Here is a 65,852-nt window from a genome sequence, read left to right as displayed (position 1 = left end):
TTGATATGAATATATACCATTCACCTTGGTTACTACATAACAGTACTGGATTGATATGAATATATACCATTCTCCTTGGTTACCACGTAACATTACTGGATTGATATAAATATGTACCTTTCTCCTTGGTTACCACGTAATATTACTGGATTGATACGAATATATACCATTCACCTTGGTTACCACTTAACATAACTGGATTGAATACCACTCTACTTTAAAATTCACCTGAAATAAAGTTAAATCCTAGGGCATAATCTGATGGGTATAGGATTAGGTAGAAGCTTACTCCAAATCCCTCACTCTCTTGTAGGTAAATTGTGTATATAACACAAACATTAAATCTTTTGTTAACAAAAGGCCCAGACGGCATGAATCGCTCACTTGGCTACAAAGAAATAATGGCAATATTACTATTTTGTGTTTTCATGTTGACCGTATGTTAGTGATCATGATGTTTCCAAAAATAGCATGTAATATTTCTGATTGAGGTGATATTATTCACTGATGCATGGATGAGTCAAAACAGGTTATGCAATGTTAGTTAAGGTACTGGTATTGCAATACCAAAAATTACCCCTGTTCATGTCCTGTATAACTCATATGGAACCATTACAGCACTGAGAAGGGTGCCATGAATCCTGTGTAGTATTACTACCAGTGCTACTTTAAGTTTAGTGTTATTTGTTTTACATATTTCAGCCCTGTGACCTTACATTTGATCATGCTCCATCTAAGAAACATACTTGTCAAATATCAATACCTTGGGTCTTCTGGAACTTCAAAACCAAATTCCCAAAGGAATTTTTAACTATTTGACCCATGTGACCTTGAAAATATTGGGCCTCTTGGTTTTATATGTATTTTGAAAAGAAGATTTTCAGATGAATTTTGCCTTTTTGACTCCTGTGACCTTGACAATTGGTCAAGGTAAGTTATATGAGGAAATTGTATGGTACTCTGTCCTGGAAACCCATTGGCAAAACATAAGGATTCGAGATCTTCTAGAATTTGAGATGAAGAATTAAGAGTCTTGAAGTATTTTACATGTATTACCCATGCATGTGACCTTGAAATTAGGTAAAAGTTCATTGATATGAGGAAACTTCACAGCACTCCATAGCAGATAGACCTACTAGTCAATCATGAGTACACAAGGTTTTCTCGAACTTAAGAAGATTCTCAAAAGTATTTTTTAACAATTTGACTCATATGACCTTGAATATAGGTCAAGGTTATCTATGAGAAAGTTCATAATACTCCATCTTAGGCACTGAGAATAGGTCAAGGTCATTCAGATGAGGAAACTGTACTTTACTCCAGGTACCTCCTGGCTTAATATGATTACCAAGTTTTCTAGAAGTTAAAAGTAGACAGATGGACAATGTACGACCACTTCTGCACCATACCATGAACTCACTGGCAATTCATGCCATGTGACCTAAAAATATATAGTACATATCTTTTATCTCCTCAAATATACCATCTTTATAGACATTCAGTCTTTAAATATTTCTGAATTGTGTTAAATTGGGCTGATTCCTCTCCATCTTCATTCAGGATCACATTTTCAGTCATGATGTCAAAGTCAAGGCCATGATCACCATTTCCATAAAAGGAACATTGGTTTCTATATACTACAGAGAGTTCTGTTTGGCCCTTTCTTTCAGATTTCCCCTAAGATAGTGATTGCTTTTGAATACTTTTCATGATTACACATTATTATTCACAAAGTCATTTATAAGATTATGTTGTATTACATGATCAGTGTTTCATACATAGGTATGAGATAATATGTCATCATTCTTCATGTTTCTACGCCAGCTGAGAAAAGCTCGGTGAAATCTTCTGATCCATCTTCATATATACATGTAGTTCAGGCCCATGGGTCTTGCTCACTGTGGGTTTCACATTTGTATATAATGAACATTTAACCTCTCCATTCTGCTTGTAGTACTGAAACTGTAGAAAACTTTTCTCATAATAAACCAAACCTCAGGTGACGGTCATTATAACCTCTCCATTCTCCTTGTAGTACTGAAACTGTAGAAAGGTTTTCTCATAATATACCAAACCTCAGGTGACGGTCATTATAACCTCTCCATTCTCCTTGTAAGGACTTTAAATCTAGCAAATGGTCATGAATCTGGTTTCTTGACAATATTTGTTTAGCATTTAACTTGTACTTTAAGGTAGGGTGTAAACAAGAGTTTGTGTCAACACTTTAATTCTGCCCCAGTGGACAGTCTGTAGTCCCAGTAGTCAACACAAATAATCTCCAATGACCCAGTGGACAGTCTGTAGTCCCAGTAGTCAACACAAATAATCTCCAATGACCCAGTGGACAGTGTGTAGTCAACACAAATAATCTCCAATGCCCCAGTGGACAGTCTGTAGTCCTAATAGTCAACACAAATAAACTCCAATGACCCAGTGGACAGTCTGTAGTCCCAGTAGTCATCAAATAATCTCCAATGACCCAGTGGACTGTCTGTAGTCCCAGTAGTCATCACAAATAATCTCCAATGACCCAGTGGACAGTCTGTAGTCCCAATAGTCATCACAAATAAACTCCAATGACCCAGTGGACAGTCTGTAGTCCCAGTAGTCATCACAAATAATCTCCAATGACCCAGTGGACAGTCTGTAGTCCCAGTAGTCATCACAAATAATCTCTAATGACCCAGTGGACAGTCTGTAGTTCCAATAGTCAACACAAATAATCTCCAATGACCCAGTGGACAGTCTGTAGTCCCAGTAGTCATCACAAATAATCTCCAATGACCCAGTGGACAGTCTGTAGTCCCAGTAGTCATCACAAATAATCTCCAATGACCCAGTGGACTGTCTGTAGTCCTAGCTAATAGTCAACACAAATAAACTCCAATGACCCAGTGGACAGTCTGTAGTCCCAATAGTCATCACAAATAATCTCCAATGACCCAGTGGAGAGTCTGTAGTCCCAGTAGTCAACACAAATAATCTCCAATGACCCAGTGGACAGTGTGTAGTCCCAATAGTCATCACAAATAATCTCCAATGACCCAGTGGACAGTCTGTAGTCCCAGTAGTCATCACAAATAATCTCCAATGCCCCAGTGGACAGTCTGTAGTCCAAGTAGTCATCACAAATAATCTCCAATGACCCAGTGGACAGTCTGTAGTCCCAGTAGTCAACACAAATAATCTCCAACTCCCCAGTGGACAGTCTGTAGTCCCAGTAGTCAACACAAATAATCTCCAACGCCCCAGTGGACAGTCTGTAGTCCCAGTAGTCAACAAAAATAATCTCCAATGACCCAGTAGACAGTCTGTAGTCCAAGTAGTCAACACAAATAATCTCCAATGACCCAGTGGACAGTCTGTAGTCCCAGTAGTCAACACAAATAAACTCCAATGCCCCAGTGGACAGTCTGTAATCCCAGTAGTCAACACAAATAATCTCCAATGACCCAGTGGACAGTCTGTAGTCCCAGTAGTCATCACAAATAATCTCCAATGCCCCAGTGGACAGTCTGTAGTCCCAGTAGTCAACACAAATAATCTCCAATGCCCCAGTGGACAGTCTGTAGTCCCAGTAGTCAACACAAATAATCTCTAATGCCCCAGTGGACAGTCTGTAGTCCCAGTAGTCAACACAAATAATCTCCAATGACCCAGTGGACAGTCTGTAGTCCCAGTAGTCATCACAAATAATCTCCAATGACCCAGTGGACAGTCTGTAGTCCCAGTAGTCATCACAAATAATCTCCAATGACCCAGTGGACAGTCTGTAGTCCCAGTAGTCATCACAAATAATCTCCAATGACCCAGTGGACAGTCTGTAGTCCCAGTAGTCATCACAAATAATCTCCAATGACCCAGTGGACAGTCTGTAGTCCCAGTAGTCAACACAAATAATCTCCAATGCCCCAGTGGACAGTCTGTAGTCCCAGTAGTCAACACAAATAAACTCCAATGCCCCAGTGGACAGTCTGTAATCCCAGTAGTCAACACAAATAATCTCCAATGACCCAGTGGACAGTCTGTAGTCCCAGTAGTCATCACAAATAATCTCCAATGACCCAGTGGACAGTCTGTAGTCCCAGTAGTCAACACAAATAATCTCCAATGCCCCAGTGGACAGTCTGTAGTCCCAGTAGTCAACACAAATAATCTCTAATGCCCCAGTGGACAGTCTGTAGTCCCAGTAGTCAACACAAATAATCTCCAATGACCCAGTGGACAGTCTGTAGTCCCAGTAGTCAACACAAATAATCTCCAATGACCCAGTGGACAGTCTGTAGTCCCAGTAGTCAACACAAATAATCTCCAATGACCCAGTGGACAGTCTGTAGTCCCAGTAGTCAACACAAATAATCTCTAATGCCCCAGTGGACAGTCTGTAGTCCCAGTAGTCAACACAAATAATCTCCAATGACCCAGTGGACAGTCTGTAGTCCCAGTAGTCAACACAAATAATCTCTAATGCCCCAGTGGACAGTCTGTAGTCAACACAAATAATCTCCAATGCCCCAGTGGACAGTCTGTAGTCCCAGTAGTCAACACAAATAATCTCCAATGACCCAGTGGACAGTCTGTAGTCCCAATAGTCATCACAAATAAACTCCAATGACCCAGTGGACAGTCTGTAGTCAACACAAATAATCTCCAATGACCCAGTGGACAGTCTGTAGTCCCAGTAGTCAACACATATAATCTCCAATGACCCAGTGGACAGTCTGTAGTCCCAGTAGTCAACACAAATAATCTCCAATGACCCAGTGGACAGTCTGTAGTCCCAGTAGTCAACACAAATAATCTCCAATGCCCCAGTGGACTGTCTGTAGTCCCAGTAGTCATCACAAATAATCTCCAATGACCCAGTGGACAGTCTGTAGTCCAAGAAGCCATCACAAATAATTTGAGCTGAAGGTCAATGTCACACTGCATTTTTTATTTGTGTGATAAAAATATACAGCAACTTTCATTAGAATATCATTAATGATTTAAATATTATTGCTAGGCAAGATATTATTAAAAAAAATATGACATTTGACCTTAAGATAAAGTTAGAGTTTTGTAGATATTTTCAATGGATACGAAGTTTTAGCCTGAACAAAACTCGCACTAACTCGACCTTTGACCTTGAGGACAAGTTTGCAATGATAATGATTGCATGCACACTGCACATCGTCAGTAGGTGATTAAGATATGCAGCAGTTTTCATTAAGATGTCCTTAAATGTTAAGAAGTTACTGTCTGGACACAAATTATTGGAAAAAATTAGCACTATTTGACATCTGACATCATCTTTAGAGGTGTAACTACGATACAAGTTTCATCAACATATCTTCAAAAGTGTAGAAAGTTTGGCCTGGAAAATTTGCCTTTGACATTGAGGCGATACAAGTATGCTCCAAGTTTCATCAAAATATCGGCAACGGTTTATTAGTTATGATCAAGACAAGAAATTATTGGAAAATTTGCACTTATTTACCTTTGAGGCAAGGTCACTGTGACCTAATGTCAATACACTGCACATTGTCTTTATGTAATTTCAACTATGCTGCAAGTATCATTATCATATCTTCAACAGTGTCAAAGTCACAGTGACCTACAGTACTTTAAAAAGGATGCTACAAACTTGATCAACAGATCTTCAAAAGTGTAGAATGTTTGATTTGGACAAGAAATTGAAAAATTTGCTTTTGGTTGAACTAGAGGTCAAAGTCACAGTGACGTAACGACAGTGCATGCATACTGTATGTCGGCTTTACATGCTGTATCAAGTTTCATCAACATATCTTCAACTGTTCAGAAGTTATGGCCCAGCCGAGAAATTATAACTAGAAGAACCAGGAGAAGAACGGTTGAACCAATGCTAATAAAATGTCTCCCTTCAAAGGGGAGAATTACACAAATTGATATCCTTAATTTTCAAAACTTCAAACTCCAAAATTCGTGATCTGCGACAAGGACTGTAGGATTCCTCAACACATTTACCATCCAGAAGAAAAACAACAGAAGACTTGCGACAGTTTAAATAATAAAGTTTATTGTATGTTAACACCTACAGATCGGACTGATCACTAACGCATGAAGATGACAGCACTTGTAACACAAATACCCGACGAGGAAACAGCACTCTCATAGTAAGTTGCGTCCAGTCGGCATTCAACAATAACCCAAGTAAAAAAACTATCAACAGTTTAATGTATATGTCTTTAAAATCACACTTGTGATTAAAATATGGACGGTTTCTGTTAAATGGTAAAATAAGTTGCTCAGCAACAAAAAACTGGACGGTTTTGTTAATTGTAATAAAATAATATAGGATGAAAAATATGATTGTTAAAAAAGTATACACTTGGTCTGTAACTAGCACAGACACACACAAATAAATATTTCATCTGCTTTTACAATTCTGTAAACCACTAAAATTAAAGGCTGCAGGTTCTCTTATTGTACTTCTTTAAATCAAGTAGGCATGTTTCCAAAATTTGTGTTTTGACATAAGCTTTTTTGTTCAAATGGACAATCACCTATAACTCAAAGTACTTTTCTCCCATAACAACCTTGGTTGGAGATATTATTCGATTTGTTAACTATCACCCAATATAAGTTTTCAAGCGACAACAAAAATTATCCAAGTTTGCAGGATTATTGATACTTATTGATACGTATGATTTAAACACATGATTTGTCATACGTTTACGGAACTGTCAAGTCTAAACCTTTGAAATGTGATTTTCATCACCATATATACCTATCAAACATAATCATCTGAATGTTTGAATCTTGAGTCATTTTAACACATTTTACTGACCTAGTATTTAATTTTAGTGCTATTAATAATTTTAAATACATGATCTGTCAAAACACATTCACAAAATGATTACTTTTTCTCAGATAAACCTGATGATCTAAATAACTACAAAATAAACTGAAACTGCTACCAAGTTTGAATGTGTGCATACATTATTAGAAACATTTTAATCAGAAATTTTCCAAACACTAAGGCTATGGTGATGCACAACACTTGATTGATCTGCTACTTGTGCTACAAGTTAAATGGGAGGGACCCAATATAAATATGTGGTAGAATGGACAGAACATTGTTACCATGGTTACTAGGAAACATAAACCTTTAGGTATCTAAAAGGATATTTAAAATGTCATAAGTTATGTACATCATTTGTATCGAGTCATTTCTTGTAATTGATCATAACTTATTCTTGATTCTAATATTTGGACAAAAAAAAACTTCAATCTGCAATTCAATTCTTCTCAATTTCATTATCAGTTTTGTGAAATATAAAATTCTACATTTTCTAAACAAAATATCTTAAACACATACATGTATATTGATTTGGTCACTTGACCCAATAATCTTTTCTTCTTAAAATCCAGTCCTTGGGTCATCAACCTTTTGTGGACCTTCGGGACACATCTTCACCTTGTGAACAACATTAATTACAGCAATATGTACACAAATTCAGTCTTAATGACTGTACACAAGGGGACAGAGTTCGCTGCATAATGTACATAATATACTGTACATCAGCTGTACACTTCCACAGTGTACTCGCCATGGCAACTGTCACGTTTACCATGACTGGGCAGAGATCGCCAATTGTCAATATGCCTGAATCATCCGATAGATCCTGTTACAAACATTACATTATACTTGTTATAAAAATATGAGTATGATGAAAACAATGGACAGTACTAAGTCATGGAAACCCTGATACTCATTATCAACTCCCACTTAATTACCCCAAGTGCTAATTAAGGATTCTGAGATGCAACCTATGGACCCCTGGGATGCAATGATAGTGGATTACTAAAGACATTGGGGAATCGCCTATACTCAACAGCTTAAAGTCAGATACCAATGGTACTCCAGTGTCATGAGAAATATTTTAATCAACTGGTGAAAAAGCGACAGATATTCAAATGGCAAATGCCCTGATAATATCTTAGATGCTTTACTATTGTAAAGACCTGGAACTACTACATATATAGGAACTGATCTATAACACAGACACTTGACTATTTAAACCCAAAGTACACCAATGCAAATTAATTATCCTGATTCAATTTTCACTTCAAGTTTCACCTGCATACTGTTTTTGAACCAAAACAATTTATTCACTTTTCATTTTTACTCTACTGATTAGTAAAATTTACTTATGACTAAAACATGGGGGGAAATCTGTGAAAGAGACATATGGAATTCAACAAATACATGTATAGAAAGTTTACATTAATATAACATTAACAAATTAGCACTAGTATCCAAACAGCTTTCTAAATTACTAAAATATATATATATAAAAAAAAAACAAACTGGAAAGGCAAAACTGATAAAAGAAGAGGGTGGTGGGGTAAAAATAACTAAATCTTAAAAACAGCACTTGTTTATCATGACCTCTAACTGACCTAAGACAGAAAACCATGACCTCTAACTGACCTAAGACAGAAAACCATCCCTGGTATCATTAAACTTAGTTTTTACAATTACTATTGATATTTTACCTGAACAAATACACCACGTCAAGAAAAAGACTTCATTTCATAGATTGTTTCAAAGAAATGTATCTTTTCTAAATATAGCAGTATAAAAAGTTTTATCTTTACAATAAACGTTTTATCTTTTCAATAAACAAACTTCTTTTTCAAAATAAGGACACTCTACATTTGTAATCGAGCTGATCTGTCTCCTCTAGATCTGTTGAGCTATAGTCAAACTCTCCAACTCGAAATGTAGGGAGTGCACCGAAGTGATGACACCATAGCAACACTGACTAGATTAACAAAGCTATAACACTCAGTAACCAACAAACATTTGGCACAAACATCGCCAAGGCAACCCTTTAACATGGTGGCACCTTTAACCTTTGGATGTTAAAGCTACACCAGGACTTTAGCACATCACAAGTTTTTCCCTATGACCTTCAGAATATGACATCAAATCACAAGATCTGTTGTCATTGATCATACATACGATATGCCTATAACATTTAAGCAAGTGATCATCTAACTTTGTGATCAAAAGAGCAGTTAACATAAAAAAAAAGAAATAATTGCCATAAAAATTACAAAAAATACCTGACAGATAAACATATACCTGAACAAAATGGCCATGGCCATACAATTAAAGCACTTTTGATAAAGTTACAGGAGGGAGAACAATTTGTATCACAGCTACAAATAATAACATCATTTGTAAAAAGACACTACAACATTCTGTAGCATAAAAGTCAAAATAAAATTAGAGAGTTTTTCTACATTGTTTTGATCTGTCCACACACAAGTTGCTGTATTTCCCCAGCATGTTATTGCTACTCCACAGGGTGTCCAATCTCTACAACAATGTTAGGGGAGGCTGCCGGTGTAATGGAACAGCTACAGCTATTTAGGGAAAGGGAGGTTATATACATGTAAGGAAACAATCAGCTAGTGTAAGGAAAGGTTGTTTACACATTTGATGGAACAGCTCTTTTACTTGGAAGGGGGTATAACAGGCATGATGGAGAAGTGTTGACATGAATGACAACAAATATATCACTGATAATAGTAATTGATAGATGAAGTCTGTGTTTTGGAGATATCCCCATAAAGGATTAGGTGTATCGATCTGGACGGGAGGGAAATATGTGTGGTGGGATGGATGGTGGTCTATATATCCTTCTATGAGAGAAGACACAGCCATATAGTTTGTGTGACTCCAGCAACATAACAAATGTGTACAGTTCCCCGAGATTAAGTCCATCAGGCGTGAAACACTCTGAACAAACTGTGGTTCCTGAAAAGGTCAATTCTCTTTTACTTGCATTGGCTCGCAAATCCTTTCCATCCTATGGATGAGGACGGGACGAAAAGTAAAAGATTGAGCGAGAACTCTCCTTGGTGGAGGTTATCGTTGTGACATGGCAGTAGGTTCGATGTTATGGAACAAACAAATGTAGAAACCAGTATATAGACCAGAAGGGCACCTCAACCCAGGGACGCCAGGTCTGCCTGTACATCTGGGTCACGATGAAGCTCATCAATTTCCTCCGGCTGAACACGCCTGTGCTCCGACCGTAACGAGCGGCCAGATCGATTGGACTTATTGCTTTTAGTTGATCGCGTTGATTTGGCACTTTTCGTACTGTTGGCACGGATGGATTGTCTGTGTATGAGGTTCTGACTTATTGTACGATGAAGGTTCTTGTTGCTGGAGCTGGCAGCATTGGTCACCAGCCACGTGTGATTTATAGACTGGTTGGCCCCGATCCGCACATTCGGGTCCACTATCAGTAATTTGTCAATGAAATCCTTCGCAGAAGTTGACACATCCTTCCAGTGCTGAAAATAAAAAAGACTAGAGTTAATTGTCACATCCAAATATACAATCTGTCACTTAGTACATAATCTAAGCATGTGAAATAATATCTGGTTTAAACATACCTCAAACATTCATCTGGATTTCCTAGTGGTCATATTGCATCCAAACAAATCAAATATCAAAGTATTGTACCTGAACAAAACCATCTTCAAACATTTTTCTTTCTTTTTTCAGATATTATTTTCAAAACATGATTACATGTTTCTTATTGAATAAATTTATTTCTTACAATGAAGAACTGTGACAGCAAACGAAGCCATCTGATAAAATAGACCTCAAACAATGTGCACCATCGCATAGATTTACAACTTCATCGATCCAATCGGCTCCATTTGCATCTCAAGACGTGAATTTAAAGTTGCATTGTAATTGATTTGAAATGGTGGAGATAGCAAACTGGACTTGAAGCTCAAACGGATTAATATTTTTTCAATTTTCTTTTAACAAGATATACAATAAAGAAAATGCCAGAGAAATCAGCCTTTAGATAACCAATGCATACACCTGATCCATATTAGCTGATCAAAACACCATGACCCACAACTATGACCTCTACCAATAAAATCATGTTTTAAATATTGGTCAAAAACTTGTATAAAAACACCATAACTATGACATCTACCAAAAAAATTTTTTTTTAACTAGAGATTGTTTTTGTGAACACATTCACTCATTTGAACTTTTACCTTTAGGCCTGAACAAGAAATTTATGTAAAATTTGCACTTGTTTGACCTTGATGTCAAGGTCAGTGAGCAAGGTCAGTGACTAATTACAGTGCATTGCAAATCAGCTTAAGGTGATTCAAGTATGCTTCAAGTCTCATCAAGACATCTTCAACAGCATAGAAGTTATAGCCTAGACAAACAAATTAATGTAAAATTTGCACTTATTTGACCTTTAACCTTGAGGTCAAGGTCATAGTGACCAAACAGCAGTGTACTGCACATCAGCTTTAGGTGATGCAAGTATCCTACAAGTTACATCAATATATCGTCAACGGTTCAGAAGTTATGGCAGAACAAGAAATCATTGTTATTATTTTAAGAACCAGTACCAATACAATGTCTTCCTTCATTCAAAGGGGAGACGTAATTATAGGTCAACAACTTGTGTCCAAAACATTATATCTATGAACTCTACCAATAAAATCCTGTTTTAATTATAAGTCATCAACTTTCCAAAACATCATATCTATGACCTGGCCCCTGCCAACAAAATTATGGCCATCATAATCATATATACTTTAATCATAAGTCTGGTTGTTCATCTACCTAGCTATAAAAGTGGGTACCTACATTATTAAATATATCATGCCAGGAATAGGGTCATGTACTTCAAATTGCCTATAGCAGCAGAGGAACAACAGTTATAACTGTAGGTCACAGTACCATCAAGAAATGAGTGTTCATACAGATGCTGTATCAGAATACCACAGATATTACATTATATTGGTAGAGTGCTTTGGACAATGACCTTGGCATCACTTCCATCAAGGTCAACCGTCTGTATGTAAATGGCTACTGTCTGTACAATGTAGCTCTATACCAGAATTAAATATTTCCCACTTAAAACATATTAGCACTATTACTGATAAACAATTATGTAGCTTCTGAATCCCAGTATAAGCTCACATAATGTGTATCGGCTGCAAATTCAGTCCAATTTCCAGTAATACCCTACCAAAGATACTTCACCCACAAACTGATAAAGTTTAATATCAGGAAGCGGCAACCGATATGCTTTTAAAATATATTTAAAACTACACTGCTTGCCACACAATGATCTTGCTCCTGAGTCGTGCTGAGAATACAGCCCCGTCCTAAATCTGCCATTTGTGTATGGAGCAGGCGTGCCTCATGATCATCTGCCAGCCTCTGAATTACCACTCTGTTTTCAACATTGTGAGACGGCAAGTAAAAAGATGGCAGTGTGTTTAGCAAAAGCAGGATGGGGGCAAGCCTGAAGGCAAAAACCTAATATACCTGCTTAATGAATAATAATAATGTTTAGTAAATTGATTTCCAAGATCGTATGACAGTGGCTGATCGGCAGTACTGGCTCATTGTGAGATATATAGGGTAGAAAACCCCACCGCCCTCCCCCTACCACTAAATCTGCTATAACACTGAAGCGTATAAAGGTGTCAGCTTCGCAGGTGCTTTTCCTACTATTGTGTTGTTATTTACGGGGGCTCCCCACAGGAGTGTCTTCCTGCATTATTATATATTTATCATAAAACCTACACATCACCACATGAATATTTCAATGATACTAATTTATAGCACTACAAATAAAAAATCTTTTATCTGTACATGTAAATGAGTACAATATTCTTATCATTGAAAAACAAATGGTTTCATCTACAAAAATGTCTTATTCTTAAGACATTGTGAACAGATATATCTCCTCTCATCTAGTGATAGTCCATGGCCCTCAGATGAGACCTCAGCATATATTTACCAACAGAACGGAAAAGAAATGGCAGTTGCATAGATTAGCCAGGAGATAAACCTAAATCCAAGATAAAGTTGGCAGTGTGAACGTGTAAATCAAGTAGCTATATAGTTAACTCTCCTCTATATAGGTCGCAAATAAACCATCATGATCATTGTACCAAACTCTATATAGGTCGAAACTAAGCCATCATGATCATTGTACCAAACTCTATATAGGTGGAAACTAATCCGTGAGAAATAAAGGGAACTAATCTGTGAGAAATAAAGGATCATTGTACTGAACTCTACAGGTGGAAATTAATTTGTGAGAAATAAAGGATCATTGATACTCTATACAGGTGGAAACTAATCTGTGAGAAATAAAGGATCATTGTACCAAACTCTATATAGGTGGAAATTAATCTGCGAGAAATAAAGGGAACTAATCTGTGAGAAATAAAAGATTATTGTACCAAACTTTACGACAGGTGGAAACTAACCTGTGAGAAATAAAGGATCATTGTACCAAATTCTATATAGGTGGAAATTAATCTGTGAGAAATAAAGGATCATTGCACTGAACTTTATATAGGTGGAAATTAATCTGTGAGAAATAAAGGATCATCGTACCGAACTTTATATAGGTTGAAACTAACTAATCCAAAAGAAATAAAGGAACATTGTACCAAATGACTTTAGATACAAGGAATAACAGATACCATTATAGGAATAGTTATCCAGGGTCCTTCTAACATTTACAGATATGAGCACAATGAGTGTTACATTCAGATTCCTACCTCACCAAAAAGTACCAACCATGAATTCATATCTAATTCTTCATTAAAACTTTTATAGGTGAACAAAAACACTTATTGCTTTTACTAAATTTCATGTAAATATCAAACACGGGAAAAATGAAAACTAAATTCGAAGCTAGTCAGACATTGAAATGTTCCCCTGCATTGTAGCCTTTCCTCTAGATCTCTATAAATAAAATTTAATGTGCAAAATAAAAATAACGTATATGTGTTATGATAATATCATCTATTAGCATAACATTAATTGACTTGTCCTATATACATATGTCATCTGGTTTTACTTCAGTAGTTTAAACGCAATACTGTATTTTCACTTTACTGGATTATGTCAATACGCAATACTGTATTTTCACTTTACTGGATTATGTCAATTCACACTATCTCCTCAGTAACAGCCACACTGTGGTAATATTCTTGAATGGGATTTGTATCAGTGAAATATTGCGGAACTGTAGTTAATGGTCAGAATTCTTCCTAAATATAGACCTGTAGTTCTATTAATAGCCATCTGAGGGGGATAAACAAGTGTTCTGGTACACAATGTACACGTACAAAAGTTACACAGCCTGGCTAACATGCGCTCAGAGAACGTTTACCACCGAAGATACCGAACCCCATACCTAACCCTGATCCATTTAAGATTTTGTAAATTTTGATTGTACATAGGATTGACATGAATGTGGCCTGGGATTTTTTTTACATCAGTGATCATATGAGTGAACTAGATATTTATAGTGCTGGCCTACTGATGGAATGGCAAATGCTGGAGTAAGGGTGGCCTGCTAAACAGAATAATTCAGTAAGGGTGACCTGCTAAACAGAATCATTCAGTAAAGGTGACCTGCTAAACAGAATCACTCAGTAAGGGTGACCTGCTAAACAGAATCATTCAGTGGGTAAGGGTGACCTGCTAAACAGAATCATTCAGTAAGGGTGACCTGCTAAACAGAATCATTCAGTAAGGGTGACCTGCTAAACAGAATCATTCAGTGGGTAAGGGTGACCTGCTAAACAGAATCATTCAGTACGGGTGACCTGCTAAACAGAATCACTCAGTAAGGGTGACCTGCTAAACAGAATCACTCAGTAAGGGTGACCTGCTGAACAGAATCATTCCGTAAGTAAGAGTGACCAGCTAAACAGAATCATTCAGTAAGGGTGACCTGCTAAACAGAATCACTCAGTAAGGGTGACCTGCTAAACAGAATCATTCAGTGAGTAAGGATGACCTGCTAAACAGAATCATTCAGTAAGTAAGGGTGACCTGCTAAACAGAATCACTCAGTAAGGGTGACCTGCTAAACAGAATCACTCAGTAAGGGTGACCTGCTAAACAGAATCATTCAGTAAGGGTGACCTGCTAAACAGAATCATTCAGTAAGTAAGGGTGACCTGCTAAACAGAATCATTCAGTAAGTAATATAAGGGTGACCTGCTAAACAGAATCACTCAGTGGCCTATCTCCATATCTCCCAGCTGACATTCTTGTGAATGGTGGTTCTCAGACACCGCCACCTCTACAGTACATCTACATCACTGATACAGATGCCTAAATGTTACACAAATAAAAGAAATCTTCATCACTACTTCAAAACATAATGATATTCTATAATACTGCTTTAAATTGTAATATACTAATATATTATACTGCTTGAGGCACAACACTATTCTATTTCATGACATTCTTTGAAATCTATCTAAAATGGTGATTTTTGGCTTTATGTTAGCAATGTGCAATGATGAGGTCAAAAGATTTTATACCAATGTTTGTGCTAAAGACATGGCATATACCAAACTAGATTTTATACCAATGTTTGTGCTAAAGACATGGCATATACCAAACTAGGTTTTATACCAATGTTTGTGCTAAAAACATGGCATACCAAACTAGCACAACAGACTTTCAACTAGCCCTGAACATTATTATCTCCCCTGGCAATTCCCGTCCCATACAAGAGCCCTTGTGTATATGGCTGTGTTAATCCCTACAAAGATAAGTGATTCCAGCAATGTGAAACATATAATTCAAACAGCACTGGTCCATGAGCAAGCTCCCTTGCCAAGCAGAGGAGTGTTTCATGGAGATTATCCCAATACACAGGAAGTGGAGGTCATTATCTGGGGCCTAATCTCCTAATCCTGGGGATGTTCAGACAATGCATCAGAAACAAAAGACTGCAGCTTGTTGCCAGTCAGTCAACCAAGCTGTCCAACATGTGTATAAACCAATTATTGAGTCTCTGTTGCCCAGCACACCACCACCTCACATTTAACCTGGGATTACCACACTGATAACATCCGCAGACAGAGAAATGTACCACACTTGGGAAAAACATTGAGGTGTACTTCCTCAATAAATATTTATAAAATAATGAAGTTTGTGTGGGATACAGGTTTAGGGCCAGGGCAGAGATATTGATAGGATATGTGGAAAAAACAGCACTATAAACTGAGTTTTTACTGTTGTTAAAACTTCAAAAAATGTGAATGAAAATGTTTTTCACTTACTCGCTATTAAAGAGCTATAATAGCAGCTTAATATCCTGTGTTAGGAAGCTGATAAAATATCAGTATCAGCCAAGATAACCAAGGTTTAAATACAAAGTTGATACACTATCACAAAAATTCAAACCCATGTTACATATACTGCCAGAACTATACTACATTCTACCACAGTACATACATCCTGTGTGTCCTCTGCCCATCTCTGTACCCCCCTTCCCTGATAAATACTTTCCTGGGGGAGTCATTATGAATCATAACTAATGTGCTGACAATTGGTCCGCCTTAAATAGTACATCCACAGACCCACTATCTACCACCAGCCAGAATCCCACCTACAAAGTTTATTGAAATATGTTTGACAAGTATAGAGTTGGATTTCATAAGGAAGTGTTTGCTTTACATGGAATTATATATAATATCCCTACAGACAAGATCTAGGGTTCACTTGTTCACCCTGTTGTAAATTAAGAATTTAAAAATATTTGTCCCTAATCCTCCCAAATCCAGCTTTGCGTCACTCCAGTATACATGTTTGGTGGCGACGTCAAGCATAGAATTGGCAGTAATACCCAACAAATCTCCACCTTGGTTAAGAGTGGTGGCCACCATTTGGACTCCTGTTTAATACCGAGGCTAAGATTCGCCTAGAACACCTGTCCCGAAAAGAAAACGGACCAAAGTTTCTTAGATTGTGTTGTTTTACCCCAATACAGTTTCTAACAATCACTTAATGCTGGCAAGTTTTTACACAAGTGACTATGATGTTAATCAATACACAATGGGATTACTGCTTTGTAAAACCTCAATCACTAGTTGATACAAAAGTACATTAAAACAGAACCTTCCAGTTCACAGAAGGTGCATGCAAAATATCCACTGAAATGACACAACGCTTGCATGACAAATTGTTCAATGTACTCTAACAGTGTCTTTATGTCGTGTCAGTCTGTTGGAGCTTACAAACTTCACAAGTACACACCTGCATTATTCCTGTTTATTACGTACAGGTATATTATTTTGACTATTTTAGAAACAGTGGTCCTACACGCACCATTGTCCACACTGTCAGTAGTTAGTATCAAACACTTATTGTGAAGGCCCTTATTATATATTCATGATCACCTACCATAATTATATACATGTAACAGCAAGCCTAATGTCAAATTAAAATCATCTTAAAATTTCCAAATTGATTATGAACTCAACAAAACTTATTTTTTTGTTTTGGAGTTCAAAACGAAAAAAAAAACCCCATTATTGACTGCCATTTTACTTCGAGCATAATAAAAACTTCACTACACACTATGAATCTGTGTAACTAGTGGACTGTCAAAGGAGCATTAACGTGTGCCATTATCCTAGAACACAAATAGATCAGGAACAAGTAACCATAACATGGTGTCTTTTACCCCACACAATTGAATGTCAGACCTTACCTCATACACAAGATTCCAGTGCCATAATAAGCTAACATAAAGGTATTTCCTGGTCCTAATACAGACATTTTATGATAAAAATTATTCTTGACAGAGGGGATCTTTGATAACTGGTTTAATCTCCTGTGATCATGGTTGGAATTTAATTTTTTTTATCAACAAGTCAATAACATTGATTATATGCCAAATCATCCTGTTACACTAGTCAAGATTCTATGAAAAAAACACAATTACATTAATTCTGAATTGATCATAACTTTTTGCTGCTGCCAAATTGCAGAAATTCGTGTGTACAAATTAAATATTAATCTTGAGTTAATAAGCTTTCAGAATTTGTAGCAAGATTGGTTTTAGCTGTACAAAACAATTACAATAAATAAGTTCATGTCTTTGAAGGTCCAATTAAAAACAAACCATTGGTAATCAAATCAGTAAATCAAGCCAACTCAATTACTTTAAGTGATGTCAATACAGTCTGATAAAATCATCCATTACATTTAATTGAAAAATCATTCATTATGTGATTGGACTGTATGCGGGGGATGTTCGTTTTAATTTTTTCTCACATAATTATGTGAAAACAAATGAAAGCTGTCAGATCTATGTAACAAACATTTATTAATTCTAATCCAATACGGATCCACGAAGTTTAGAACAGATACCATTTTATTTTAGTGTGGATGTCGTCTATTTATTTTGTATTTCCATTTCAGATACATTGAAAATGATTAACTACTTGAAAATGGAATTGTACTTTCAAAACATGATTGCTGCAATTAATCACAATAAATCAACCAAAATATTATACAAAGTGTATAAGTGTTATTGAATATAAAATAGTATACTAACCAAAATAATTGTATACACAAGTATATATATCGAAGAACCAAAATATTGTCACACACAAAAATATTAAACCAAATAAATGTCATACACAAGTATACTGAACCCAAATAATGCCATATACAAGTTATACTGAACCCAAATAATGCCATACACAAGTTTATTGAACCAAAATAATGCCATACACCAGTATATATTGAACCAAAATACTGCCATACACAAGTTTACTGAACCAAAATAATGCCATACACAAGTATATTGAACCAAAATACTGCCATACACAAGTATATTGAAACAAAAGTATAAAACTTGTTATCAGACTCGGCGATGAAATTATAAAGATGCAATGCATTACTGTCAATCAATTTTCATACCAAACATAATACCATAAGAAATCCCATTATGATTAAGTCAGTATATATATACCATTTACAATCAAAACAGATTCTCCGTGCATGAACCGGACTGGGCATGTGAGAGTACTTAGGAATACAATGTTCTACATTATGTCACGGAAACATTACTTCAGTCTACCCCGCTTGGCAGTGTTTTAAGGCATGCAATGTTATCTTTATGGGGCATCGAGAAATTTAGGCTTTTATGACTCAAAGCCTCCCGCCACCTCCTCCTCACCACTATGGCGGGATGGCTGGATTAATATAATGTAGCTATAGTGCAGTGCATTATTAACATGATAACAACATGCTCAGTACAGATATTCCTACAGTTACATGCACATCGGGCTTAACCTGCTCACTTATGGGGGTCAAAATTATCTAATTCAACCCTGTTCTTATAAAAATCATGTACCTGCTCACTTATGGGGTCAAAATTATCTAATTCAACCCTGTTCTTAAAACAATCATGTACCTGCTCACTTATGGGGTCAAAATTATCTAATTCAACCCTGTTCTTATAACAATCATGTACCTGCTCACTTATGGGGTCAAAATTATCTAATTCAACCCTGTTCTTAAAACAATCATGTACCTGCTCACTTATGGGGTCAAAATTATCTAATTCAACCCTGTTCTTATAACAATCATGTTTTTCCTTCCTGTGCGATAACAAGAAAATGTCAAACTTCTTTTATTTTTATTTTGTATAAACTCTTTGTTTCTATTAAATGGGGGAAAAATTAAGCACTGTTTCCTAAAACAAAGCGTTTTTTTAAAATCTATATGTTGTACCATTTTACCTAAATTCTTAAATGTTCTGTCATTGGTTGACGAAAGCTAAAAAATTCAAGTCTTCTTTCTTTCGATAAGTTCTAAACCATAATATCAAAAGGTGGAATACTGAATGAATTTAATCCAGGCATTGACACATGGTTCAAAATCTATGGTACTGGGTACCTGGTAATACAAATGTACAGATAATCACAATAGTGTCCCTGTCAGAACACTCATTAACCGATAATTAATGAACCAAAGGTGAGCTTTTGTCTTAATGAATACAATACCTGTCCAGGTTATTAGATACCGACTGATTAGATTTTTTCAATATAAAGCAAGTTCTTGATGTGACACATTGTATTACTTTTTATCTATATTTACACACATGTAAGGTCATTTGATCTAGTATTCTTTGTGGAGTCAGTAGGGTCTTTTTTTCTCCTTTATGATAGAACATGAAATATTGTATCGTACAAAAATCTACCATTGAAGTCTGAAATGTACCTATTACGTCTTGCCATAAAGTGTCAAAAGGCTTCCATGATCTCAATTCATGGTTTTTACAATATCTAACACACACGTCCGAACAATAATAACAAAATGTCACCAAATCAACCAATCTTGTCAGGTCAATATGATATTAGCCATATTAAGATCATGAATTACCTAATTTAATTATAGAAAAAAGATGCTGGAATAACCTTGATTACTTTCAATCAGAATTAATAACTTGATAAAGACCTATTTTTTAAAATTAAAATAATAAAATATTGACTTGAATGGTAATCATATTTGTTACCATCCGTAAGTCTTTGGACCGATTCCCAGCACTACCTTGCCCACACCAACTCTTTTACATCAAAACAAAATTAGTTGCATCCATTATGTATAACGGACTTGCTTCACCGATCCCTGGTGCTATCAACTGTAGTTAATCTGTAAAACATTGTAGTTAGACAGAACCTGCACAAATTTTTGCCAATCAGTTTTCAAATATATACAGGAGTAATCTGATGAAGCATTAATTATCATGACATTCTTACACACATCCGTCATGACTTACAGATTAACAGGTCCCTTACAAACAGTAATACAATATATAATTGTAAGTACCTTTCTGTGTATTGAAGATATGCTTGTTGTGAATTATCTTTTGTCAGATTAGCATTGTATGGTTTAGAGAGAGAAGTTTACTTGTTGTGTGTACATAAACTTTGTACTGGTATTTCTGTCGATTCAGCTTAAATTTACCTACCGGGTGTGGAGTTGGGGCACCTTATTCTACTGCAGATTACGAATACCCCAATTATTTGATATTGAATTTGAAAACAGTTATATTACCTCCCTGCTTGTTCGCACTAAAACTATGACCTTTGCATGGATTTGATCAAAATGCCCATAGATTATTTATACAGATAGTTTCAGGCTCATCAACAGCTAGATCAGCTGGCTAGATTTTCAGACATGTTCGTGATGATTTTATCTCCAATATCTGGAAATATAAATATCCATGTTGTAGGATATGACAGTGTCTAAGACATTATTCTCTAGCGTTAAGTTCAACAACTCCAATCATTAGAAAATGACGATCGACGTTAATATATAAATTCACTCCAAATGATAAAATATTTATTGTATGAAACATAAATTGATAGTTTATGTTGTCAGCTAGAAGTCGAGCAATAAATTAAGATGAAACATAAGAAATGTATTTCTTTAATAAATTACCAATTATGAATCATCCTATACATAAAAAGGGAACCGAAAAGAAATATTTTAATAAGAAATGGAGAAAAGAAGCACCCTGAAACCCTTTACAGGTGATCACTAGAGCTATCCGATCATGTCTACAACAAACGTATTAAAGCTCTTGGTGAGCTAAGTAGCCGCTAACCCAGGGAGATGGATTTTGGCAGTCTTTTATATAAAATCTGGTTTCCTTCCAAAGCATTACTTCCAAAATTTTAATTCCACTACTGCAGCATCGACAGCATTTCCTCTGCTGGAATTAGAAGATTACTACGGTATTACCGCTCCCTTTGTACACTTCCTAGTAGTCCTGTTAAAGCTTGGGATCCATTAGGGACTGCGCTCTCAAGTAAAAGCTAAGATGAAATGATATTTCTATTCTTTTAGCTCGGTAATAATAATGGACCAACACCATCATTGTGTACTAAAGCACCCCCACTTATGAATAGTCCCATATCAAACGAATAACTATAGTGTTAATATGAGGTAAGGTCAGGAGTTGAACAGGCAACTTTTATGACACACACCAATTTAGCGGACTGTTATAATATTGGCGGTGGATAAGGCTACCCAGACAAAAGAGACTGCCAAATACTGGAGGTATATGGGCTTCCGTTTAATCTGATAAAGAGTAATGAGCATATATCACAATTTGTGAGGCTACCATCTGACAGATACTGCCATCACACAATAACCACCCTCCTCATAGATCCAAATCACAAAAGAGCATCTCCCCAGGTCTCCCATTTTATAAATCTGTATTGTTTTACAGCTTTCTTCAAATTAATTCCCATCCCCTTTGAACATTGTGTTCTTTATTATGATACAACAGCTACACATATCAGCCTGGTTTTCCGAGCCCACAGTGCCACACATGTAATATAGACACCCCTTCTCCCAACCATATTAACTTGTAACTTTTTTCCTATCTTTAACCTTCCCTATGAATTCTGGCCACACACATATGAATGCAATATTTGTTTTAATAAATATTACAATACCTAAACAAATGTATACTAAAGGTTTTTGCAATTAAAAGAATACATATATGCATGTAGATTTACTTTTTTTACCTCCTCAATCTCATTAACAGCATGTTCCATCCTTGAATGATTGTAGGTGTTCCCCGTCAGTGTGATAGTGTTGGTATCCTTGTATTAAAGGCATTACCATGCATTTCCCATGTGTATTGTTGGAACTGGTGATTAATCCTTTTACTGTATTAGGGGTTGCTTTGTTTCCACTAATTAACTATTATATATTGTTGGTTTCCCCTTTTATTGTGTCCCCATACACCCTTGCGAGTTACTTTTACTTTAATTTTATTTGTTTCCCTTTGTATATCTGGTGTTTCTTTAGAGTACCTTACCCCCTATAATCTTGGTATTCTCCTGGCTGGTGAGTGGTCTTGTCACCCAACCACCTACAGATATCTTTCTACCCCCACCCTCCTCGTATTTGGTTTTGGTGTTCCTCCAGTAGTTTGCTCCCTTTACTTCCATGACATCCACTTGCAACATTAGGTGTTCCCCCTGTATATGGTGTTTCCCATGCAGTGTTAGTGTTCCCTCAGGCCCTGCAGTGTTGCTGTTCCCCTGTAAAGTAGCTAGTCCCCTTCTAGTCTCTTTTCACTCTCAATCTTGGCATTCACCTGTAACCCCCATGCTGCCCCTTTCCCCTTCTCTATGGTATATTGGTGTTCTGTGGAGTAGTCTCCCTTCGCATGGACCCCTAGCTGTCCCTATAGCCCCCATGCTGCCCCTTTCCCCTTCCCTTTATTGGTGTTCCCTGTGGAGTAGTCTCCCTTCGCATGGACCCCTAGAAGTCCCTGTAGCCCCCATGCTGCCCCTTTCCCTTCCCTATATTGGTGTTCCCCTTCCCTTTATTGGTGTTCCCCTGTGGAGAAGTCTCCATTCACACAGACCCCTAGGAGTCCCTGTAGCTCCCATGCTGCCCCTTTCCTATATTGGTGTTCCCCGTCGAATTCCCTATATTGATGTTCCCCTGTGGAGTTGTCTCCCTTCACACAGACTCCTGGCATTCCCCTGTAGCCTGAGTCGTCATCTCATTTGTATTTGTGTTTCCCTGTAAAGCTAATTCCCTCCACTCCTGGCATTCCCTTGTAGTGTCTATGCACCCCTGCATTGTATTGTAAGGTATTGTCAGTTCTCCCAGTTATTTTCAGCATTCCCCCCAACAGGGGCCCCTGCTCCCGTCAGTTCAGTAGGTGCCCTATATATCCTGTATGTATGTAGATGCTGATGCTGACTCATCACCGACAGATTATACAGTATTACAAAGGCATGGTTCTTCTCCATTGTGGCTTAACATTCTCTCCACATTAAAAAAACTCTAGATATTTTACACACCCTGTCTGCCTGAGGTGGGGATCAACTTCCCAAAGAAATACACTCATATCACTGGATGCAATGGGTAGCTCAAATACTCTAATCACATATAAATCATCTCCTCGACTCGTAAACATCTGAGTCAAAATCTGTGACAGAAAACAATTTTCAATTGAGAAAAACAAGTTTTGTAGAAACTACAAGCCACTGTTGCTGTTAATGCAGATATTTAACTATTTTAAAGAAGGTTATTGTGTGTTTCTAGCACAACACAACATGCCTATTCTATTTTAACTATGAGGGAGATCATTTTATCAAATACAATGTATTTAATTTTATAGCCCCATCACCTGTTAATCAGTTTTCATAGCACTTTTATGTAGTGAACACTCATTTTTAAATATTGTTATAGAATGTTATTACTTTTGAAGACATACCCCAGAGGCATTGCTAAATCTACAAATCTAAATATACGTTGGCCTTATCATTCTGACTAGCATCTTATCTTCCTTCAACAGGTTTTTCATTGTTACCAAAATAATTGAATTTCCTTCAAAGATCTTCAGAAACTCTTGAACACAATATATGGTTCTGAAGCACACAAGTACCAGCATTATACCAAGCCATGTATAATCTATATAAATGTCTAAAACTTCAGTATCTGTATAGCAGAGAATATGACAAGAAAACACCTGTACGGAGAGATTGACTTGAAAATATCCCTAATGTATAACCAAGTATCAGTGTTAAAAATCTATAATAATGGCAAGACTTGTGGGACTGGTAAATCTGTTTATAGAAAGTAAAACTTGCAAACATGTGTAGAAAGTATAGGCCTTGTAAAACTATATACAAGCAAGACTAAAATTATCTAGAAATCAAAATAGGAAAATATCTGTATAAGACAGTCCAACTTATCTGTATAGAAAGGAGGCTTGGTATTAGTGTCTGTTTATATAATTAGGCAGTAAAACTTATCAGCAATGACAAATCAAATGTACTGATGGATATGATTGGACAGACCAGGCCAGCAAAGACAACTGTATACGTAACAACAGATATGATTGGACAGATCAGCAATGACAACTGTAACAACAGATATGATAGGACAGATCAGGAATGACAACTGTTACAACAGATATGATTGGAAAGACCAGACCAGCAAAGACAATTGTAACAACAGATATGATTGAACAGATCAGGCCAGCAAAGACAATTGTAACAACAGATATGATAGGACAGATCAGCAAAGACAATTGTAACAACAGATATGATAGGACAGATCAGCAAAGACAATTGTAACAACAAATATGATAGGACAGATAAGCAATGACAACTGTAACAACAGATATGATAGGACAGATCAGCAAAGACAACTGTAGCAACAAATATGATTGGACTGACCAGGCCAGCAAAGACAACTGTAACAACAGATATGATAGGACAGATCAACAATGATGACTACATATCATCTATGCCGCTGCAATTGGAAATCATAAGTCTGAGATCTTTCAATAGAATATCTTCCCTAATGACAAAATCATTATACAATGGATCACAACACAACTAAAAAACATGAATTGAGGAGATGGTGAAAAAGAATCCCACACATGATGAGATCTCCTCTGTTGCCTTGACCCCAGACTCACAGCTGTGAGCCTGTCCTCTAATTGGGACCCTCCCATTATTGTTCTTTTTGAGTTTATTTTATTAAGTACCTCCAGATCCACTGCATCTCCTCATTAAGGTCTTGCTGCACCCAATCATTTGGCAGCGGTGCCTCACAACATGCCCATACAATCCCTACATCGATACATTACACAGACCTAGAATGGATTGTAGCATGGAAGCAGGTTGATTGTGCAGATTTCTGACATGCGATTCCCACCAATCCACATGTCATATATTAAATATGTAGGTTTAAATTGTCAAAAGCTTTTTTAACAGTACAAATGAATATATATATGGCCAGTTGGTCAATTTCTTCGGCTGTATATCCTAGCAATAGGCAGGCAGTAAATATAACATAGCTATAGCCAGGCAGTAAATGTGACATAGCTATAGCCAGGCAGTAAATGTGACATAGCTATAGCCAGGCAGCAAATGTGACACAGCTATAGCCAGGCAGCAAATGTGACACAGCTATAGCCAGGCAGCAAATGTGACATAGCTATAGCCAGGCAGCAAATGTGACATAGCTATAGCCAGGCAGCAAATGTGACATAGCTATAGCCAGGCAGCAAATGTGACATAGCTATAGCTAGGCAGTCATTGTGACATAGCTATAGCCAGGCAGCAAATGTGACATAGCTATAGCCAGGCAGCAAATGTGACATAGCTATAGCTAGGCAGTCATTGTGACATAGCTATAGCCAGGCAGCAAATGTGACATAGCTATAGCCAGGCAGCAAATGTGACATAGCTATAGCTAGGCAGTCATTGTGACATAGATATAGCCAGGCAGTCATTGTGACATAGCTATAGCCAGGCAGCAAATGTGACATAGCTATAGCCAGGCAGAAAATGTGACATAGCTATAGCCAGGCAGCAAATGTGACATAGTTATAGCCAGGCAGCAAATGTGACATAGCTATAGCCAGGCAGCAAATGTGACATAGCTATAGCCAGGCAACAAATGTGACATAGCTATAGCCAGGCAACAAATGTGACATAGCTATAGCCAGGCAGCAAATGTGACATAGCTATAGCCAGGCAGCAAATGTGACATAGCTATAGCCAGGCAGTCATTGTGACATATCTATAGCTAGGCAGCATATGTGACATAGCTATAGCCAGGCAGCAAATGTGACATGGCTATAGCCTGGCAGCAAATGTGACATAGCTATAGCCAGGCAACAAATGTGACATAGCTATAGCCAGGCAGCAAATGTGACATGGCTATATAGCCAGGCAGCATATGTGACATAGCTATAGCTAGGCAGCATATGTGACATGGCTATAGCTAGGCAGCAAATGTGACATGGCTATAGCCAGGCAGCCATTGTGACATAGCTATAGCCAGGCAGCCATTGTGACATAGCTATAGCCAGGCAGTCATTGTGACATAGCTATAGCCAGGCAGCAAATGTGACATGGCTATAGCCTGGCAGCAAATGTGACATAGCTATAGCCAGGCAACAAATGTGACATAGCTATAGCCAGGCAGCAAATGTGACATGGCTATATAGCCAGGCAGCATATGTGACATAGCTATAGCTAGGCAGCATATGTGACATGGCTATAGCCAGGCAGTCATTGTGACATAGCTATAGCCAGGCAGCCATTGTGACATAGCTATAGCCAGGCAACAAATGTGACATAGCTATAGCCAGGCAGCAAATGTGACATAGCTATAGCCAGGCAGCAAATGTGACAGCTATATAGCCAGGCAGCATATGTGACATAGCTATAGCTAGGCAGCAAATGTGACATAGCTATAGCTAGGCAGCAAATGTGACATAGCTATAGCCAGGCAGTCATTGTGACATAGCTATAGCCAGGCAGCAAATGTGACAGATCTAGAGACATTAGTCCCAAACAGGTTTTTTTGTCTGCTTTTTACAGAAAGGTTATCCAATATAAAGATGTAGGACATGCATAATTAACTAGTAACCAAGGTCATTATCCTTTAGTGTGTCCACTGGGGATTGACTTTCAATTTACCAGTTTTTTATGAGCTTATGAGAAAATTTCACCCTGGCCAAGTCATATATATATATATGTAGCAGGTATTTTAAATTTTGAGTAATAACGATGGTTGAAGGAGGGAAGTGGAATAGAAATCAACATACAATAATGTTTAGTTCAAATCAGTTGTTAGCTCTGCAGACTGGTTTTCAGTAATAATTTATTGCAATATTTTAAATATTGTTATAATGCTGCTGTCTGTAGATTTTTTTCTGGAATTAATTGTTTTGATTCAGAGGATTCCAATCTGGAATGGAGAATGTAATTTTTTTTAAATTTTGTAAAGATACAGAGGAACTTTTATTGGCCTAACTATTTAAACAAAAATATTGAACATATCTATATGGAAATGATAATATTTCTTATTTATAAAATACCTTTAATTTTATGTTATTAGGACAAAAATCAAAACAATACTAAACCAAACCTGTCAAAAAATCTGCTATGGCATGGCTATGATACAGATTAAAATATATTTAAATTGATTTAAATAGATGTCTGGTAAGTAAAAGCTGCTCAAAATTTTAAGAGGACATCCTAAATTTACAATGTAAAACCCTTACAATCTGGATTAGCTAATTATGACCAACTGAATATTACCGTAATTAGCAACGACCAGAACCCAATACAAGTACCATGTATTGTTCTATTGGATTAAAATCATATCACTATCCTATCACTGAATATGAAACGATAAGCGATAACCATCCCTCCTACCGTTTTTCTTCAGCATTCTTGCTGAACAAATTAAAGTAATAAGTACAGTAAAACTTGTTTATAACACAAATCAAGAGGAAATCCTTTGTAATATCCGTAACTTGTTACACAGTTTAAATTTTTTAGTGATCTATCTGCAATTTATTTAATGAGTACATTTCAACTGTATTGTTTTCACCTTATCAACTGTTTTGCTGAAAACAATGAGCCCCACAATATGAAATTTAACTATTTTGAGAAATTTGACAAATCTCATCAAAATTCTACGAGAAGGACTTAGGATTTGCATACATATAGGAACTTTAAGGATGAGCCATTGGGGGGTGGTAACCTTATTTCTATATAGAAAATTGTATCAAGCCTGTTCGTCTTCAGAAAGTTGAAATTTATAATCTACTACACATAATCGTGTATTCATAGGCACAACATATTGAATCAGTTAGCTTATTAAACATTCTACACAAGTATTCTTGGTATCTGAATACCTTTTACTTTAAAACAGAAAATTCCTACACGCTGGTGGTGAAAAGTTTACTTGCGAGTTGTTTCTATGAATTGTCACAAGGAATGAATTTGTGGAAAGTGCATATACCTCTTTTGATTTTTGCGGTTCATCGATGCGTTTACTCCAGGTGTGTTGTTTTGACATTTACAGTTCGTTTTAATTGGCATTTTCAGGTATTACTTTTCAGAAAAGATTGGTAATATACTCAGAATGCCTTGACAGAGGAAAGTCACTATATATTTTGGTAGATATATTATCTATGACAGTATGCATGCATTTTGGAAATACTAGCACCTGAAGGGGAAGTTTATTGGACTAATGTAAATGCACCACATCATTTCTCATCAAAATCTCCCTATAATTGTGTCTGTTGTGTCAGATTTTTATGTGGAATTCTCGAACTGTTGAAAACTCTCAGTGAATAAGTCTCAATATATATATGTATATATCGGCCAAGTTGAATATGATAAATTATAATTATGACTCTTTCACAGGTGCTTGTAATGGAAAATATCTCAACCAAAACTGAACTCTTCTACAACTGAAAACCAAAATTGTTCTTACCAAAATCTACAAGTCAGTAATAACTAAATATTGGACAAAAAATTTCCCAATCATTTTTTCTTTTCCTTCTGCACTCATTTCATTGGCTAAAGACCTTGATCATCTTATCTTTTACCAACATCTGTACTTCCACTGACAGGCTTTACAATTATAATACACAATCAAATGTTAACAATCATATTATACACATCATTCCATTATCAAATACTTCTTCTTTCCGACAAATTTCCAGCATGAATATCAACCAATAATATCTTGGTTAATATCAACAGCCCATCTCAGGATTTTAACCGATCTCAGTTAATTGAATTCTGCTGATCATCAAGGATGTCACAACTTCCATTCATCATCTGTTTATATAGTACATTTATAATGCTCAGCTCTGTCACCTGAAAAAACAAGCACATCATGGACAACAATAAATTTTCTCATCAATAAAAACCCACCTCTCCAGCATAACTGTATTTTGCCTTCAGGATAAGTCGATAAAGTCGTGTTTTGTTCTCATCATCGAAAGGCATAGTTCCACTGAGCAGGATATAGGTAATCACCCCTACTGCCCACATGTCAACCTGGCATGTATAGGGTTTTCGTGCTATGATTTCTGGTGCTATATATTCAGGGGTACCACATGTAGTTCTCATAAAATTATCTGGACCTTTTTTCGTAGCACTTAATCCAAAGTCTGTTATCATAATTTTAGAATCATGACCTGGATGATAGTACAACAAGTTTTCTGGTTTGAGATCTCGATGCGTTATACCTAAGCCATGCAGGTATTTCACACCATCCAAAACCATGTTCAACACATGAGTAGCATCCCTTTCTGTAAATGACCCTTTCGCAATGATTCTGTCAAAAAGTTCACCACCTGTCGCAAGTTCCATAACCATGTACACCTTGTCCTTCGTCTCGAAGACTTCTATAAGTTGAATTATATGTGAATGTTTAACCCTGCGCAAGACCGCGACCTCTGCTTCGAAAACTTCCTTTCCCTGTACCCGGTCAATCATTTTGATGGCATAGGGTTGTCTCGTAACCCTATGTTCCACCCTGACCACTTTAGAGAAATTCCCCCTTCCTATCAATGCTTTTATGTCATATTTAGCTGTCACTCTAGCATCAAATTTATCTCTGTATTTTTTCACCTTTCGGTTCGACCTCTGCCCGTCTGCCGGAGGCCCCGTGGCCCGGGGGTCCTTCGGTTGGTCCCTGTTGTTACGGGCATGAGAGTGTTTTTGATGTGGATTCTGACGACTGTTTTCCTTATTTCGCTCATTTTGCTCAAAAACCTGGACAACGACCCGAGTTGCCGTCGGGTCATCAGGCACCGTCTTACTCACATTACAGCCCATTTGAAATAAAACGAAAAACACTTCCTTCTACATGGTGTCATCCCCTCAGGTGTTTGGAAGGGGGTCGTGGTTGTGAACGCGGAGGGAATACACAAATCCGTTCGTTTTCAGAATCCACTCACGAATCCGATTGGTGTCGAAGAACAACATGGACGACGGGCACTTGTTAATTACATGATTTCCGCGGAAGAAAATAGTCCGTGTGTACAAGCACTGTCCATTCGTTAGATCTCTCTTCTGGCTAGTTTCTGATTTAAATTGTTTAACTTACATGTCAAATTGCTATATCTGATCAAACGAATCACCGTAACAATGAACAAATAATGATAATCTTTCCTAAACTGCGCATTAATACCGTTATCCCATAGAAAGATCGTGAAACGGCCAATCCTAATACACGTGATCCCTAGATCAAAACCACAGGGTTTCGTCTGTGTATTGTATAACTGTCGCAATACACAACTACCGCTACACTGTGCAAATATCATATTATCACTCGGATTATATTCAATTCCCTGTGAACAACGTCAGAAGTTGTTATAACGACTAACGGGAGCTCACTTGTGGAAAAAATTATGTAAACATTGTTTCTATTCCGAACTTCCCGTTGTAATTGGCCTAATTGTAAACAAATATTACTTTCAGAACCATGAAGTACATTGCAGACTGTACTATGATATTCAGGATTTGTTTTGTGGTGTTTTATAAGCTGAGATATGGTGCTAATTTTATTTTGTTTGTCTGACCTACTTCGCTACATAACACCCAGCTTATCAGCGCGCCCAACAAAGATTTAGACAAACAATTGCCGTTATCACGAGCTGCTAAGAAAATCAACTTCTGTTGTTCTGCGCGGATTATGGTAAAACGTTTTCAGCTGAGTTGTATTTCTACATGACCCATTTAGTATGTCTATAATAAATCTGGTCGCTAAGGACGGACAGAGTTTTAATTCTTTTATCGAATATAATTTTAAGTCTATAGAACTCCTGAGTTATATTGAAATACACGTATGATAATGTTTACCATTTAGTTCGTTGTCGCATTGTTGGGCAAATTTCTAGATTTTGAAAATATGTAGGTAACCTAATTGCGTTTCCTTTTAGAAAAATACATACGAATTAATTGTAATAGATACTGGCACTCATTATTCGACCATTATCATATATCCGATGCAAAAAGATTAATTAGGCCTAATAGAGATCTACATCATTGTATCATAGAGCTCTGGTAAACAAAACCGGGCTATCAAAAACATCGCTTGACGAATTGGTTTCGATGCGCAAAATGTTCCATTTTTATTTCGAAAATGATAAGTTTGCGGTGAAATTCGATATTTGGGGGTATTTAGTGTTGTGTGTGGAGAAATACTTGATTTCAATTTAACACACTCGCCATAAAGAAAATCTGTGAATATTTCGATAGTTAATATGCATATTATAATATATTTCTCTTCATATTTGTAAAGTGATGAGATCGTGCGACTGGCGCTCAATTACCAGAAGTATGTTATAGTGGTCGTATAAACTTTTTATTTTAAAGAAATTTGAATTTTCGAGGCTATATAATCCATCTGCTCTTTTGTCGAGTTATCAAACTGTGTAATCAAAATAGCTATATCGTTCATTTATTAAAACTCATTACGGACAGTTACGTAATTACATAAAATAGGCAATTAATAATAAAATACAGGGGTAATTACTCAGAAAAATTTCATTCTGACCGACAGCTGAAGGCTACGGCTGTTATTTACAGTAATTTACTTAACGTAATTGTAATTTTTGCCTAAAATCATTTGACTAGTTCAAAAACCATACAGGTTATTCGTGTTCTAGTCATATGATCTCTAAACAGGTTCGGGTGCCGCCGTGGTACCGAGGTCATCACCAATACAAAAACTACAAAACACAGTCCGATGTTTAATTTCGCTCTAGTATATATTCATATGTATACACTCGAAGGTTATGTAAGTACACATACACTGCATTATAAATCATTAATTTTAAATGCGTAACGAGTATGTCATTCAGCAAAAAGAAAAGGGAGTATATGTCTACATCATGTCGGCCAATGTGTCTCTTAGACTGGGCAAGAGCGATATGGACGGACAAGACAAGGGCGATCTCTATAAGTGGGGTATATATAGACGGACAGGACGATCTCTATAAGTGGGGTATATATAGACAGACAGGACGATCTCTATAAGTGGGGTATATATAGACAGACAGGACGATCTCTATAAGTGGGGTATATATAGACAGACAGGACGATCTCTATAAGTGGGGTATATATAGACAGACAGGACGATCTCTATAAGTGGGGTATATATAGACGGACAGGACGATCTCTATAAGTGGGGTATATATAGACGGACAGGACGATCTCTATAAGTGGGGTATATATAGACAGACAGGACGATCTCTATAAGTGGGGTATATATAGACGGACAGGACGATCTCTATAAGTGGGGTATATATAGACGGACAGGACGATCTCTATAAGTGGGGTATATATAGACGGACAGGACGATCTCTATAAGTGGGGTATATATAGACGGGCAGGACGATCTCTATAAGTGGGGTATATATAGACAGACAGGACGATCTCTATAAGTGGGGTATATATAGACAGACAGGACGATCTCTATAAGTGGGGTATATATAGACAAACAGGACGATCTGTATAAGTGGGGTATATATAGACGGACAGGACGATCTCTATAAGTGGGGTATATATAGACAGACAGGACGATCTCTATAAGTGGGGTATATATAGACAGACAGGACGATCTCTATAAGTGGGGTATATATAGACGGACAGGACGATCTCTATAAGTGGGGTATATATAGACGGACAGGACGATCTCTATAAGTGGGGTATATATAGACGGACAGGACGATCTCTATAAGTGGGGTATATATAGACGGACAGGACGATCTCTATAAGTGGGGTATATATAGACGGACAGGACGATCTCTATAAGTGGGGTATATATAGACGGACAGGACGATCTCTATAAGTGGGGTATATATAGACGGACAGGACGATCTCTATAAGTGGGGTATATATAGACAGACAGGACGATCTCTATAAGTGGGGTATATATAGACGGACAGGACGATCTCTATAAGTGGGGTATATATAGACGGACAGGACGATCTCTATAAGTGGGGTATATATAGACGGACAGGACGATCTCTATAAGTGGGGTATATATAGACGGACAGGACGATCTCTATAAGTGGGGTATATATAGACGGACAGGACGATGTCTATAAGTGGGGTATATATAGACGGACAGGACGATCTCTATAAGTGGGGTATATATAGACAGACAGGACGATCTCTATAAGTGGGGTATATATAGACAGACAGGACGATCTCTATAAGTTGGGTATATATAGACGGACAGGACGATCTGTATAAGTTGGGTATCAATAGACAGACAGGACGATCTCTATAAGTGGGGTATATATAGACGGACAGGACGATCTCTATAAGTGGGGTATATATAGACGGACAGGACGATCTCTATAAGTGGGGTATATATAGACAGACAGGACGATCTCTATAAGTTGGGTATATATAGACGGACAGGACGATCTGTATAAGTTGGGTATATATAGACAGACAGGACGATCTCTATAAGTGGGGTATATATAGACGGACAGGACGATCTGTATAAGTGGTGTATATATAGACAGACAGGACGATCTCTATAAGTGGGGTGTATATAGACAGACAGGACGATCTCTATAAGTGGGGTATATATAGACGGACAGGACAAGGACCATCTCTATGTGGACGGACAGGACAAGAATCATCTCTAAGTGGGCGGACACGACAAGGGAGATCTCTAAGTGGACGGACACGACAAGGGAGATATCTAAGTGGACGGACACGACAAGGGAGATCTCTAAGTGGACGGACACGACAAGGGAGATCTCTAAGTGGACGGACACGACAAGGGAGATCTCTAAGTGGACGGACACGACAAGGGAGATCTCGTGGATGGACACGACAAGGGAGATATCTAAGTGGACGGACACGACAAGGGAGATCTCTAAGTGGACGGACACGACAAGGGAGATATCTAAGTGGACGGACACGACAAGGGGGATCTCTAAGTGGACGGACACGACAAGGGAGATCTCTAAGTGGACGGACACGACAAGGGAGATCTCTAAGTGGACGGACACGACAAGGGGGATGTCTAAGTGGACGGACACGACAAGGGAGATCTCTAAGTGGACGGACACGACAAGGGAGATCTCTACGTATATATATTAATCATCATCATCCTCATCATCATCATCATCCTCATCCTCATCATCATCATCATCATCATCATCATCATCATCATCATGACCATATAACATAATGATGATTAATACATATAGTCTCTGGAGTATATGGCCTTCATATTAAACAAACATGTTATAACACACTTCATTAGATTCGACAACACCGTTATGTTCCCACTAACGCGATGGGTTATGACTGGAGTAACAGAATTTAAAACTCGTAAAAGATTTTTTTTTTTTACTTCGCATATCTTACAAAAAATCACATTTATCAGTGTGGTTTTATTTGTCTAGATTACATGTAATTTAATCTGAACCCACTTTTTTCAATAACACTGATATTGAACATACATCGGCGTGGCCGTGACGCAATCAAGCGTTTCCTTTTATATTGCAAATTGAAATAGTGAATGACGAAAGCACATTGATTTAAATTAGATTATGTATTTCAAATTTCTAAATTGATATTTATATAGGCGGGGCGAATTAAATCCTGTTTTCTTAATTAGATTTTTTTTAACTTATGCATGAATAATATACAGTCACATCCGGCTTATTTTGAAAAACATTTTTTCTTTCTTTCTGGGTGTTAAATTACATACATTGTACATTTAAATTGATAACAAATATCTGCCAATCAGCTACATAAAATCTACACTGGCCATCGTTTAGTGTTCCTTGACCCCGAACAAACATGTTAAAGGGTACATAATGGCCGCGTATTGAAGCTGTGGCTAAACAATTATATATCACGTTGAGTTGTGAAGTTCAAAGCCAATAACAATTTAAAACGATTATCCAGATCCTGGATGTTACAATCGTGCGTATTTCTGGTGTTTTATTTACCTTAAACCCACTTATACTTCGATCTGATAAATTACATTAGTTTTGTTTCTGAACATGTCTGTCGATATGTTTACCCGACAAAGGGGCGTTTTACAGCACTTAACCGAAGCATGCATTTAGATCAGTAGATTGTCTAAATAGTGTGATAATAGAGATTCGACTGCTACAACAATAACACCAATCTACCAGGCCCTGACCATTTCTCCCAAAATGACGCATGATACCTATTTGGTGACGAAAGATTTTGTGATATCGATTTATTTTAATGTATTATCATTTTCATGTCGATCTTCTCCTCCCGAACCTAAACTATTGAAAACTCTAAATAAAGAAATAGTGTTTTATGGATAAATAAGAACGTCACAGAATATCGGCGGCCGCACTCTGAGACATACACAATAACGGCCACATCTTTTATCCTTCAGTCACTGAAAGCCCCGATAGACACCCGACGGTCGTTTTGTTTATTAACCGCATATTGTATGTGAAACGACGAGGGCTGAAAATGTGACATTATCTTCGTATAAACGTCGTCGTAATAGGGGAGGTAAAATTGGAACTCCTTGTCGCTTTCTTTCAATAGAAAGACAACTATGTTACGTGTCGTTTGTGAGATTGTTTCTAATTAAGTAAATATAACTAAAAACATGGAAACTAATATCTTCACTTAAACAAAGTACATTGTATCCGATTCTAAAGATAAAATCAGTCTGTTTACTGGTAATCACGTGTGATAGACACAGCATGGTCTATACCTCTCTGATGAGAAGCTGACAGCGCTCATTATTGTTTAATGATAGATACTATAATTCACACCAGGTGATCAACTCACCTGTCAATCATCACGGGTAAACAGTACAGGTAGGTAACACAGGTAAATAACACGAGTAAACAACTCTCATGTTTCTTTTATTCACTCAGAAAAATAGAATGTGCAACAAGAGGCCATCTACAATATACATGATGGTCTTACTACTAGATATCAGATATATTGGTAGTTCAGTAACAGTTATATTGTACATTAAATACATTGGTAGTTCAGTAACAGTTATATTGTACATTAAATACATTGGTAGTTCAGTAACAGTTATATTGTACATTAAATACATTGGTAGTTCAGTAACAGTTATATTGTACATTAAATACATTGGTAGTTCAGTAACAGTTATATTGTACATTAAATACATTGGTAGTTCAATAACAGTTACAATGTACATTAAATACATTGGTAGTTCAATAACAGTTACAATGTACATTAAATACATTGGTAGTTCAGTAACAGTTATATTGTACATTAAATACATTGGTAGTTCAATAACAGTTACAATGTACATGTACATATATATATCAGTGAATTAGCTACAATACAATATGGTCTTAATGCTAGATATTAAATACATTGGTAGTTCAATAAATGTTACATTGTACATGTGTATATCAGCAAATGAACAGAATATACATCATGTATTATAAAAGCTAAACTTCTATATATATACAGTATATAAACGTAAATGTATTTATAATAGTATTCGGGAATTTATGGCTGATTGGCTTACACTAGTTACATTTAAACAGATAACCCATCTCCTGTCTGTCTGTCCTAGGGGCATACATTGCAAATTCTGTCTTCTCGTTGAATTCCTGTCAATTACATAAAAAACGTGAAATGTAGAGATCATGATTTGTCTTTGGGTAGTCAACATGACCTATTTGATAAAGCTATCAAACCAGTTGTTTTATAAATTATCGACGTGGAGTTTGGTGTTTCTGTAAATTTAAGCTTATTTAACGTTTGAACATAATCATATTCTTGATTTTATTACGTCTATACTCAATTTTATGATATATGGGGAATTTGGACGGCTCCCATCTGATATTAATGTTAAAATCATAAAGAAATGATTAGACTAAGATGAGAAACAAACTATTAACAATTATGTCATATTATAACTTGTCTTGATTGAAATACATTTATGTTAAAAACATATTTGGAGAATGTAGCTTATGAAATAGATTAAATAGACAAAAGTTTCAAGTACAAACTGGCTGAAGAGTACAATATCTTATAAACATCGGGTTTTTTTTTTTACCAAACTGGAGAAACAAAATGTTTACTTCTTCGAAAGGAATCAATGATAGTATCTACAAGACTGATCTGTGTTTAGATAATTATTTACTAGAGCTCTCTCCCAAATTAACCAAACTTACTGTAAATCTAGCTGTTAAATTTTGCACTTTATGTTATGAGAATGGCGACTAGTTTCCCTATTTACTTAACTGTGATCAACAACTTGTTCTCAATAGCAGACGAAAATTATAATAAAAAAAGTATATGTTTAGATATTATTATGAAACACCGAATTTATTCAAATTTTTATACATTATTCAATTACGTAACTCAAACTGATCTTATTTCCTGGCTAAATTTATTATTGATATAAATGAGATAATTACTTACTGATGTCCATCCTGTTTTACCACGCATTATTGTTATCCATTTGTTTGTATCTCTACACTGTACTGATTACGAGAATTATCAATTGTCATTGTCTGTCCGTCTACATGTTTCTACAAGCAGATGAATATTAGGTATGCGAAATTTACACATATTATCTATAATTTTGAAGCTAAGTTTCGAAATATACTTAACAATTTCAAAGTTAATTTTGAAAATTGAATACACAGTCACCTGTCCACTTCATATGATTTATTTTAACGGAATTTCAGGTGATTTTTTTCATTCTACAGTTTTACAATTTTTAATTCCCTAGATTTCTGATGAGTACTGCATAATAGCTATAGGATATATCAAGATATCAAATACTTTCAGTTGTAAATTAACTGGCAGAGTAACATTTCAAATTTTTAATAAAAACCAAAAGGTTCTTTCTAAGCTTCTTCTGGTATTTGTTTTCTTAGAGAAGCTACCATTTTAGTTAAATAGGATTACCAATCCAAGCTGTTCATCAGATAAGGTAAAACTAGAGGGATATCTACATTTAGAAAACTGTTCACCAGATACGATAAAACTACAAGGACGTCTACATTTCCTTTCTGCAGATATAACAATTTAACGTGTGTGTTAACGTGTACCTTCCATTTACGATGATTAATAAATATATTTAAACATTGGCTGTATCTAGGACAATGTTAAATAATGTGACATACATTGGCTGTATCTAGGACAATGTTAAATAATGTGACAAACGTTGGCTGTATCTAGGACAATGTTAAATAATGTGACAGACATTGACTGTATCTAGGACAATGTTAAATAATGTGCCAAACATTGACTGTATCTAGGACAATGTTAAATAATGTGACATACATTGGCTGTATCTAGAACAATGTTAAATAATGTGACATACATTGCCCCTATCTAGAACAATGTTAAATAACGTGACATACATTGCCCCTATCTAGGACAATGTTAAATAATGTGACATACATTGGCTGTATCTAGGACAATGTTAAATAATGTGACATACATTGACTGTATGTTGGACAATGTTGAATAATGTGACATACATTGACCCTATCTAGGACAATATTAAATAACGTGACAAACGTTGGCTGTATCTAGAACAATGTTAAATAACGTGACATACATTGCCCCTATCTAGGTCAATGTTAAATAATGTGACAAACATTGCCCCTATCTAGGACAATGTTAAATAATGTGACATACATTGCCCCTATCTAGAACAATGTTAAATAATGTGATATACATTGGCTGTATCTAGAACAATGTTAAATAACGTGACATACATTGCCCCTATCTAGAACAATGTTAAATAACGTGACATACATTGCCCCTATCTAGGACAATGTTAAATAATGTGACATACATTGGCTGTATCTAGGACAATGTTAAATAACGTGACATACATTGCCCCTATCTAGGACAATGTTAAATAATGTGACAAACATTGACTGTATGAAGGATGATGTTAAATAACGTGACATACATTGCCCCTATCTAGAACAATGTTAAATAACGTGACATACATTGCCCCTATCTAGGACAATGTTAAATAATGTGACATACATTGGCTGTATCTAGGACAATGTTAAATAACGTGACATACATTGCCCCTATCTAGGACAATGTTAAATAATGTGACATACATTGGCTGTATCTAGGACAATGTTAAATAATGTGACATACATTGGCTGTATCTAGGACAATGTTAAATAACGTGACATACATTGCCCCTATCTAGGACAATGTTAAATAATGTGACATACATTGGCTGTATCTAGGACAATGTTAAATAACGTGACATACATTGCCCCTATCTAGGACAATGTTAAATAATGTGACAAACATTGACTGTATGAAGGATGATGTTAAATAATGTGACATACATTGCCCCTATCTAGGACAATGTTAAATAACGTGACATACATTGCCCCTATCTAGGACAATGTTAAATAATGTGACATACATTGGCTGTATCTAGGACAATGTTAAATAATGTGACATACATTGGCTGTATCTAGGACAATGTTAAATAATGTGAGATACATTGACTGTATCTAGGACAATGTTAAATGACGTGACATACATTGACTGTATGAAGGACGATGTTAAATAATGTGACATACATTGGCTGTATCTAGAACAATGTTAAATAATGTGACATACATTGACTGTATCTAGGACAATGTTAAATAATGTGAGATACATTGACTGTATCTAGGACAATGTTAAATGACGTGACATACATTGACTGTATGAAGGACGATGTTAAATAATGTGACATACATTGGCTGTATCTAGAACAATGTTAAATAATGTGACATACATTGGCTGTATCTAGGACAATGTTAAATAATGTGCCAAACATTGACTGTACCTAGGACAATGTTAAATGACGTGACAGACATTGGCTGTATCTAGGACAATGTTAAATAATGTGACATACATTGGCTGTATCTAGAACAATGTTAAATAATGTGACATACATTGGCTGTATCTAGGACAATGTTAAATAATGTGACATACATTGGCTGTATCTAGAACAATGTTAAATAACGTGACAAACATTGGCTGTACCTAGGACAATGTTAAATAATGTGCCAAACATTGACTGTACCTAGGACAATGTTAAATGACGTGACAGACATTGGCTGTATCTAGGACAATGTTAAATAATGTGACATACATTGACTGTATGAAGGACGATGTTAAATAATGTGACATACATTGGCCCTATCTAGGACAATGTTAAATAATGTGACATACATTGACTGTGTGAAGGACGATGTTAAATAATGTGACATACATTGCCCCTATCTAGGACAATGTTAAATAATGTGACATACATTGGCTGTATCTAGAACAATGTTAAATAATGTGACATACATTGGCTGTATCTAGGACAATGTTAAATAATGTGACATACATTGGCTGTATCTAGAACAATGTTAAATAACGTGACAAACATTGGCTGTACCTAGGACAATGTTAAATAATGTGCCAAACATTGACTGTACCTAGGACAATGTTAAATGACGTGACATACATTGCCCCTATCTAGGACAATGTTAAATAACGTGACATACATTGGCTGTATCTAGGACAATGTTAAATAATTTGACAGACATTGGCTGTATCTAGGACAATGTTAAATAATGTGACATACATTGGCTGTATCTAGAACAATGTTAAATAATGTGACATACATTGCCCCTATCTAGGACAATGTTAAATAATGTGACATACATTGGCTGTATCTAGGACAATGTTAAATAATTTGACAGACATTGACTGTATCTAGGACAATGTTAAATAATGTGACATACATTGACTGTATCTAGGACAATGTTAAATAATGTGCCAAACATTGACTGTACCTAGGACAATGTTAAATGACGTGACAGACATTGGCTGTATCTAGGACAATGTTAAATAATGTGACATACATTGCCCCTATCTAGGACAATGTTAAATAATGTGACATACATTGGCTGTATCTAGGACAATGTTAAATAATTTGACAGACATTGACTGTATCTAGGACAATGTTAAATAATGTGACATACATTGACTGTATCTAGGACAATGTTAAATAATGTGCCAAACATTGACTGTACCTAGGACAATGTTAAATGACGTGACAGACATTGGCCCTATCTAGGAAAATGTTAAATAATGTGACATACATTGGCTGTATCTAGAACAATGTTAAATAATGTGACATACATTGGCGGTATCTAGGACAATGTTAAATAATGTGACATACATTGGCTGTATCTAGAACAATGTTAAATAACGTGACAAACATTGGCTGTACCTAGGACAATGTTAAATAATGTGCCAAACATTGACTGTACCTAGGACAATGTTAAATGACGTGACAGACATTGGCTGTATCTAGAACAATGTTAAATAATGTGCCAAACATTGACTGTGTGAAGGACGATGTTAAATAATGTGACATACATTGGCTGTATCTAGAACAATGTTAAATAATGTGACATACATTGACTGTGTGAAGGACGATGTTAAATAATGTGACATACATTGGCTGTATCTAGGACAATGTTAAATAATGTGACATACATTGGCTGTATCTAGGACAATGTTAAATAACGTGACAAACATTGGCTGTATCTAGGACAATGTTAAATAATGTGACATACATTGGCTGTATCTAGGACAATGTTAAATAACGTGACATACATTGCCCCTATCTAGGACAATGTTAAATAATGTGACAAACATTGACTGTATCTAGGACAATGTTAAATAATGTGACATACATTGCCCCTATCTAGGACAATGTTAAATAATGTGACATACATTGACTGTATCTAGGACAATGTTAAATAACGTGACAAACATTGGCTGTATCTAGGACAATGTTAAATAATGTGACATACATTGGCTGTATCTAGGACAATGTTAAATAACGTGACAACATTGGCTGTATCTAGGACAATGTTAAATAATGTGACAAACGTTGGCTGTATCTAGGACAATGTTAAATAATGTGACAAACGTTGGCTGTATCTAGGACAATGTTAAATAATGTGACAAACGTTGGCTGTATCTAGAACAGTGTTAAATAACGTGACAGACATTGGCTGTATCTAGGACAATGTTAAATAATGTGCCAAACATTGACTGTATCTAGGACAATGTTAAATAATGTGACATACATTGGCTGTATCTAGAACAATGTTAAATAATGTGACATACATTGCCCCTATCTAGAACAATGTTAAATAACGTGACATACATTGCCCCTATCTAGGACAATGTTAAATAATGTGACATACATTGGCTGTATCTAGGACAATGTTAAATAATGTGACATACATTGACTGTATGTTGGACAATGTTGAATAATGTGACATACATTGACCCTATCTAGGACAATATTAAATAACGTGACAAACGTTGGCTGTATCTAGAACAATGTTAAATAACGTGACATACATTGCCCCTATCTAGGTCAATGTTAAATAATGTGACAAACATTGCCCCTATCTAGGACAATGTTAAATAACGTGACATACATTGCCCCTATCTAGAACAATGTTAAATAACGTGACATACATTGCCCCTATCTAGAACAATGTTAAATAACGTGACATACATTGCCCCTATCTAGAACAATGTTAAATAACGTGACATACATTGCCCCTATCTAGGACAATGTTAAATAATGTGACATACATTGCCCCTATCTAGGACAATGTTAAATAATGTGACATACATTGGCTGTATCTAGGACAATGTTAAATAACGTGACATACATTGCCCCTATCTAGGACAATGTTAAATAACGTGACATACATTGCCCCTATCTAGGACAATGTTAAATAACGTGACATACATTGCCCCTATCTAGGACAATGTTAAATAACGTGACATACATTGCCCCTATCTAGGACAATGTTAAATAATGTGACATACATTGCCCCTATCTAGGACAATGTTAAATAATGTGACATACATTGCCCCTATCTAGGACAATGTTAAATAATGTGAGATACATTGACTGTATCTAGGACAATGTTAAATGACGTGACATACATTGACTGTATCTAGGACGATGTTAAATAATGTGACATACATTGGCTGTATCTAGGACAATGTTAAATAATGTGACAAACGTTGACTGTACCTAGGACAATGTTAAATAATGTGACATACATTGGCTGTATCTAGAACAATGTTAAATAACGTGACATACATTGCCCCTATCTAGGACAATGTTAAATAATGTGACATACATTGCCCCTATCTAGGACAATGTTAAATAATGTGACATACATTGGCTGTATCTAGAACAATGTTAAATAACGTGACATACATTGCCCCTATCTAGGACAATGTTAAATAACGTGACATACATTGCCCCTATCTAGAACAATGTTAAATAACGTGACATACATTGCCCCTATCTAGGACAATGTTAAATAATGTGACATACATTGGCTGTATCTAGAACAATGTTAAATAACGTGACATACATTGCCCCTATCTAGGACAATGTTAAATAATGTGACATACATTGCCCCTATCTAGGACAATGTTAAATAACGTGACATACATTGCCCCTATCTAGGACAATGTTAAATAATGTGACATACATTGGCTGTATCTAGAACAATGTTAAATAACGTGACATACATTGCCCCTATCTAGGACAATGTTAAATGACTGTGACATACATTGGCCCTATCTAGGACAATGTTAAATAACTGTGACATACATTGCCCTATCTAGGACAATGTTAAATAACGTGACATACATTGCCCCTATCTAGGACAATGTTAAATAATGTGACATACATTGGCCCTATCTAGGACAATGTTAAATAATGTGACAAACATTGGCTGTATCTAGAACAATGTTAAATAATGTGACATACATTGCCCCTATCTAGGACAATGTTAAATAATGTGACATACATTGACTGTAGCTAGGAACAATGTTAAATGACTGTGACAGACATTGGACTGTATCTAGGACAATGTTAAATAATGTGACATACATTGACCCGTATCTAGGACAATGTTAAATGAATGTGACATACATTGGACTGTATCTAGGACAATGTTAAATAATGTGACATACATTGACCTGTATCTAGGACAATGTTAAATAATGTGACATACATTGGCCTGTATCTAGGACAATGTTAAATAATGTGACATACATTGGCTGTATCTAGAACAATGTTAAATAACGTGACATACATTGCCCCTATCTAGGACAATGTTAAATAACGTGACATACATTGCCCCTATCTAGGACAATGTTAAATAACGTGACAAACATTGCCCCTATCTAGGACAATGTTAAATAATGTGACATACATTGACCCTATCTAGGACAATGTTAAATAATGTGACATACATTGCCCCTATCTAGGACAATGTTAAATAATGTGACATACATTGACTGTATCTAGGACAATGTTAAATAACGTGACAAACATTGGCTGTATCTAGGACAATGTTAAATAATGTGACATACATTGGCTGTATCTAGGACAATGTTAAATAACGTGACAACATTGGCTGTATCTAGGACAATGTTAAATAATGTGACAAACGTTGGCTGTATCTAGGACAATGTTAAATAATGTGACAAACGTTGGCTGTATCTAGGACAATGTTAAATAATGTGACATACATTGACTGTATCTAGGACAATGTTAAATAATGTGCCAAACATTGACTGTACCTAGGACAATGTTAAATGACGTGACAGACATTGGCTGTATCTAGAACAATGTTAAATAACGTGACATACATTGCCCCTATCTAGAACAATGTTAAATAACGTGACATACATTGCCCCTATCTAGGACAATGTTAAATAATGTGACATACATTGCCCCTATCTAGGACAATGTTAAATAATGTGAGATACATTGGCTGTATCTAGGACAATGTTAAATAATGTGCCAAACATTGACTGTACCTAGGACAATGTTAAATGACGTGACAGACATTGGCTGTATCTAGGACAATGTTAAATAATGTGACATACATTGCCCCTATCTAGGACAATGTTAAATAATGTGACATACATTGGCTGTATCTAGGACAATGTTAAATAATGTGACATACATTGACTGTATCTAGGACAATGTTAAATAATGTGACATACATTGCCCCTATCTAGGACAATGTTAAATAATGTGACATACATTGGCTGTATCTAGAACAATGTTAAATAATGTGACATACATTGGCTGTATCTAGGACAATGTTAAATAATGTGACATACATTGGCTGTATCTAGAACAATGTTAAATAACGTGACAAACATTGGCTGTACCTAGGACAATGTTAAATAATGTGCCAAACATTGACTGTACCTAGGACAATGTTAAATGACGTGACATACATTGCCCCTATCTAGGACAATGTTAAATAACGTGACATACATTGCCCCTATCTAGGACAATGTTAAATAATGTGACATACATTGCCCCTATCTAGGACAATGTTAAATAATGTGACATACGTTGCCCCTATCTAGGACAATGTTAAATAATGTGACATACATTGGCTGTATCTAGGACAATGTTAAATAATTTGACAGACATTGACTGTATCTAGGACAATGTTAAATAATGTGACATACATTGACTGTATCTAGGACAATGTTAAATAATGTGACATACATTGACTGTATGTTGGACAATGTGAAATAATGTGACATACATTGGCTGTATCTAGGACAATGTTAAATAATGTGACAGACATTGGCTGTATCTAGGACAATGTTAAATAATGTGACATACATTGGCTGTATCTAGGACAATGTTAAATAATGTGACATACATTGGCTGTATCTAGGACAATGTTAAATAATGTGACAAACATTGGCTGTATCTAGGACAATGTTAAATAATGTGACAGACATTGGCTGTATCTAGGACAATGTTAAATAATGTGACATACATTGGCTGTATCTAGGACAATGATAAATAATGTGACATACATTGGCTGTATCTAGGACAATGTTAAATAATGTGACAGACATTGACTGTATCTAGGACAATGTTAAATAATGTGACATACATTGGCTGTATCTAGGACAATGTTAAATAATGTGACATACATTGGCTGTATCTAGGACAATGTTAAATAATGTGACAGACATTGACTGTATCTAGGACAATGTTAAATAATGTGACAGACATTGACTGTATGTTGGACAATGTTAAATAATGTGACATACATTGACCGTATCTAGGACAATGTTAAATAATGTGACAGACATTGACTGTATCTAGGACAATGTTAAATAATGTGACATACATTGCCCTGTATCTAGAACAATGTTAAATAATGTGACATACATTGCCTGTATCTAGGACAATGTTAAATAATGTGACATACATTGGCTGTATCTAGGACAATGTTAAATAATGTGACATACATTGCCCTATCTAGGACAATGTTAAATAATGTGACATACATTGGCCCTATCTAGGACAATGTTAAATAATGTGACATACATTGGCCTGTATCTAGGACAATGTTAAATAATGTGACATACATTGCCCTGTATCTAGGACAATGTTAAATAATGTGACATACATTGGCTGTATCTAGGACAATGTTAAATGAATGTGACATACATTGGCTGTATCTAGGACAATGTTAAATAATGTGACATACATTGGCTGTATCTAGGACAATGTTAAATAATGTGACATACATTGGCTGTATCTAGGACAATGTTAAATAATGTGACAGACATTGACTGTATCTAGGACAATGTTAAATAATGTGACAAACATTGGCTGTATCTAGGACAATGTTAAATAATGTGACATACATTGGCTGTATCTAGGACAATGTTAAATAATGTGACATACATTGGCTGTATCTAGGACAATGTTAAATAATGTGACATACATTGGCTGTATCTAGGACAATGTTAAATAATGTGACATACATTGGCTGTATCTAGGACAATGTTAAATAATGTGACATACATTGGCTGTATCTAGGACAATGTTAAATAATGTGACAGACATTGGCTGTATCTAGGACAATGTTAAATAATGTGACATACATTGACTGTATCTAGGACAATGTTAAATAATGTGACATACATTGACTGTATCTAGGACAATGTTAAATAATGTGACATACATTGGCTGTATCTAGGACAATGTTAAATAATGTGACATACATTGGCTGTATCTAGGACAATGTTAAATAATGTGACATACATTGGCTGTATCTAGACAATGTTAAATAATGTGACATACATTGACTGTATCTAGGACAATGTTAAATAATGTGACAGACATTGACTGTATCTAGGACAATGTTAAATAATGTGACATACATTGACTGTATCTAGAACAATGTTAAATAATGTGACAGACATTGACTGTATCTAGGACAATGTTAAATAATGTGACATAACATTGGCTGTATCTAGGACAATGTTAAATAATGTGACATACATTGGCCTGATCTAGAACAATGTTAAATAATGTGACATACATTGGCTGTATCTAGGACAATGTTAAATAATGTGACATACATTGGCTGTATCTAAGGCAATGTTAAATAATGTGACATACATTGCGCTGTATCTAGGACAATGTTAAATAATGTGACATGACATTGACTGTATCGTAGGACAATGTTAAATAATGTGACATACATTGGACCTGTATCTAGGACAATGTTAAATAATGTGACATACATTGGCTGTATGTAGAACAATGTTAAATGATGTGACAGACATTGACTGTATCTAGGACAATGTTAAATAATGTGACATAACATTGGCTGTATCTAGGACAATGTTAAATAATGTGACATACATTGGCTGTATCTAGGACAATGTTAAATAATGTGACAGACATTGACTGTATCTAGGACAATGTTAAATAATGTGACATACATTGACTGTATCTAGGGACAATGTTAAATAATTGTGACATACATTGGCTGTATCTAGGACAATGTTAAATAATGTGACAAACATTGGCTGTATCTAGGACAATGTTAAATAATGTGGACAACATTGGCTGTATCTAGGACAATGTTAAATAATGTGACATACATTGGCTGTATCTATGAACAATGTTAAATAATGTGACATACATTGACCTGTCATCTAGGACAATGTTAAATAATGTGACATAACATTGGCTGTATCTAGGACAATGTTAAATAATGTGACATACATTGGCTGTATCTAGGACAATGTTAAATAATGTGATATACATTGGCTGTATCTAGAACAATGTTAAATAATGTGACATACATTGGCTGTATCTAGGACAATGTTAAATAATGTGACAGACATTGACTGTATCTAGGACAATGTTAAATAATGTGACATACATTGGCTGTATCTAGGACAATGTTAAATAATGTGACATGCATTGGCTGTATCTAGAACAATGTTAAATAATGTGACATACATTGACCGTATCTAGGACAATGTTAAATAATGTGACATACATTGGCTGTATCTAGGACAATGTTAAATAATGTGACAGACATTGACTGTATCTAGGACAATGTTAAATAATGTGACATACATTGGCTGTATCTAGGACAATGTTAAATAATGTGACATGCATTGGCTGTATCTAGAACAATGTTAAATAATGTGACATACATTGACCGTATCTAGGACAATGTTAAATAATGTGACAAACATTGTCTGTATCTAGGACAATGTTAAATAATGTGACAGACATTGACTGTATCTAGGACAATGTTAAATAATGTGACATACATTGACTGTATCTAGGACAATGTTAAATAACGTGACAAACATTGGCTGTATCTAGGACAATGTTAAATAATGTGACATACATTGACTGTATCTAGGACAATGTTAAATAATGTGACAAACATTGTCTGTATCTAGGACAATGTTAAATGATGTGACAAACATTGTCTGTATCTAGGACAATGTTAAATAATGTGACATACATTGACCGTATCTAGAACAATGTTAAATAATGTGACCTAACATGTTAATGAATCACCAAGAGAACACGTATCTAATGTTTATTTAAACCTTCATCATATACTACTCAACGTTTGATCATTTGTTTTTTATTTCAATTCATGTTGCTATATTGGACCTTTTAGTATATTCATTCGGGTCCGTATATATATATATATTCTGACTGATGGGGGAAAGGTAATCTATCATTCTTCCATCTATTTTGTATCAGACATTGTTGTACTCTTTATTTTATATAACATGGTTTCATAATGTTTTCAACCTTTTTTTCTTCACCCGTTTTTTATTCAAACTACGCGTGTAGTTATAATGAGCTGACAATTATGTTTCGCAGTGTGGAACCTTTTTATCAAACATTCCCGTGTATACCACGGTACTTATCAAGCATTCCCGTGTATACCACGGTACTTATCAAACATTCCCGTGTATACCACGGTACTTATCATACATTCCCGTGTATACCACGATACTTATCTAACATTCCCGTATATACCACGGTTCTTATCAAACATTCCCGTGTATACCACGATACTTATCAAACATTCCCGTATATACCACGATACTTATCTAACATTCCCGTGTATACCACGATACTTATCTAACATTCCCGTGTATACCACGATACTTATCTAACATTCCCGTATATACCACGATACTTATCAAACATTCCCGTGTATACCACGGTACTTATCAAACATTCCCGTATATACCACGATATTTATCTAACATTCCCGTATATACCACGATACTTATCTAACATTCCCGTGTATACCACGGTTCTTATCATACATTCCCGTGTATACCACGGTTCTTATCAAACATTACCGTATATACCACGGTACTTATCTAACATTCCCGTGTATACCACGGTACTTATCATACATTCCCCTATATACCACGGTACTTATCATACATTCCCGTATATACCACGATACTTATCATACATTCCCGTATATACCACGGTACTTATCATACATTCCCGTATATACCACGGTACTTATCATACATTCCCCTATATACCACGGTACTTATCATACATTCCCGTATATACCACGATACTTATCATACATTCCCGTATATACCACGGTCCTTATCATACATTCCCGTATATACCACGATACTTATAATACATTCCCGTATATACCACGGTACTTATCTAACATTCCCGTGTATACCACGGTTCTTATCAAACATTCCCGTGTATATCACGGTACTTATCATACATTCCCCTATATACCACGGTACTTATCATACATTCCCGTATATACCACGATACTTATAATACATTCCCGTATATACCACGGTTCTTATCTAACATTCCAGTGTATACCACGGTACTTATCAAACATTCCCGTGTATACCACGGTACTTATCTAACATTCCCGTGTATACCACGGTACTTATCATACATTCCCGTGTATACCACGATACTTATCTAACATTCCCGTGTATACCACGATACTTATCATACATTCCCGTGTATACCACGGTACTTATCATACATTCCCGTGTATACCACGATACTTATCTAACATTCCCGTGTATACCACGATACTTATCTAACATTCCCGTGTATACCACAATACTTATCATACATTCCCATATATATACCACGGTACTTATCTAACATTCCCGTGTATACCACGGTACTTATCATACATTCCCGTGTATACCACGGTACTTATCAAACATTCCCGTGTATACCACGGTTCTTATCATACATTCCCGTGTATACCACGGTACTTATCAAACATTCCCGTATATACCACGATACTTATCATACATTCCCGTATATACCACGATACTTATCTAACATTCCCGTGTATACCACGATACTTATCTAACATTCCCGTGTATACCACGGTTCTGATCATACATTCCCGTATATACCACGGTACTTATCATACATTCCCGTATATACCACGATACTTATCTAACATTCCCGTGTATACCACGATACTTATCATACATTCCCGTGTATACCACGGTACTTATCTAACATTCCCGTGTATACCACGGTTCTTATCATACATTCCCGTGTATACCACGGTACTTATCAAACATTCCCGTATATACCACGATACTTATCATACATTCCCGTATATACCACGATACTTATCTAACATTCCCGTGTATACCACGATACTTATCTAACATTCCCGTGTATACCACGGTTCTTATCATACATTCCCGTATATACCACGATACTTATCAAACATTCCTGTGTATACCACGATACTTATCTAACATTCCCGTGTATACCACGATACTTATCATACATTCCCGTGTATACCACGATACTTATCTAACATTCCGGTGTATACCACGATACTTATCATACATTCCCGTGTATACCACGGTACTTATCTAACATTCCCGTGTATACCACGGTTCTTATCATACATTCCCGTGTATACCACGGTTCTTATCATACATTCCCGTGTATACCACGATACTTATCTAACATTCCCGTGTATACCACGGTTCTTATAAAACATTCCCGTGTATATCACGGTACTTATCATACATTCCCCTATATACCACGGTACTTATCATACATTCCCGTATATACCACGATACTTATAATACATTCCCGTATATACCACGGTACTTATCTAACATTCCCGTGTATACCACGGTACTTATCAAACATTCCCGTGTATACCACGGTACTTATCTAACATTCCCGTGTATACCACGGTACTTATCATACATTCCCGTGTATACCACGATACTTATCTAACATTCCCGTGTATACCACGATACTTATCATACATTCCCGTGTATACCACGGTACTTATCATACATTCCCGTGTATACCACGATCCTTATCATACATTCCCGTGTATACCACGATACTTATCTAACATTCCCGTGTATACCACAATACTTATCATACATTCCCATATATATACCACGGTACTTATCTAACATTCCCGTGTATACCACGGTACTTATCATACATTCCCGTGTATACCACGGTACTTATCAAACATTCCCGTGTATACCACGGTTCTTATCATACATTCCCGTGTATACCACGGTACTTATCAAACATTCCCGTATATACCACGATACTTATCATACATTCCCGTATATACCACGATACTTATCTAACATTCCCGTGTATACCACGATACTTATCTAACATTCCCGTGTATACCACGGTTCTTATCATACATTCCCGTATATACCACGGTACTTATCATACATTCCCGTATATACCACGGTACTTATCAAACATTCCCGTGTATACCACGATACTTATCTAACATTCCCGTGTATACCACGATACTTATCATACATTCCCGTGTATACCACGGTACTTATCTAACATTCCCGTGTATACCACGGTTCTTATCATACATTCCCGTGTATACCACGGTACTTATCAAACATTCCCGTATATACCACGATACTTATCATACATTCCCGTATATACCACGATACTTATCTAACATTCCCGTGTATACCACGATACTTATCTAACATTCCCGTGTATACCACGGTTCTTATCATACATTCCCGTATATACCACGATACTTATCAAACATTCCTGTGTATACCACGATACTTATCTAACATTCCCGTGTATACCACGATACTTATCATACATTCCCGTGTATACCACGATACTTATCTAACATTCCGGTGTATACCACGATACTTATCATACATTCCCGTGTATACCACGGTACTTATCTAACATTCCCGTGTATACCACGGTTCTTATCATACATTCCCGTGTATACCACGGTTCTTATCATACATTCCCGTGTATACCACGGTTCTTATCATACATTCCCGTGTATACCACGATACTTATCTAACATTCCCGTGTATACCACGGTTCTTATCATACATTCCCGTGTATACCACGGTTCTTATCAAACATTCCCGTGTATACCACGGTACTTATCAAACATTCCCGTATATACCACGGTTCTTATCATACATTCCCGTGTATACCACGATACTTATCTAACATTCCCGTATATACCACGATACTTATCAAACATTCCCGTGTATACCACGATACTTATCAAACATTCCCGTATATACCACGATACTTATCATACATTCCCCTATATACCACGGTACTTATCATACATTCCCGTGTATACCACGATACTTATCAAACATTCCCGTATATACCACGATACTTATCATACATTCCCCTATATACCACGGTACTTATCATACATTCCCCTATATACCACGATACTTATCTAACATTCCCGTATATACCACGGTACTTATCTAACATTCCCGTATATACCACGATACTTATCTAACATTCCCGTATATACCACGATACTTATCATACATTCCCCTATATACCACGGTACTTATCTAACATTCCCGTGTATACCACGATACTTATCTAACATTCCCGTGTATACCACGATACTTATCTAACATTCCCGTGTATACCACGGTACTTATCTAACATTCCCGTGTATACCACGATACTTATCTAACATTCCCGTATATACCACGATACTAGTAATTTCCTGCGAAGGAGATATTCAAAGGAGGAAAATGGGGAATAAAGCATGTTCAAAATAAATCTGGAGCGGACATTTCTTTTACATATTTCTCAAATTCAGAAGCGAGAAGCGTTATTATTAGAGCCTGATATAAGTCTGTGATAGGTATAGTCACGATTTTTTCTCAGAATTTTCGGAATTTCTTGGGAAGTGGATGGTCCAACGAAAAAACATACCGTAAAGTTCGTTTGAAATAAAATATCAATCCGCCATTGTAATAATAATAAAAAATCTTTGATGAAATAACGTTTCAACACGTACACCGATGTAGACTTGCTCAGCTTCACTCTTTAGACCTTTAATCGATAATCTAACTCACGCCTGTATGGAAGTTACTTTATTCTGCCACACTGATACTTAAATATTTTCGATTTTCGGCAATGGTATTTTCTCAAGCACCATAAATAGTTGACATACGGTAGACTTGTTAAACACTTAGCACATTCAACAATGGAATCCAGAATAAGTCATTGTTAGAAAAAATACACAAACCACGAATGTGCTATATATATACCACAATGGCATTTTATCGATACGTGTAAGAAATAATATCACTCGCTGTCATAGAACGACCCATAAGTTTAACATATTAGATGGGTTCTGGCCGAGCAGGTACACATGCATGGCTTATATTTACATGTAAATCATGCTTTCATGTTCTCATCATATATATTTATATCTACAGGGAAGTCGGCACAGTGGCAACACACTTGTCTTTCACCTAGTCGGCCGGGGTTCGATTCCCCGTTCAGACATGAAAAGGTATGGGGGCCACCTGCCGACCACGTGGGGTTTCTCTGGTTTCCTCCCACGGCTAGTCGCGTGCTTCCATCCGAACCAACTCAACTTATCAATATAACTTAAGTTGATATAACTCGTTCCATAAATGTTGTAAAATGAATAAACAATACATTTTTTCGGGTGTGTCATTTTTACCGAATTTTAATATAGCCACCAAAAACGTCTCAAAATGTGCTATACACTAGGGGAGGTCAAAATATACGTAGACTGTAACTAATTCTCAAGTCCCTGTGGGCTAGTAGGGTAAAACACTATATAGTAATATAGACGAGGATTTTACCGAGGTTTTACCTAGTCTACTATGGGGTGCCGTTTTACTATTTATTCCCATTTGGTGATGTCACCTATTCGTTTCATTAAGTGATGTCACCTATTCGAATGAGTGATATCACCTATTCGAATTGGTGATATCACCTATTCGTTTCAATAAGTGATATCACCTATTCAAATGAGTGATATCACTCACTTGAATAGGTGATATCACCAAATGGGAATAAATAGTAAAACGGCGCCCCATAGTCTACACTTCAAATGTTATCCTGGGGGTCGAGATTTCCTTTGTCTATACCACACTGGTATTATTTATTGTTTGTCTCGGACAATGTTTTGTTGTCTGTGATGATGGGATGAATGCTAATTAGTATTCGAAGCTAATGAGCATTTGAACGTTCTTTGCCTGTGAAGATAAAGACCAATGAAATAGTTCACCCCTTTAGGAGGGCTCTGAAATTTCACGGGACTGAGGTAACAGTGAAATATCAACATCCATTTACAGGTGTGGGAGTATTTCTTTGTCCTCCGAAGGGGTGACAATGTCACAATTTACCAATCCAGTTGAAAGCATACTGTAAGTTGTTAGGAATTCTATAAAAGTGCTGAGAACTGTAGTCTAGTCAGTCTACGGTTTGACCCTCAACTAAACGTAACAGAGACCTATTTTTACTGAAACACAGTCAGAATATGTGTAATTAAAACATATTTAAGTCTAGAAAAATCTAAGTTGGGGAAAAAAGTTAATTTTGCAGTTAATGCGCAAAAATCTGTTAATAACGTAATACACGTACATGTAGCCGTACATACGAAGGGAGATAAGTCCTGCCGGGCGAAGTGGGTTGTTTATACACTTGTATCTTCTATAAAAATAATATGGTAAGTAATGACACATACGATGATAAATGATCATTTTTAATGTATACGAGAATTAACGGAAAACAATAATGTAATTTTGTGTACTTTTTCTTGGCATATTGATTCCCCTACAATATATGATGTTGTATAGGAAAGACTGGCTCGTCCTCTCAGTATATAATGTTGTATAGGAAAGACGACCGACTCGTCCTCTCGGTATATAATGTTCTATAGGACAGTCGACTGGCTCGTCCTCTCGGTATATAATGTTGTATAGGATAGTCGACTGGCTCGTCCTCTCGGTATATAATGTTGTATAGGATAGTCGACTGGCTCGTCCTCTCGGTATATAATGTTGTATAGGACAGTCGACTGGCTCGTCCTCTCGGTATATAATGTTGTATAGGACAGTCGACTGGCTCGTCCTCTCGGTATATAATGTTGTATAGGACAGTCGACTGGCTCGTCCTCTCGGTATATAATGTTGTATAGGACAGTCGACTGGCTCGTCCTCTCGGTATATAATGTTGTATAGGACAGTCGACTGGCTCGTCCTCTCAGTATATAATGTTGTATAGGACAGTCGACTGGCTCGTCCTCTCAGTATATAATGTTGTATAGGACAGTCGACTGGCTCGTCCTCTCAGTATATAATGTTGTATAGGACAGTCGACTGGCTCGTCCTCTCAGTATATAATGTTGTATAGGACAGTCGACTGGCTCGTCCTCTCAGTATATAATGTTGTATAGGACAGTCGACTGGCTCGTCCTCTCAGTATATAATGTTCTATAGGACAGTTGACCGACTCGTCCTCTCAGTATATAATGTTCTATAGGACAGACGACTGGCTCGTCCTCAGTATATAATGTTGTATAGGACAGTCGACTGGCTCGTCCTCTCAGTATATAATGTTGTATAGGACAGTCGACTGGCTCGTCCTCTCAGTATATAATGTTGTATAGGACAGTCGACTGGCTCGTCCTCTCAGTATATAATGTTGTATAGGACAGTCGACTGGCTCGTCCTCTCAGTATATAATGTTGTATAGGACAGTCGACTGGCTCGTCCTCTCAGCATGGTGTGTCTGGTTGTTTACTCGTTTCTGTGTAATAGTACTGATGGTTGTTGTCCATGTACATGTATATGTATATATATGTAGTACGCTGTCACACGCCATCGAGGTAGACGCACCATCACACTCAACTTCTACATAAAAATATTAAGACAAAAGATAAAACGGAATAAATCTATGTATTTGTTACTTTTGTATGAACACACATAAAATTGTTTTCTGCACTGTTGTATTGATTTGTCTCTAGTGACGTTGTTTGTTTTTCTTTCTTAGAAGTTCATGTTGACTATTGATAAATATAGAATCAATTTAAATGTATGTTTGATGTCCTAGCTTTTGTCTATCTCGCTTTGTAGTGTTCAAGATTTACTTATACATATCGTCCAATAGGAATGTCTAGTGACGTACCGTCATAAATAATTGATATTCTATGTATCAGAAACATCAAAGCCAAGCTGAAAAACGTCTCCTCATTTTTTGCATCTAACAAATACGTGCCATTAGTTTACGTGCAGTTTTAATCCCTTCGTTCCGAGTGACTAATGGTGAGGTTTCTACCTTTTATCGTCCTCTACCAACCCATACCAGTTAAATATTTACGTCCAGAAGTATTATATGGTGTTGTTCGCCGTTAACCTTCCTTGTCCCGAGACATGGTTGCGACCGATCGCTTGGTAGGTTTGTCATATATGCATACACTTTATGTAGTCTTTTTTTCCAAGCGAGATTTAAAGTAGATGTTTTTGAAGTCTATCCCTCTTCAGCAATCTAATCCTGTCCGGAGATCTCTCTTACTCTTTGGTGAATCTGTTTAAAACTCGGCAGGCTTTGTTGTAGATAGTTATCACTGTGCTTTCCCGGATGGCATTTTCATCCGATAATTTTTTAGAGTAATAGCCTTTATTGTTTCAGCATTTCACCAACCAATATCTTTAACACTTGATGAACATTTTCACGATATGAAGCGTTATATTCAGCGGCATTTTGAATTTTTTCTTTTGATATTTCCTTATTTCAATGACATATGATACAAGAGTATATTTCTACCACAATAGAAAAGCTATTCTGAGGATGAGTTGACCTGTTTTGTGTCAAAGTGTGTTCTTTCCACAATATCAGGTGAGGTGTAAGGATATGACCTAAAGTGACATGCCGCTAATAAATATGCAAAACTGACAATTTCGGAAATATGTGCATATATTACACTTTATTGTCAATTATCACAAATAATTAGAAAGTTTTTTTTCAAAGCGTTTAATTTGATATAAATCAATATAAAAAATGAATCATCACAAATACAATCGCGAACTACTTTTTGTGTGTCAATTCCGCGACACCGTGAAGCTGACTTGAATGTGTAAGCCAATCAAAACCGATTGATAAAAAATAGTCCCCGTTAAACGTAACCACTTTAACCAATCAAAACGTGTTGAGAGTTTATTACAAGTATGGTATAAATTGTTTGGTTATTCAACAATTGTGATGACTACGGCATGCCTTAGGAGTTAAAAAACACCCACCTATTGTGGTAGAGTAACAGTTTATACCGACCAGTTACCATTTAGTTTGATACCGACCAGTTACCATTTAGTTTTATACCGACCAGTTACCATTTAGTTTGATACCGACCAGTAACCATTTAGTTTTATACCGACCAGTTACCATTTAGTTTTATACCGACCAGTTACCATTTAGAAGTTACACAACGAGTGGTTGTGTATATGGTATTTTCCTTTCACTCGAGTAAGTTATTTTTTCAAAGTTAGAAAAACACGAGCTTTAGTTTTTGCAACTTTGGAAAAATAACTAACGAGAGGGAAAGAAATACCATATATAACAAGAGGCACATGGGCCTTAACGGTCACCCGAGACATATAACTATCTTATGTGTATTTACAATGTTTTTCTAAACAGTTCATAAATAAATATATAAATGTAGAAGTATAGTTTCGCCCTCATAATTCTAAAAATTTTGAATCATTTCCATTAAAATGTGATTTCCCTGCATAAAATATAGTAAAGTTTAGTACCTCTCGAGGGAGAAACATGAAACCTATGGGCCATGAAATTTACAATTTTGATAAATCACCCGAAGATCTTTCCATCAATGAAGAGTATTTGGCCCAAAACATGGGATTTACATCAAGAATATGATCTATGATATGTTATCAATCTGACGATCACATTCATATGCTACACCTATGTTTTCTCTTTGTTGTCTCTTCACTCCGGTTCTTTAACTGGTCATTTGATTACTGTGATCTTGACCTTTGTTGGTCAAGGTCAACTACTTGAATAACTATTGCAGCATCTCATGCTGTAGGTGTGCTAAGTATCAAGTGTTTATGCTTCACAGTAATGAAAAACATCCATTTGAATGGCAATTTATGGATGGATAATTTTGAATTTTGGTGGGAAATATCTTCAAAGGGCATTATCTGCATCATTTTTGACCTAGAAACCTTGCACACACCTTCATAAGAGAAGGTTCTTCAAAATTATATGACCTAAATAAATGCTATCCATGTGCCAAACATCAAGCCTTCATGTGTATGGATAAAAGGGCAGAAACCTTTTATCTGCAATTTTGAATGATTTTTGAATTTTGACAGGAAAAAATTGTTTCAGCAAGGTCCAATAATATTAGTATAAGGGGCAATAACTCTGTAAGTAATGTGAGTAAGTAAAGTTGATGAGTAGGGTATACTGGTAGTAGACACCCCAGCACACTGTAATCTGGTCTATTTTTGTGTGTCTTAGTGGGCTGGTGGTAAAGCGTTCTCGGAAAGAGAGCTGCTTCATCAAAAGAAAGAAACAAGTTCAACTGACCCAAATTTATTAGTGGCATGATGATAAAATATAATGTTATCACTGAAGTTAAGACACAACCGGATGTCATCATCTCTTCTTCCTGTAAAAGAAATTCTGAATTTAAACATAGAAATATAGTGAAGCATCTTAAACGCCAATAACTCAGTTTAATAGCCATGTATGACATAATGATCCTTTGTGAGTTTTTATGACACCGTCTGGAGATTTATCTTGACACTGTAAGCTCTGATTATGAGACTTAGTGATTAAACTGATTGAACTGGTGACCTTGACCATTGCTTACATAATTTTCTCTTCTGATTCAAACAACAATGACATGTTCTCATTTATCTTTTGTTCTCATCTGATTTAAACAACAATGTTCTCATTTATTTTTTGTTCTCATCTGATTCAAACAACAATGACATGTTTTCATTTATCTTTTGTTCTCATCTTATTCAAACAATGAAATGTTCTCATTTATGTTTTTGTTCTCTGATTCAAACAACAATGAAATGAGAACATTGATCTTTTCTACAATTTCATAGCCTTTGTCTTTGAAAGTAAGAACAACAGAGATTTGTCCACATATTCACATGAAAGATTTCACAACTTACTTTTTACTAAATCTATTTTTCGTATTACCCGTTGGTTTTCCTTTCGAGCCCATTTCTTTCCTTTCTTTGTATGAGGGACTGAAATGTAGACAAGGCAGAAAAAATGGGTAATAATTCTTTATATTAATTGGATGAAATTATTTATTTGATATCACTTTTGAAGTATTTCTAGAATCTGAATCACCAGTAGGCTATCAATAGATTCACATAATCATGAGCACAATACATGCTGAGTGTAACAAAAGACCAGCTCAAGTTCAACTTAACCAGCCAGATCACTGACAGGTTGTTGGAGTGTAAATTTCACCTCTCTCACAAATACTACAACTTATTAACCAGCCAGATCGCTGACAGGTTGTTGGAGAGTGTAAATTTCACCTCTCTCACAAATACTCCAGCCAGATCGCTGACAGGTTGTTGGAGTGTGTAAATTTCACCTCTCTCACAAATACTACAACTTATTAACCAGCCAGATCGCTGACAGGTTGTTGGAGAGTGTAAATTTCACCTCTCTCACAAATACTACAACTTATTAACCAGCCAGATCGCTGACAGGTTGTTGGAGAGTGTAAATTTCACCTCTCTCACAAATACTACAACTTCTTAACCAGCCAGATCGCTGACAGGTTGTTGGAGTGTGTAAATTTCACCTCTCTCACAAATACTACAACTTATTAACCAGCCAGATCGCTGACAGGTTGTTGGAGTGTGTAAAGTTAACATCTCTCTCACAAATACTACAACTTATTAACCAGCCAGATCGCTGACAGGTTGTTGGAGTGTGTAAAGTTAACATCTCTCTCACAAATACTACAACTTATTAACCAGCCAGATCGCTGACAGGTTGTTGGAGTGTGTAAAGTTAACATCTCTCTCACAAATACTACAACTTATTAACCAGCCAGATCACCGACAAGTTGTTGGAGGTTGGAGAGTTAATCTCTCTCACAAATACTACAACTTTAACCAGCCAGATCGCTGACAGGTTGTTGGACTGTGTAAATTTCACCTCTCTCACAAATACTACAACTTATTAACCAGCCAGATCGCTGACAGGTTGTTGGAGTGTGTAAATTTCACCTCTCTCACAAATACTACAACTTATTAACCAGCCAGATCGCTGACAGGTTGTTGGACTGTGTAAATTTCACCTCTCTCACAAATACTACAACTTATTAACCAGCCAGATCGCTGACAGGTTGTTGGAGTGTGTAAAGTTAACATTTCTCTCACAGATACTACAACTTACCCAGCCCTGAATTTTTTGACAGCTGACTTGCCAGTATCTGTGAGCTCTCTGTCAAAGGCTGACTTTCTTTTCTGTCCCTTATTCTTCTGCTTCCTCTGTTGACCTAGCAGCAAGAATCAAATATATCATGATTAAAGATATAGAAGACACAAGAGATCCCAGAGGCGCCCAACATTCAATGATCTTTACTGGTTCTATGTCAAATTGATCTCTCTATTTTTCTGCATGTCAACCATTTTGTTTTTCAGATGAAAAATCAAAATTGAATTGGTACAACTAGGTACCAAGAGTAACCTACATATGAAGTTTGAGGAATATCTCTCCAGTTTTTTTCAAGAAATAGTGATAACAAACTTCAATTCTCATAATCCAAGATGCTCATCTGACAACCATTTTGTTTCTCTGATCAAATATCTGTATTGAATTTGCACAACTAGGGGCCAAGATGAAGTTTGAGGAATATACCGCCAGTTCTTTTCAAGAAATACCAATAACAAGGATTATTCATGGAGAGACAGAGGTAGAGCAATTTGAAAAAGTCTATCATCAGATATTTTATAAAATCAAATTTCTATCCCCCATATTCGCAATAGATTTACTTGCAGGAAACAATGTTATTTTATGTTACATGGAAGTACACTAAAGCACTGGTATGACCACCCCCTTCTTTGCTTATATAAAAAGAAACAAATGATGGCTGTATCACATGATTTCACCACTAAAATATAAATAAGTAAATTGAATTTTTGTTCACACTGGAATATAGTGATTTGGCTTACCTTTACCAGACATGTCATCATCCTCATCATGAGCTCTCAGTTTCTGAGGTCTAAATGATTTTTTGATAGATTTTGTGGAGTAAAGCTGAGACTTGGAAATCTCATGAAGCACTCGGTCCTCAGACTGAAAAAATATCAAAAGGAGTCATGAGTGGTACAATGTCATATAATGACAATACCCCCTAGTGGTACTATGTCATATAATGACAATACCCTCTAGTGGTACTATACCATACAATGACAATACCCCCTAGTGGTACTATACCATACAATGACAATACCCCCTAGTGGTACTATACCATATAATGACAATACCCCCCCCCTAGTGGTACTATACCATATAATGACAATACCCCCCCTAGTGGTACTATACCATATAATGACAATACCCCCTAGTGGTACTATGTCATATAATGACAATACCCCCTAGTGGTACTATACCATATAATGACAATACCCCCTAGTGGTACTATACCATACAATGACAATACCCCCCTAGTGGTACTATACCATACAATGACAATACCCCCTAGTGGTACTATGTCACATAATGACAATACCCCCTAGTGGTACTATGTCATATAATGACAATACCCCCTAGTGGTACTATACCATACAATGACAATACCCCCTAGTGGTACTATGTCATACAATGACAATACCCCCTAGTGGTACTATGTCATATCATGACAATACCCCCTAGTGGTACTATGTCATATCATGACAATACCCCCTAGTGGTACTATACCATACAATGACAATACCCCCTAGTGGTACTATACCATACAATGACAATACCCCCTAGTGGTACTATACCATACAATGACAATACCCCCTAGTGGTACTATACCATACAATGACAATACCCCCTAGTGGTACTATACCATACAATGACAATACCCCCCCTAGTGGTACTATACCATATAATGACAATACCCCCTAGTGGTACTATACCATACAATGACAATACCCCCTAGTGGTACTATGTCATATAATGACAATACCCCCTAGTGGTACTATACCATACAATGACAATACCCCCTAGTGGTACTATACCATATAATGACAATACCCCCTAGTGGTACTATACCATATAATGACAATACCCCCTAGTGGTACTATACCATACAATGACAATACCCCCTAGTGGTACTATACCATACAATGACAATACCCCCTAGTGGTACTATACCATACAATGACAATACCCCCTAGTGGTACTATACCATACAATGACAATACCCCCTAGTGGTACTATACCATACAATGACAATACCCCCTAGTGGTAGATGTTGGTAGATGTTGCATACAAATTACCTACTACCTGCGTATGGACAAAGACAAAGCTTACGATGAGAGTTAATTTCAGAGTAACCAAGCTGTCATGTTGACCATGGTAAGGCGGGTTTATGGAAGCAATTTTGAGTATATTTTACCGATCGGTTTGGTATTTGGAATTCAGAGGTATCAGTAATGGGAATTTTTCCATTACAATAATAAAGAAGGATGAATTCTTTACGTTGCCATTTTGTTCAGTTTTCAGAGGTGATCACTTAAGAAGTTGCAAAGTAACGGTACAGTTTAAACCTTTAAGATTCGGTAGATTTATGCCAAGATTGTCATTGTGTAAGCCGCAGGTTATCTACTGGTAAAGATTATCTGTTAGTATTTTTTATGTACAGAGGATATTTGACAATATGCAGGCAAGTCAGTGCAGTGGGTAATACCACAGAAATCAAGGTATTTTAATTATTTTTAGAGTTGACAGAATTAACAACTTACTGTCTTCTTTTTCTTTGCCATCTTTTTGTCAGTTCTAGTTCCAGAAAATTTTCCAAGTCGTAAAGTTTCTGCAATGTAAAAATTTATAAAACTTTGGCATCATAGGCAGAAGTATAGTAATTCAAGTTTGAAATCATTATTGACAAAGAAAATACTTCACACAAAAATATCTGGGGCCTATCAACTGGTAATGATGATGATAGGGATTTCAAAAGTGCTTGTTAAAAGATCAGTTATCGGGTATACATGTGAGAAATGGGCTGGTACAAAAATATAGCATGGTGTTGGCATGACAACAAGGTGATAGTAACTGTGCTTTAGGAATCAATTACACACATACAATGTATATATATACTCCACATGTAATGAGATCGTTATTACAACACATCTGTTGTAGCGAGATGACAATTCATCCCCGGCAAAACCCCTACTTTGCCTTTGTATGTTAGCCCTTGAAACAATGAGATCACCTATAATGAGATATTGTATGTTACCAGATGATGTACATAATCCAGTCAATTTTACCATTTTATAACAAGGAGTCACACAGGTAGATAATCACCCAGGATTGCTTGAAATAACCTGGTGACATGTACTGGTCTGATTTAAACACCTAGCTGTTTCTATTCATAGTTAAACTCTATTGTATAAGAGAAGTCTTGTGTAATGCTAGTGTGTGAGATAGTAGATAAATAGCACTTACCAGTAAGAAAATGTATTAATCATGGCTTCAATACAGAGAAAGGGGAAGGCTCTCTTGATGGAGACCAAATTAAATATAATCAATGAATTTGAACAGGAATCGATGACGCATTGTATATGTGGTTTAAATCTGTTGGTGTTGCTGTAATATGGATATCTGGCTGACATTAAAATCTACGGGTAGACGAAATCAAGTTACAAAAGCACATGCAATGGCATAGATGTATATTTACTACTGTCATTATTAGAATATAATTCATTGAAATTATTGGCTTCCATGTGAGTAAATCTTGTTGACAGATATGACCAGTGTTTGTTCTTGAAGTCATGTATCTTAGTTGTAATCACAAAATTACTGACCGTGTCAAATGAAGCCATTTAGGCATAGTTGTAATGTAATAAACCGAGACACATGGTGATCGACTCCTCTCTCATCAGGCCCCAGGCCAGGGCAGCTACAGTAGTTATAACAGGTGGTGGGGGTCTTTTGTTTGCAAAATCAGGCCAAGGTTGAAGTTTCTGAGTTTTCTGGGTTTTTATGAGGGATGACTGCTGAGAGCAGGAAATGGCCGACAGAAATTGGAAAACCAAATGAAAACAAACGAGCGACTGCCATTCCAAAATCACCGTTTGTTAGTCACATTAGACAGGTGGTCCCTATACAGAGGGTCGTTACTCAATAGGTTTAAAATCTCAGGAAAATTTACTGT

General features: G+C 36.3%; 2 protein-coding genes across 2 annotated transcripts; both read right to left on the bottom strand.

Annotated features, from left to right (window-relative positions):
- Nucleotides 1-6,016: 6,016 nt before the first annotated feature.
- Nucleotides 6,017-30,775, bottom strand: LOC117337243 (serine/threonine-protein kinase H1 homolog). The gene is made up of 3 exons (XM_033898126.1): nt 29,605-30,775; nt 8,456-10,335; nt 6,017-8,424 (listed from the first exon to the last, which is right to left on the bottom strand). Exons 1-2 carry the CDS (start codon nt 30,511-30,513, stop codon nt 9,982-9,984), a joined length of 1,263 nt encoding a protein of 420 aa, XP_033754017.1. The 5' UTR covers nt 30,514-30,775; the 3' UTR covers nt 6,017-8,424; nt 8,456-9,981.
- A 29,246-nt stretch (nt 30,776-60,021) lies between these two features.
- Nucleotides 60,022-64,508, bottom strand: LOC117338311 (probable ATP-dependent RNA helicase DDX27; the record flags this gene model as incomplete). The annotated part of the gene is given in 5 exon segments (XM_033899603.1): nt 60,022-60,113; nt 60,631-60,708; nt 61,880-61,982; nt 62,659-62,782; nt 64,441-64,508. Coding segments are annotated over 5 exon segments (386 nt in total), but the record flags the coding sequence as incomplete, so codon positions are not given.
- Nucleotides 64,509-65,852: the final 1,344 nt, after the last annotated feature.

Source organism: Pecten maximus, chromosome 11 (assembly GCF_902652985.1).
Source record: "Pecten maximus chromosome 11, xPecMax1.1, whole genome shotgun sequence".
In the NCBI taxonomy this organism is placed as follows: domain Eukaryota; kingdom Metazoa; phylum Mollusca; class Bivalvia; order Pectinida; family Pectinidae; genus Pecten; species Pecten maximus.
The sequence above is the reverse complement of the archived record's forward strand: the minus strand, read 5'-3'. Positions and strand labels throughout refer to the sequence as shown.

Bases quoted from the DNA above. Each gene is read 5' to 3' on its own strand.
- LOC117337243 (XM_033898126.1), bottom strand. From the start codon at position 30,513: ATGGGCTGTAATGTGAGTAAGACGGTGCCTGATGACCCGACGGCAACT. The intron at 10,336-29,604 runs GTGGGTTTTTAT...TTTTATTTTCAG, and splicing joins AATACAGTTATGCTGGAGAG to CACTGGAAGGATGTGTCAAC.